This window comes from Triturus cristatus, chromosome 8 (genome assembly GCF_964204655.1).
Source record: "Triturus cristatus chromosome 8, aTriCri1.1, whole genome shotgun sequence".
NCBI classification, from domain to species: domain Eukaryota; kingdom Metazoa; phylum Chordata; class Amphibia; order Caudata; family Salamandridae; genus Triturus; species Triturus cristatus.
The window spans coordinates 176,694,391-176,766,479 of record NC_140591.1 but is presented as its reverse complement, the minus strand read 5'-3'; positions in this window follow the sequence as shown (position 1 = coordinate 176,766,479).

Sequence of the window (72,089 nt, the reverse complement as noted above, 5' to 3'; positions counted from 1 at the left end):
CCGCAGAGAAATAGGTGTAGTACCGTTCTCCAGGGTGCAAATCTCGCCACACATCCCGCAAACCACATTCTTCCAACCAGTCACGGCTGCCTATGGACAGTGCGCCCACATCACCCATCCTCTGACCAGATCAGTCCTGCTCCCCATCCATTACTACATTCAAATCTCCTCCTACCACAACAACCACGTCAGGGGAGTGAAGTACCTTAGCTAAGGCGTCCAAGAGAAAGGTCTCCTCATGTTTATTGGGGGAGTAGATTGAAGCCACCCTTAAATGAAAGGTGTCTATTCGCACCCTGAGGGCAAGTAAAAGACCCTTGATGTCTGCCACAGGCCCCAGGCCGTACCAGGAAAGTGGTTAGAGAACTGAATGCCCCCCCACCCCTCCTCTTGCCCTTCCTGGAAGACCAGAATTGCTGCAGGAACTCTCTAGCATGCATTCTATGTGTATCTTTATGGAGTAAGTGGGTCTCTTGAAGCAGGCAAATCCCCCCCAAGGAGTGCTCTAACATAGATAAAATTGCTTTCTGCTTGGTGGGATTGTTGAGGCCTCGTACATTCAAGCTGACTGTCTTAATCTCATCCGTCATCTAAACAGAGACATTTCTAGAAAAGCCAAGGTCGTGCTAAACAAATCCCATAGGAGGTGAAAAGAACGGTGTGAAGGACAGGTCAATCTGTTTGTAATAGGTAGAACTAGGGTGTGCAGAGGCGCAGTTGGTAACAGAGAGAGTTCAAAGTCCATCGATGACTGGAAGTTGACACGCGTGGGGGCAGCCAAGAAGAGACACTCACCAGTATTGATATTTAGCCATTCCCGTCCCCACCAGTCCATCGCTGCGAAGATCACATTGGCTCAAGGAATCTTTAGCTGGGGATTTAGCACTGTCACCCTCTGTGCCCGAGAGTGAGCGGATCACCACCGATCTTTCTTTGATGATGGTAGCTGGATCCGGGTGCAGATGGTCCAGTCTGAGACGGGCCCTGGATCTGTGACGGCGGCCAGACGTGCCCCCTCCTCCAGAGGGGGAGATCTGCGAAGCCTGGTCATCTAGGGTTAGATTAAGGAGTTTGCAAGTTCCCGCCAAGGAGCGAAGCTGGTGAAGTTTGCCCTTGTATCAAAAGATGAGGCAAAAAGGGTGACCCCAAGAATAAGCTATTTCAGCAGATCACAAATGATTGGTCACAGGTTGAAAGTCTCTCCTCTTCTGGAGTGTACTAGCCACTAAGTCCTGGAATAGTTGCGCGGAGTGGTCTCTAAATTGTAGTGATTGCGTAGATAGTGCTGCTTTTAAGATGGTTTCCTTCACTTTTAAGTCCTGTACGCAGACTAAAATGTCTGCTGGAGGGCAGTTAGGTTGGCGAGGGGGGCCCACCTGGTGACAGAGGTCCACCTTGATCATATCTTCCCTAGGGGAGCCCAACACTGCATTGAACAAGGCCTGTACGTAGCCTTCTAGGTCACCTCCCTCCGTGCCAGTAGGGACCGCTCGGATACCAATATTGCTCCGCTGTGACCTATGCTCTAGCTCCTCTGCGTGCGATTGGAGGTCAATTTGTTGGTCTGGAAGATGGATAACTTCTTGTTCAAGCAACATAAATTCCTCCTCTTTGGTCACCAAACTTTCCTCCAGCGCATTCACTCTTTATCCGACCGCATCGACATTGTGTCGAACTTCTCCTACGTCAGCCTGCAAATCTGTCTTCACTGTCAGAATATCCTGTTGGAGAGAAGTAAACAAGGACTCCAAGAATTCACGGGTCACCGCAGCGTCGGCGCCATCACCAGCACCAGACTGCTCTGGGCCTTGCTGGTCCCCGAATTCTTCAGAAGTAGGTTGCGCACAGATCGCTCCTTTTTCGCCTTGGCTGTTATTTCTAGTTCTGTAGGTTTTGGCAATGCAAATGCCAATCTGGGCTAAAGAGGCCAGCAAGGAAAGTGGCCCCTCAGAAGAACAAGCGATACAGAGGGCAGCTCCGGGGCAAAATCGGTCGGGCCGCTACCAGAGGCGACGCGTCACAGATTACGATGCAACTCCTAGTGCTGACAGGAATTGTGCAGCTGGATCGGCCTCGTGGTCTCAAGCAGCAATGTAGATGGACACTGATGGCGGGAATCCCAGGGTATGGAGACCACGATATCAGGGCAAATGTAATGGTGATTTGGCCTTAGACCGCAATGGGGCTGCACCAGGTAGGTTGAGGCTGTAGGGTTTCTTAGGTCCAGACCATCAACCAGCTCCCCCGCTCCAAGCAGATGGGCCCACAGTCGCATACAGTTCTCTGCTCTTAGGCTCCCGGACTCTCGGCCCCAGGCAGCATCTCTAGGGGAGGTGAACAGTGGCAACTGACCCCACTAGTACCACTTCTGTAGGGGAGCTCAGGGATCCGCCTAGGCGTGGCTGAATCACCCCGGCCAGAGACGCAGCCACGAGGAGCCAGTCGCGATGTGCCACCCAGGAGCCCTTCGGTGTCCTCCACTAGCCCTCTGTTGTATCCCCTCACTAGGCGGTATGGGGCCCCGGAGGCCAGGCTCTCAGCATGTATCCACCTTGGGGGTAAAGTGCCAGTCACGCCTCGAACCCCTTCTTCCTCAGGCCCCAGCCATAAATCACAACCGCCTCCCCACGGCCACAGTCAATTCAACATTAGAAGGGGGAGGGGAGGACCAATAGGTCTGGGGCACACCTTGTATGACAAAGCGGCTTCAGGCTTGGCCTAGTTCACTGCTCCCCGGCGTGGACACCACCAGCTTCTGCGGCCAAGGGTCTGGGCAAACCTGGGCGTACCTTACTTCGAGGCCCTGGGTCTCCACCGCTACGTGTGCAGATCAGCGTATTCGTCAGGAGCCGTCAGAGCAGCTCCGCCAGGCTGCAACGATGACTCTGCACCTCCCAGGCAATGTGGGTGGGATCAGGGAGAGGGGCTATCTCAGCCGTCGGAGCAGGCCCCTGAGTCCGCTGGTGTAGCTCTACCCGTTCTGTAGAAGGCCATCAGCACTGGCGCTCACTCGGTCTATCGGTGTGGGCCATCAGCTCCAAAGCACTCCTCTGAGGCAGCCCCTTCAGGTTGCACCATCGGATCTGTACCTCCAGGATGATGCAGGCTGAATCATGGCAGGCGCTCTACCGGGTCACCGACACTGGGCCCCGAATCCGCTAATTGTGCTCATACCGTCGAATTCCCAAGATGGCAGCCCGTAAGAGCCTGGGCTCCAATCTTCGCCCTAAGGGAAAGCTTCAGGTCACGGTGACGGGCACCGCCTCCTTGCGCTCTACGTCCCCCAGCTCCGTGGAGCCTCTGGTACACCTGAGAAGGGGGATATGGGCACTCTGTAAGTGCTATTTGGCCCAGTGGGGACGGAGCTCAAGCAGAGAGCGTCCAATCACTCTACCTACTATGCGGACACACCTCAGTTTGAGAGGATAAAACAATATGACCATAGATAGAAGAACTAACAAGACAAATACCAGAGTTGGGTTAGGGCTAGGGCGGTCGATCTCGAATCTGGGGAACTGGGTTCAAGTCTCGACAATGACGCTGAACATCCTGTGAATCTGGGAAAATCACTTAATCTCCCCGTGCCTAACAAAAAATGAATGTGTCGTCCTGTAACGCAACTGGTGCTATGTAAAGAGCTCTGATACTCAATACCTTCTGGTCAAGTTCGCGCTATATAAAAACTTCGTAAAGAAAAAAATAATTCCGTGTAGTCATATTGAAAAAATCTCATTGAAAGCCCTGAAGAAGTCCAAGCGGACGAAACGCGTTGGCTACGGTTCTTAAATGACTAGGAAGATGCAGATAAAAGAATAAAGGATCATTAACTAAATATGTCCGATTGGTGTTTTGTATAAAGAAAACCTGTAATTTGTGTCACACTATCCAAAGTGCCTTTGCTGAGCTCCTACTTGATAGAAGATCATTTGATTGATATAATTTGGGTAATACACCACTATATGTAGCTTGAATCCAGTAGCAAAGTGAGCAAGGGACCCTTGTCTGGGCAGACCATGCCAACTTAGAGCAAACAAGGTAAACACAGGGAGATTAGGGACGGAGCACTGAAACATTTCAGACACTAACCCCCAATCACATATCCAGGTTTAATCCATCAACGTTCTTTAGCTCACTTCGCTACTGAGGGTGAGTTTCTGAAAAGTTTCAGTTCTCCACCCATCATCTCCTTGTGTTTGTTTTAAAATATAACTTTACCTGAAAGAGAGTTTTAAATTACAATTCTTTAGGCACGAAACTCAACTTTCTAACCTGCTCCAAATTGAAAGTTATCCTATATTAAATGTAATAAACTGAATGCAGGAAAGACAGAGGTGATGGAGTTTGGTACTGGAGCACTGCTCTGGAACCAGAAATGGTGGCCGGCAGAGCCAGGTCAATGCCCAGTATCGGCAAGAAAAGCCAGGAACCTGGGAATCCTGTTGGATCATCAACTTAGTTTCCCAGACCAAATTAACCAGTTTACATCAGCCTGCTTCTTTCATCTAAAAGTCCTACGGACTTATCCTTTCAAGGATCAACTACTGCAATGCCCTCTTTTCAGTGCCAACTGTCCTTGCAAAATTCTGCGGCCCGATTGTTGCTTAACATCCCGAAGTTCCATCAAATGTCGGGCAGCATTTAAACCCTCCACTGGCTCCAGGTGCAACAGCGAATCGAATTTAAAGCACTGTGTCTGGTAGTTATTTCAGCAGTATACCCCTCGGCGTAGTATTAGATCAGCTAACAAAGGTCTAGTCCAGGTACCCAGAATAAAAAGAGCAAGATGGGTAGTCCAGGTACCCAGAATACAAAGAGCAAGATGGGGAGGAAGAATTCTGCGTCTAGTTTATGGAATTAATTACCTGCTGACATCAGACTCCAACCCTCTAGACCTCAGTTCAGGAAACTGTTGAAGACATAGCTATTTATCAGACAGAAGTAAGCCACTTCACCTGCTGTGAATCCAGTGTCCTACCATAGCACCAAAACGCCTCATCTTTCGTGCGCTCTATAAGCATATTACTTTCTTACAATAAAGCAGCCCAATGTTATCCAATGGGAGAGGTTGGCCTTACAGTTGTGAAAAATAAATGTACAATTTTTTGACTACCAGAACATGTAAGAGTTAAAAGTACATGTCCAACTTTTTAAATGAATGCACCCTGCCGTATGGGCAGTTTAAGGCCTAACATAAGGGTGACATATATGTATAAAAAGGGAAGGTCTGGGCTTGACACAAGGTTTATTTTGCCAGGTCAATATAGCAGTTTAAAACTACACACACAAGCTGAAATGGGAGGCCTGAGACATGATTGAAACGCTACTTAAGTGGGTGACACAATGAGTGCTGAAGGCCCACTAACAGCATTTAAATTACAGGCTGTGGCCCATGTATTACACTTTAATCGGAATTTACATGTAAATTAAAGGTGCCAATTGAGTGTAAGTCAATGTTACTATGTTTAAAGGAGAGAGCACATGCATATTAGCATTGGTTAGCAGGGGAAAAGTGTGCAGAGTCGTAAAGACTAACAAAAACACGTTCAGAAAACAGGAGGCTGAAGGCAAAATGGTTAGGTATGGCCCTGCAGAAAGGGCCCAGTTCAACAGGGTCCAAGTGGGGTTTGGCCACATCTGGGAGGGTTGCTGTTTGCAGAAACTTCGGGACAGGGCCTGGCTGATGGCCAGGCCAGATGGCCAATCCCACGCCCCACATGCTGTTGCTCTCAAATAATTACTGCTGCAGGGTGCAGGAGTAGGGGTAACACTGTCTCCCTGCTCTTGTCCGCCAGGCTCTGAGACAACGACTTATCCCGTCCTCGGGTAGATGGGCAGTTACAATGATGAGTGTGGAGCGCAAAACAAAGAAAACTATGTTTTCTTATGCCAGATGTCTTACTAATCGAGAGCATCGTATGCCTCCTCAAATTCCACTTAAGAAACATGTTTCGCAATATTGGCAAAAGCTGGGGAATCTGATTAATGCAACAATAGATATGTCTTTTTTTATAATACAATAAATATTGAAAACTATATAAATGATATTAATGTAACAAATTGAATAATTATTTATAACAAATAGAAAACAATTACATTTACAAACAATTTAAAGCACAGGCGTTAAGACTAAGCCTGGACAAAGCACTACGCTACGCTCGCGTAGTTTGCGAAGTTTGCGCTACTTCGCACTACGCGAATTGCACGTAGCACAGTGCAAACATGCGCAGCGTAGCGTTGCGTAGTGCAGCGGTCATTTTTTGCTTGCTCGCGGTCCTCAACATCAAGTTGGCGACCGCGAGCAAGCAAAATGACATCCCGGCGAGACTTTTTCCTTGTTCGCGATCGGCAACTTGATGTTGCTGATCGCGAGCATGGAAAATAAACATCCCGGCGAGATTCTCAACGCGGGGAGGTCAGGTTTCTCATTGCGAGTGGTCGCGTATGCTCGCGACCGCTCGTGATGAGAAACTACCAGTCCGCGTTGAGAAAGCTGCTGCTCGAGTAAAAATCTACTCAAGCGGCAGAAAACTACAGCTCGCACTGTGCAAGATGCCGTTTTCAATGATTGCACAGTGCCAGATGCTTGTCCGCACTGTGCAATCATTGAAAACGACATCTTGCACAGCGCGAACAGGGTACTACGCAGTTTGCAAAGTGCTACGCGAAGCTCGCGAAGTGCACTTTGCGTAGCTTCGCGTAGTGCTACTTCTCGAACTACGCCCAGGGTTAGTTAAGACTAAATCAACTGAAGAGGCTACAGTTGAGGAAGAAGTCCAGTTTGACGAAACAGCAGGGCATACAGAAAATATCCTTCACAGTGCCCCTACTTGTGAGCCTGAAGCAAAGTGCCATCAAGTGACTCAACATAGAAGAGCATATCAGCAGCCTACGCCAATATAAACTGCATGATCTCAAGTTTAACAACAGAGACTTTAAATTCTGAAGCCAATGTTTGAGCATGATATGGGTGTGAGTGTTCTTACTGCAAGAGCTTTTCAAGCATTAAAAGCATCAATCTGGACAGTACCAAGTCACCAAGCATTTCCATGGAAGCACTTGGAAATAAAATGGATGCTTTGGGAATACTGTAGTGGCAGAGAAATGATGCCTCAACTGAATCTGTAACAACATTATGGGTCTCATTACGATGAGGGGCGGACTCATGTCCACCCGACACCGTTGCAGTCTCGGGACCGACCGACCTCCGGTCGGCAGTCCTGAAGCCGCTATTACAATGTGACCACACATGGTGCAGTTGCATACTCCCATTACTCTAGGGGAGCTTGTGCTGCAGCCGTAAACCGTCCACAGCACAATCTCCCATGCAGAAATGGGAGTTTCTGTTAATCTCTGCACCACGTAGCAGGCACCTCATGGTGCCTGCCACACGGTGCAGGGATGAATAGGGTTGCACCAGTAGGTGCCCCTCCCCCCCCCAACTGCAGGCTGCAGGGCAAAGGGGATTCTGCTAGGGACCCCCAAAGTCACTTTACAACAGGCTTTCCATGTCAGAAAGCCTGAGATGGAAAGCCTGTGGGAAACCGACATCCTAATCCCGGCGGCAGAAATGCTGTAATGACCGTCCGGTTTCACTTGCGACTGCAGTCCTTGTTATACGGTGGTCGAAAGTGAAACCTATGATGTCGGCCGGAAAGCATCCGACATCATAATAGGGCCCTATGTGGTCGAATGCATGATGAAAGTATTAAACAAAGAAACCAGGCGAGAAATATACTTGAAAGGGTAGACATATCTGTGAGAGCCATAGAATAATTGGACAATGCTACTAGTGATGTTACTAGCAGAACTTTAAATAGAGAGACTGCAATGGAACAGTGCAGTCAAAATAGTCCTATTGGTCTCATACAGGTTACAAAAGCCCTTAGAGCCTTTCAAAACATACAGGCACACACAATGGTGCAAACATGCCCATCACATGAAAGTGAGCAGGCATCAAGTTAAAGTAGTGTTTTAACAGCTGATGTACAACCATTGTGTATCAGAAGAGGTAGAAGTGGTGAAGTATAAAGTACAAGGAAAGGATGCTCCATTGACAGACCCAAAGTAGAGGTAGAAGTGTGTAGTAGAAAGTACAGGGGCATGATCCACCATCGACAGGCTCAAAGTTACCAAAGACAAGAGAAACTTCTAAACAAAGTATTAGTATCCTTCATATGTTTTAATGTCACAAAAATAGTCTTGTTATATGTACAAGACACGATTGATAGAAAACAGTTCTTCATGTTGAAGTTAATTGAATAAATAGAAAAATAATTTGGTTCAAACAGCAAACACTATTTCTTTTTAAATGTTGTATTCTAAAAGCAATTTACCTTAGAAATAGTTATTGGTTAAAAGACCTGCATAGAAATCCTTAAAGTGCCAATTTTACATCCTGCCAACGGTGGAGAGGAATTTCTGCTCCTCATCCTAGTCATCATCCTCAGGATTAATATGTTGCCTTTTTCAGGTAGGTACATTATGTTACATTGCATAGCTAGAAATTATTTTGCTCGATTTTTCATGTGAATTTTGTAAGGACCCAACACTCTTATGAAGGCATCTGATATGTTTTTCAAATGTTCGAAAGTTATTTCTGCTGCTGAAACCTTCTCCAGGCAACCAATAAGTCTTTTCGGGATGGTATTGATATTTAGAGACAGTGAAACAACCAATTGTGTGTCTTCATCACACAATGCCATTGAGAACCCAAAAGAGCCGATGTTGTCAGAAAACGGGCAGACATATTTATTAAAAAGTGTAGGGCTTAGTGATGAGTCCTGAGGGACTCCGCACCTCTGCTGATGAATTGCAGAGTAGAAAGATCATTCACTGACATGGAAGCCTCACTTGTCCAAAAAAGAGGCAAGTCAGTTTAGGGCATTTCCAGTTATGCCAATTTTTTCCAGGCTTTACAATAGAATGATGTGGGAGGCAGTATCATAAGCAGCAATTAGATCAAGAAGAGCAAGTGATACTGAGCCTCCCTTATCGAGGACCAACTTTAGTTCTTCCATGGCCTTTAATAGTGCTGTTTCTGTACTATGACCGGCATGAAAACTTGTCTGGGTAGTATAGAGAATATCGTTGGATTCTAATAAAGCTGTTGTGTTTCTGTTTATGATCTTTTCTTGGATCTTGCTAGGTCCAGGGAGCAAAGAAATATGCCCAGGGAAGCTACTCCTCAGGAGCGGTGGGGCATCGCCCCACCTGCTGCAAGCGCAGCTGGCAAACACAAATAAATAAAATGGCAGTCAGATCGGTTGATTGTCTTGCGACAGCCAGCCCGCCATGCGCACTGTAGACCCAGCAATGAAAAGGCTGTGAAACAGCCTGGGGGTTGCTGACACAGGCCTCCAGCATCAAAATGAGAGCTGGGGAGGCTGCTCCTACCAATCCTGGAGCTGCTTTCACAGCATGAGAGCAGCTCCAGGATTGATTGAAGATGCATTCTACGAGCAGGAAGCTCCTGAATTATTGGTGAGTTGTGCCCCTTCGCGCCTCACCATCTTTTTTTAAGCTAGCCACCACTGAATAGGCCTATAGTTTTCAACTGCTTCTAGGTCAAGCATGGCATTCTTGAGTAGAGGGCGAATAATAGCATTCTTCCACTCTGATGGGGCACACCCAGTCTTCAGTGATAGATGATATAAGTCTGTCAGAGCAGAGAGTAGTATATATCCACCCATCACTAGAATGTCAATTGGAGCAGGATCAAGAGGTGAGCCTGAGTTAACCGAGCCCACCATATATGCAACCTCTCTTTGCTTAATTAAGGGAAATTTGAGAGTTCAATTCCAGTAGCCTTAATTTTAGATCCCCCTTCCAACGTATCCTTAAGTCCTAACACATGGGAGTCATAAATACTGCTCCCTTTCCCAAGGAAGTGCTCAGCCAATAGTTCAAACCACTCCTTAGAAGGAGATAGACCACCATCGACTGGGTTCAGCTTTAGAAAGGAGTCCATAAGTTTATAGATTTCTTTCACAGAGTTCAAAGATAGATTAATCCTATTAGCAAATTCATTTAGCCTAGTTTTCTGAATAGCATGCTGATTTTTTAAGAAGTCTTTATAAATCTGTTTCCATGCCATATCATAATTAGTTCTCCACTTCCTTTTCTTAACCTTACATTTTTTAGTTTTCTAAATTCCTGAAAAAACCAGCCCATTTTTTAGCTCATTCTCGTTGTTTTTTACAGCTTTTTATTGGGATGACTTTCTCCAGTGCCTTTTGTAACCCAGTTTTTTAGTTCTACATAGGATGAGGAGGCATCATTTAGGTCAGTTATAGAAGGAGCTTACTCACGTAGAGCCTGTTCCCAATTGGCTACATCCAATATGATCAGTGACAAGATGTATAAGGATGCTGACCTTAGGAGTCAGTTTGACTGGCTTTGGAATAGAGAACGGAATAATGTAGTGGTCCATCCAAACTGTTTGGTGAGGAGATTCCACTGCCATGTTCACTAGGGGCCCGTTTCACATAGGCAATCTGAGACAAAAGTCTAACTTTACAACTTTTGGTATTCACAGATGTTAGAATGGGGAACCTCTGGTTGGCACAGGTAGGTACTTGTGACAAGCAGCGGTCCCTTCTTCTATTCAGGGCGAGAGAATTACCCCTTCAGAACAACCCCTGCTCACCCTATATGTAGTGTGGCGCGAGCAGTCAGGGCTAAACTTCAGGGCGCTGTCGGTTAAGCATTTACAATAACACACAGTAAATCACAACGATCCCCCACAAACGGACACCAGGCGTAAGTTGTATCAAACATACGGATGCTTTATATAAAAGATTCTTTGTTACGCAGGCATGTACACGACCATCAATAACGGTTGCGAAATGGAAGCCACAAGATATAATTAGGCACTGTTCTTTTCTTTGGTAACTTATTCGATCACGAGCGCTTCACAGGGCTCGGTTGAGTCGGTCCAGTCACGATGATGCGCAGTGCACCCGGGGTACAGTGATACAGGGAAATCAGAACGTTGCGGACCCCGAGTCTGATAGAGAGTTCACTGTACCTGGGAACGTGCGATGTGCTTGGACGAGTCTTCGAGGGAGATGCAGGTTCTGCACCTCGCGGGTCTCCGGATCAAGAATTCAGCGGGCGGCTCTCGGTAGACAGGTGCGGCCCAGGGCCTCCGACACGGACTGTGCGGGAGGTCACTGCGGAGGGCGGCACGGTCAGACTCAGGCTGGGAGGTGAAGCGGGGCGGCCGGATACGTTACGACGTACGGGCGGCCGTCCGAGGCTTGATTTCACTTCCCAATCAGAAATCCGGCGGGAGGGCGAGAGGGCACCAGGCACGCTCCAGTGGCAGGCAGGTGACAGGGAAGCGGGGCGGCCAGACTCGATGGGTCCAGAGCGACTCAGGCAGAGCGGGGGTCTCGGCGAGGGGGAGCGGCCAGGCTTCTGGGTGTCACGGCCCTAGGAGGGGTGGCAAGGTGCGCAGAGCACTCTGGCGGGAGAAAGCACACGGCTCGAGTTCTCAGACGAGCGGAGACACGGTGAACCCACTGGTCCTGGGGTTCAGCTCAGGGGGCAAGCTCTTCTTCCAAGCCCTTGGAGATAGTTGAAGAACAAAGTGCAAAAGTCTCTTTCAGTCTTTTTCCTCTCCTTCCTCAGCAAGGCACCTACTGCAGGCCAGTCCCTCAGGTCAGGGAAAGTTACTCCTCCTTCAGCTTCTTCCAGGTCCTTCTAGTCGGGCAGAGTTCCTTCGTGGTTCAATCTGGATCTGATTTCTTAGGAGCCAGGCTCCTACTTTTATACAGTGATTCTTTTGTTCTTTAGCGCCAGGGGGCCTGGGCCTGGCTCAGTCCAGTTCTGGAGTACTTTGTTTTGGTGACTCTTATCTTTCCTTTCAGCAGCAGGGCAGAGACATCAGCCGCTCCACAGGGGGCGGAGCCGGCTTTGTGGTGGCAGAGCACAGGTCTATTCAAGAGTCAGGGTGTACTCCTCCCACCCATCCTGGTGTAATCTCTCTACCCACCACCTGGCAGCCAACCTGTCTCCTGGAATCCCCCAGCCCTGCTCTTGTACTGTTGCGAGGCAGAACACACACCCACAGCAGAGGCGGACTGAGATGGTCAGGCACGCAAAGGCTAACTTTCTAAAAGTAGCATTTGCAAACCCAGGATATTAAAATAACCTTTTCTAAAAGATGTATTTTATTATCCCGAGTTCAGGCATACTAAACATGACCTTCTACCATGCTCTCTGAGTCCACTGGGGTCACAGCGTGTAGCGATCCCAGCAGCCCATTCTGGCCTATGGAGAGCAGGTAGCCTTCAATAGTGAAAAACGAAAATGGTTGTAATTCACTATTAAGACATGCCACACACATCAGGGCATGTCCTACCTTATGCCTACAATGCACCCTGCGCTTGGGCCTACCAGAGGGGTGACTAACATGTAGTTAAGGGAAGGTTTAGGGACTGGCAAGTGGGGACACTTGCTCAGTCAGCGCGACAGTACCAGACCGCGCGCAGGTTCTGCAGTGGCAGATCCTAGACACATTTTACCCCGCTGCTTCTGTGGGTGGCACAACCAGTGCTGCAAGCCCACTAGCAGCATTTGGATATACAAGCCCTTGGCACCCCTGGTGCACTCTACTAGGGACTGACAGTAAACCAAATATGCCAAACGTGGAAGTCAATTCACATAATACATTTTACCATGGGGAGAGCATATGCACCTTAGCACTGGTCAGCAGTGGTAAGGTGCCCAGAGTCATAAAACAGCCAACAACAGGTCAGAGAAAATACAGGAGGAAGGAAAAAAGTTTAGGGATGACCCTGCAAAAAGGGCCAAGTCCAACAACAGAGGTCATTTACGAGTCGTACCTTTACGTCCGCAGTTGGGCTGGAATCTCCGGCTTGGGCTGTACTCTCCGTACCCGGGCAGTACTCTCCGGCTCCGGATGTACTCTCCAGCTCAGGCTGGATGAAGTGTAACCCCAATGGGCCACAATGCATTGCATTTGAAATGTTATTGTTGAATTTGATTAGTTGTGTGTGTCTGTTTAGGAAAGAGGTGGACCACTGAAGGACTGTTCTTTTGATGCCTGCTCTCTTTGAGATGGTGTTTAGGAGGGTGTCATGGTTTACGGTGTTAAAGGCTGATGATAAATCAAAGAGAACTAGGAGACATGCCTGTCCTTCGTCCAGAGATCTGTGAAGATCATCTATGATGTTAAAAATGGTATTCTCTGTACTTCAGCCTTTCCTGAAACCTGACTAGAAAGTGTCATGTCAGTTGTGTTTTTTCAATATGGATGTTGAGTTGTGCTAGCACACAGGTTTTGGCGAGGAGAGGGAGGATAGTTATGGGTCTGTAGTTATTTAGGTCATTCAGGTCGGTGTCCAATTTGTTTGATGAGAGGGTTTTCATGGCCGAGTTTAAGGGGAGCCAGCATGGAGCAGCTCAATAGGGAGGTGTTTACGATGTTGGTCCATATGGTAGAGATGATGAATTGAGCTCTTTTACAAGTGTTGCCGGGAGAGGTTCTGAGATGTGTGATGTCGGCTTCATGATTACATGTATTATACAGACTTCTTCTTCACTGACATGGCTGAATTGAGACCAGGTTGCATTGTTTTTTAATTGCAGGGAGTTGAGATTGGGGAGCTATGCTAATAATGGGGGAGCTGTGTTGATGAGGGGGGAGAAAAGCTGCATTTGGTGCAGGGGTTTCGGGCGAGCCCTTTCCGCAGGCGGCATCCTTACCACAGGTTAGCAGGGTGGGGGGCTCCAGAGAGAGTTTGATACTAGAACCTTTTTCAGAGAAAAATGTTGTGAATTCTGCACGCGCTTGGTTGAATTGATAAATGCATATTGAGGGAAAGAGGATGTTTGCAGGTAGTTGATGTTAGATAGTTCTTTGGGTGGGTTCTTGAACCAGTCTAGTTGTTCTCGGAAAAGGGAGGATTTTTCTCTGAAGATGTATTTTTTTTTATTTTTGGCGTTTGGCCCTGAGGATCCAAAGATTAGATTCGGATGGTTGCTGCTTCCAGATTCTTTCAGCTAACGTAGTTAACACATTGTAATGTTAAGGTCGTTATTGAACCAGGATCTGGAGGGGATATTTCTTAACTTCTTGAGTTTCAAAGGTGCGACTGGTTCAACAAGTTCAGTCATTTTTGTGTTGTAATGGTTGGTAAGGTCATTGATGGAGGAGAGGCCGGGCGGAGGTAGTATTTGGGAGTTGACTCGTGTGTCCAACTCTGCTTTGGGGATTTGGTGGCTATTCCTCCACCAGAGCTTGGGACCGTTTGGGTTTGAGGCTGGCCTTCGGATGGAAGGTATTGAGCTGGAAAAGTATAAGATGGTGGTCAGTCCAGTCAGATGTATGGATGGAGTGCAGGGACAGTATGTTTTGCTTGGAGATGATTGCTGCAAGGGTGGAGCCCTTTTTATGGTTTATTCTTTGCAGTGCTGGGTAAAATGGTCTCTTCAAATAATGTGCTATGGGTTTGTACTGGGGGATCCTTCGCATTGTTCAGGTGTAGGTTAGGGTCTCCTAATATAATGTCAGTGCTTTTATTTAGGGAGTTTAGCGAGATTAGGTCAAAAACATCTTTGAGGAATCCTAGGGTTATCACTTGGAGGGTGATAGTTGAGATGACATTTGATGATATTGGGGCCTTTTGAGGGGGTATGAACGCCTAAATATTGAAAGGAGGGGTAGTTGTGTGCAAGGCAAAGATCTTAACTCTACAGAAGTGAACAAATGTCTCGCTGATGTAAAACGGGCAGAATATCTGCCCCCTGCCCAAGTGGGACGCACACCAGTGGTGCATCCGCGCACCGGCCACCATTAAAAAGGACTGATGGCAGTCTAGACCATTGAACCCTGTAATTGAAATGTAAACAAAAAGTCTCTGTGCACTGAACACGGCCAGGGAGGCCAAGAGCAGACCAATATCGTTTCCAATGAATGTTATGCTTGTTTATGCCAAAGTGCAATCTGCAAAAAAGGATTAGCGAGTCTGAGAGTCCGCCAAAGATAGAACATCCGTCCCAAAGTGCAGAAGCTGTTCTCAGTAGCCATCTATTCAGGCTACCCCAGTCACTCCAAGTCGAAGAGTATTAAAAACAAAATATTAGAACTAAATAAAAACACTAAAATACGCTCCTCCAGCAGAAACAGAAGCTCACTGTTATTTTCCTATTATACTATAATAGACATATCCAAAAATACTCCATCTCAAAATCACCCCATGCCAAATATTTATTTATACATCAATGCCAAAACATGTTGGAGTCTTGAGTAATTGCAGGATAATGTAGACTCCTTATTACATAGTATATAAATATTTAGGTGTTCCTTTAATGCAAAAAAGAAATTCGCCATCTGCAGGTGGAAAGATCATCGCATTTTGCTCTTCTGTCATAGTGAAGAAATTGTCTCATTTGAACAGAATCTAGCTTGGCGTTAGTGAGCTGCTGTGCAACTTTTTAGAAAAGTGAATGTACAATTTAATGTTAACATCACACGTCTGGGGATTTTCAGGAAAAAATCTTGGAAATGCGTTATGTGTTACACCACCTAATTCAGCAAATGAGTGGAACATAGGACCTGGAAATGTGTTGGAATAGCCTCAGTTCTGTGTGTCTGCGTCCCTAGTACTGGATCTAAACCATTAGGATGATAAACCACCTGCCTCCTTATGCTTGCCATATACGTCCAGTTCGCTCTGATCAAATATTGAAATCCTCAGCCCAAATATTCTCTCCTTTCTCCTGTCCCTCCTGTGAGGTGCTGCCAGGTTCCTCTCCTGCCCACCACTGCAGAAAGTGCAAACATGTCAGAGAAACAAATGTGTATTTTGACTCACCTTATATACTTTACACCTGCTTACCACCTACTTTCACCTGTTTGTATTTTCTGAGTACAAAAAGGCAATTTTGTGACTATTCACTAATTTTGAGAGTTTGATACCTATTGTTACTGAATCGCAATTGGTGATCGCTAATTCACTTCGCAATTTAGTGGTTCAATATTTATTCCAGTTGCTATGCAAATGAGCAAATCGCCAATTTGAAAAGCTATGTATATAGTGATTATAAACTAATTGCAACTCTGAGCGATTTGTTTAAAATCCTAAAATGTTCGTACATCTGACCACCAGGTTTCCAGGTTTGTGGGCAAGCTTTGCACCTCATCTCTGAGACTTCTGAGTGGGCCTCGCGGGAAGGACTGACAATGGCCGAGGGTGTATTGTAGGTTGAACCCTAGGTCTGGCTAGAGCAGGCTTCTCCAACGAGTAGCTCGTGGGGTACTGGAGGCTCGCCAGTGACCTGCAAGTAGCTTTCCAGACTCCAGTGTGCAGCACAGCAGACTAAATTTGAACCTTTTGTTTTGTTGAATTAATATTAGTATCCCAAAATTGAAAGGTGCAACATTGCTTTGAAAAGTTGTGTGTTTGCAGAACTCATAAGCTGATGTTTAGAAAAATGGATTTCTAAAATATATTTAAAGCTTGTATTTGAGTGATAACTCCTGTGATATTACCCTGGAGCCTGAAGCATGGCAGCTAGGGTGCTTGGTAATACCCATGTAGAGGCATTCCAAATCGAAAAAACCTTTTGACATTAGTGCTGGCAACCCTGCATGATGCACTGAGGTGACCATGGCTGGCAGTCATGCATGGGGTGCCCACTGACAGAATCTTGTCTGGCGGGGCCACTATTTTGACACAAATAATAGTGACTCTGGATCATTTTAATTGAACATAAAGTAGCTCTAGTCACTGAAAAGGTAGCAGACCCCTGGGCTACAGTAACACGTGTTAATTAGTTCCATCGAAATTCATTGTAAGTACATTGATTTTCATGTCCATGTCCTGAGTCTCTGCCACGGATCCGACCTTCTTGGACCTACGTTGGGCACCCCTGGTTTAGAGTACGGTTTGAAAGCGTGTCTGCTGCAGAGTGACACAGATGTACACTTTTTTCATTCAGACACCCCTGCCCTAATGTCTGTGTAGCTGGTAATCTATTGAGCCTCCTTTTTAAGAGAGTCTAACGGTGCACTTGTGTTTTTTAAACACACACGGACAGGCTTTGAAATATTAATTGCAATGTGTAATAAAAATGTATTGGCCTCTTTTATGATAGCATCGCTGCACAAGTAAGGGATAGAATACATTAGACATACTGTGTGTAAATCCACTCCAAACCCTTCACAGGGCGTGGAGCTGCAGCTTCTTAAAAACAAGGTTAGTTTGAAACCACAGAAACGTGCCAATTCCCTTTTTTATTGCTTGTTTGGTTGGAAGGGTGCCTCCCTTCTTTGGAATTCAGTCTGACCACCACGTTTAGTTCGATGACTGTCTGGCATTTAAGGAATTATATTTCTTGACAGGCCTCCCCATTGCAGCCAGTGTTATGACTTTGTTTAACAGCCCTTTAGTATGTGGTGATGATGTGTTTGTGCTGAAGAACAGAGCTCAGGAAACTGATCACCGAGGTAATGACTCTCTACACACCCCATCACAGCAGATGGTTGCCGGCTGCTCAGGTAGGGTCTGCAGTTCATAAACAGTGACGACCACTGCAGTGATGGGTCACTGGGGTTTGGGTCTGTTTGAATACGTTCTCTGGAGGCATTGAAAATAGCATAGAACTGGAAATCCCGGGTCAGGCTTTAAGGACATGTGGGAAATGACACTTTTGTGTAAGTTTACGTTTTTTGCTATTCACAAACTACAAGTTATGAGTAAGTTTACCACTGCGAAGACTCAGCAGTAGAGGCAAAGAACACAGCGCATAGCAAGATGGGATAAGCCCACTGTGGTGATCTCTGTGGCTGAAATGCAGGAGTCACTTCCTGCAGAACCATAGTATATGTAGCACTCAAGGTGTCAGGGCACGTACAGAAACCTAAATCAAGAGAATATGTGTCACATGCTTGTGCATTCTAACAGCCCTGAAGGTAAAACCAGGAAGCAGAGGTGACAGCGGAAAAACGAACCCTTCTATCATTAAGGAGTGGTGGAAAGGCAGTTCTTAATTTGAGCCGTTGGTTTCCAGTGCTCAGCACTGGCACTTAAACATCAAAACTGATGCTTTTCATGAGCACCAGTAAAGGACACATCCATTTATGGAAGGCACAGGGAGGTTAAGTGATTTGCCCAGAATCACAGAATGTTGAGCTGACGCCGAGACTGGGACCTGGTTCCCCAGCTCTGAAGTCGGCAGCTCTGGCCATTATGCCACATCCTCTCCCCACTTCCATGGTTAGCAGTTGGTTCTGTTTTAGGGGCGGCTAACAGGAGAACTGGGCTGGTGCAAGTTGCCTCCTGACGTGATCCCTGGCACTTATTTGCTTACAAATTAACCACTGTGGGAAGGATTGAAATTATCGACTAATGGGCCATGTCTGGAAAGTGAGGCAGTTACATTACTGTGTGCCAAGCATGAATATACAAGGGGGGCACATGACAGGGGAGGAAGGTGCCTGGTGCACATACACAACAGACCATACAATGGTTCTGGCATCATGCCATGTATTTTCATATAGAACAAAACAAATTTTTGACAATAGTTTGGCCTTCATTACAAGTGGCCCAAGACATTCTTATATATTGAGTTGTGCATTACCGAAATAAATTCGGCTGGGGCCGTGGATTGTTGTTTCATCAAGGAGACGATGGGATTTTGAGATTGTGGGGCTCGCTAACCCGCCACGGCCCTCCGTCGTTAAGACCCTTGGATTTGATGCGAACAATTGACTGGGATGTATATATATATATATATATACATTATCTACTGGCGGTCGCCAGTAGATAGTTATAGTTAGGACCTATTTTCAATAGGAAATCCGCAACATTCTATTCCCAATAAGTCTGGCGCCGGTTGATGAATCCTCGCAAAATTTTCCAAACTTTTGGCCAGCTCCGCTCCGCTCCTACCCTGAAAGTTTTGTGGAGATTCGTCAAGCGGGGGCCGAGAAAAAAGGGGGGTTCAAAAACGCGTTTCCCCCATGCAATTTCCCATAGGATCTGTTGTTGCAGCTACAGCCTGAACCGCTGAACGGAATGACACCAAATATGGCAAAGAGGTAGTCCTCAGTTCAGACTCGTGCCTTTTGCATAAATGGCGTGAATCCGTTCAGTAGTTCCTGAGAAAATTAGAGTTAAAAGTACATATATATCTATGGCCGGGGAGGATCCGCGGACCCTACCCGCACAGTAAGCCCTCCCTCCCCAAACCCAGCGCGCAGCCTCCCGATCGCGCGCTGAATGCTAATTGGCTATCGAGTGTCTGTCTACATTCGAAACCAGGAACTGTTGGCGGCCATTTTCTGCCTTGGTAGAAGCGAGGCTGAAGAAGGAAGGGGAATAAGTGTGTAAAACATATAAAGGGGGCAGAGTGGAAATACTCTGACCCTCTAGAGGTGCTTAGGGGGTCCCAGAAGGACCCCCTGGGGCCCCCCTTTTTTTTTTTTTAAACGGCGAAATGCGCACAGGGTGCGCGCATCCTATCACGTTGGGTGCACGGATTCTTTCGTGTTGGGTGCACGGATCCAAGGAAAAAAATATTGAAAAAAGACAAGAAATCATTGGTTGTATTACAACTTTCTACACTGAAAGGTAGGGTGTATATTTATGTTTGTTAAAGGCATGATTCTTATTGGTTAACAAAAACAGTTTGTAAGGAACATTATATATGATAAGCTGATATGTTGAAAAGTCAAGCACACTTGCTGTCTTGTTTAGCAACATTGTGTGCTGAACTTTGACCTGTGTGCTCAGTGCAGTGTTCCATGACTTGTTTCTATGGTAACAGGCAGAAGGCAGATTGGGGGAAGGGTTGAAATGTATTTTATTTGGAAAGTGTTGAAACGTTTAACCAATAGAAATGTGTGTTTGCTTTTGAATGTATGTGTGAAGGATTGTGATTTGATGTTTACATGTATATGTGTGGAAAATGAAAGGGAAACTTTTCCATTCTTTGTTTTTGCTGAGAGGTGCACAGTGCAGAGATTCTGTAAAAGAAAATCTGGTGTGTGACTGATATACTTCTTAATCTACAAAAAGGTGAGTTATTTAATTGTGAGGGGATGTATGTAGACTATTTTGATTTTAATCAGACTAATGTATTTCTCCTGCTAAAGTGTAGGGAGTACTTTTTTTCTCTACAATCTTATTGACAGTGTGTGTGCATGTAGAAACCATTCTGTGATTTTCATGTGTTTGCAGACAGATAACTGTGCTGTTTTTATATTTTGGTAGAATTAGAAACCAGTCATTGTTTATGAATTTGTGAAATGAGTTATGTTTCTATACTAAAATGTAGTACTCCTTCTAGATGAAGAAATGTGTTTTGGTATAGTGCAAGGGATAGTGTTGTTTGTCTAGAATCACACTGTGAGTCTGTGTGCATTTGGGAACCACTGTGAGAGAAGCATTTGGAAACATCGTGTATTTGCTGACAGATAACTGTTTTAAAACCTGTTATGTTGTCAAGTTTTGGTAGCATTAGAAGCCAGTCTTTGGTTATGCATTGATAAAATAAGTCATGCTTTGACACTAATGTGCTGTACTTTAATATGTAGATTGTATGTAGTCTCCTTACCCCTTGCACAGTAGTGAATGAGTTTTGGTAAGCTGCTAGGGATAGTGTTGCTTGTCTAGAATCACACTGTGAGTCTGTGTGCATTTGGGAACCACTGTGAGAGAAGTATTTGGTAACATTGTGTATTTGCTGACAGATAACTGTTTTAAAACCTGTTTTGTTGTCAAGTTTTAGTAGCAATAGAGGGCAGTTTTTGCTTATGCTTTGATTAAATGAGTCAGGCTTTGACACAAAAGTGCAGTCCTGAAATGTGTAGATTGTGTGCACTTCCCTTACCACTTCTACTGTAGTGAATGAGTTTTGGTAAACTCCTAGGGATAGTGGTGCTTGTCTAGAATCACACTGTGAGTCTGTGTGCATTTGGGAACCACTGTGAGAGAAGCATTTGGTAACATTGTGTATTTGCTGACAGATAACTGTTTTAAAACCTGTCATGTTGTCAAGTTTTCGTAGCATTAGAAGACAGTTATGGCTTATGCTTTGATTAAATGAGTCAGGCATTTACACTAAAGTGCAGTCCTGAAATATGTAGATTGTGTGCAGTTTACTTACCACTTCCACTGTAGTGAATGAGTTTTGGTAAACTCCTAGGGATAGTGGTGCTTGTCTAGAATCACACTGTGAGTGTGTGTGCATTTGGGAACCACTGTGAGAGAAGGATTGGGTAACGTCGTGTATTTTCTGACAGATAACTCTTTTAAAACCGGTCATGTTGTCAAGTTTTGGTAGCATTAGAGGCTAGTCTTTGCTTATGAATTTATAAAATGAGTCAAGGCTTGACACTAAGGTGCAGTACCATGTACTATTCTCTTCACTGTGCCAGAACTGAAAATTTAAAAGTTTTACCCAGGCCATCTCCTAGCAGTAGTCTGATGATTTTGTCAGTTTCTAAGTACTTATGTTGTGAACCATACATTACCACATAGACTGCTTCAAATGTCTATGCAGTATGCATGCAGTCTTTTAACATACTATGCACTTGTCTTTCACACCTTCAATTCCCTAGTCAGTATCCATACACTTCCAGGAAGCACCCTGTCACTCCCTTTGCACTCCTCTAGTGACCCATTCAGTACCAAGTACTAATCCATTCACTGTGCCAAAAGCCAACCACTTATAAATTCACCCAGGCACTCTCCTTGCTGTACTCTAATCATTCAGTCAGTACCGAAGTACTCATGCAGCGAGCCAGGCCTTATCACATAGACTGCTTCAAACGCCTATTCACTATGCATGCAATCTTCTAACCACCTACACAGTTGTTTTTCACACCTTCAATTCCCTAGTCAGAATCTATACACTTCCAGGAAACACCCTGTCACTCCCTTTGCAGTCCTCTAGTGACCCATTCAGCACCATGTACTAATCCATTCACTGTGCCAAAACCCAAACACTTATAAATTCACCAAGACACTCTCTGTGCAGTACTCTTATCATTCAGTCAGTGCCTAAATATTCATGCACTGAGCCAGGCCTTAGCACATGTACTGCTTCAAACCCCTATCCACTATGCATGCAGTCTTCTAACCACCTAGACACTTGTCTTTTACACCTTCAATTCCCTAGTCAGTATCCATACAGTCCAGCAAACATCCTGTCACTCCCTTTGCAGTCCTCTAGTAACCCATTCAGTACCAAGTACTAATCCATTCCCTGCGCCTAAAGCCTACCACTTATAAATTCACCCAGGCACTCTCCTTGCTGTACTCTAATCATTCAGTCAGTACCCAAGTATTCATGCAGTGAGCCAGGCCTTATGACATAGACTGCTTCAAACGCCTATTCACTATGCATGCAGGCCTCTAACCACCTACACAGTTGTCTTTCACACCTTCAATTCCCCAGTCAGTATTCATACACTTCTAGCAAACACCCTGTTACTCACCCAGTGTGTCTCCTTATAGTACTGTAATCATTCAGTCAGTTAGCATGTAGTCTTTTAGTGAGTAGGTTTTAGGGCATGAACTGCTTCAAAGTAGTATGCACTATGCATGTAGTGTTTTAACGATCGTCACACTTGTGGTTCAGGGCTATAGTTTCTTAGTCAGTTTTTATATAAAATGTGTTTGTACAGTAATGGAACAGTATAAATTTGAAAGTTATTAATATACATTTATTTGTGATTCTTTTTTACAGATACAGAACAGGAGTGTTTCTCATCTGTTTGCACTCTTCTCGTGCAAGATTGTTTGGATGAAGGGTCCTTCGGTGTTTCATCATACTTGCCGGGCCGTACGAGTATTTCTTGTTAGGATCCCCTTGCAACAGAACTCTTTTGCAAATCTTGCACGTGACCAAGGTGGCATTGATCTTTGTTTGCCCCTCGGGAAAAGTAAAATATTTCCACACCACTGAAGGAAAACGTTGTGGGCGTGGTGTGTCCTCCAAAAATTCATCCTTAGATTCGGTGAATATTTTAAAGCGACAACATGTACAGTTTTTGTAAGTTAAACTTATAAAATGTTGTTAGCTGTAAGCCTTTTATATATCTGTGATTTGTATCTTGTGGTATTTTGTTGAGAATAGCATGTTGGGGTTTTTTAAACAATCTTTTTGATAGGTTTTTTTTTGCCCGCTGTTAAGTGATGAGTACGATTGAAATCACTATTTTTAGTGAACTTTAATATATTCTTAGAACAGCAAAAAAGGCAAACAAATTACTTTGTGGATATTATGCTGTGTTGTAAAAAATGTATTATTACATGATATCATTTTTTTTTTCTTTTCTTTCACAGATCCAAATGTTAAAATAAGCAATTTATATGAATTTAGATTGCAATGAAAATCTGAAAAAAAAGTATACCATTTTTTATTCCTATTACTGTGAAGGTAAGTTTAACCAAGTCTCAATATGCAGAAGGAGGAGGTCTGCAAGAAGGTACAAAGTTGAAACACGTTTCTAAAAAGACTCTGTTTATACCTATGCAGTTTTGAAATCTGATAATCAGATATCATGTGACCTGCAAAAAAAGAGATTTGAGGGGTTCATAATATTTCCCATTGTAGCTATTGAAGGACCGCAATCATTTCAATCATTCTTCTTTGAACATCTTTGTGGTTACCTTCTATCATTCGCAAGGAATTTTAAAACCGGAAATATGTCACTTTTTGTAACATAGTTATTGTGCAAGACACTCTTTCATATTTACAAAGAGAGGAAAAGGCACTCTGTGTACTTTTTATACTCCATGTAAATACAACCTCATTATGCACACCACTTTGAGTTGAAAGGGTGTTCTATAAGTGTTGTTGTGCAAGATTGCACTGAATACTCATAGAACAAGACACATGTCTAGATTTATCAGAAATCATGAATCTCGATATGTGTGTGAATGCTGCACCATTCTAAAATTGGTATAGGAAAGCATAACAAGGAGAATTGTTTTCATTTCTCCGCATTTTTATATCTTCAATGCATGCTGAAATGTTCAGCATACATTGAAGGAGAAAAATTCATTTTCTCATTGTTTTTGTGCAGGAAGGTGTGTCTTCCTGCACAAAGACAAACAGCACATGACACAGATATCCTTGCACTATGGTGCAAGGGTACCTGTGTCACCACATGGCTGCAGTTTAAGCAGCCGTGCAGAGAGAAGCATAGGTATGCAATATATTTATGTACATATGTTGCATCCCTGTGCTTCGGAAGTACTACAGCACACTGCAGTTAAAGAGGTTACTGTGTGATGCTGCAGCACTTCCTCATAGTTCTGCACTTATACATTCACCATACGCTACTAATGCATTCATTCAGTCAATTACATACTACACATACATTCATCTAAACTTTCACACACTAACAAATAAATTTAGCTCTTTTTTTAAACCAGGAAAGTTAGTTCTTACAAGAACTCTTTTTTTTCTTCTTTTTTTTTTTTTTTGGTGGGGGGGGGGGTTCTGAACAATTTTTATTTTTTTTTGGTTTTTCTGCAAAAAAAACCCAAAAACAAAACAGGAGGAACCAAACAATGAACTTCAGGGAACAATAAAACAAAACAAAAAAAAACTAGCAAATGTGACTTTCTTGCCGGCGGCAGATCAGATCGATTGACTGCTCACCGTAGCACAAAGTTGCATTGCACTTAGTGCAGAGCACTTTTAAAAATTGAAATTGAGGACGGATGTCCAAATTTTGGGCTGATGGATGCACTCTTGAAGTGCTCAGCTGCGATGAGGTGGAAGGCGCAGGAGCAGGAGTGTTTCTCATCCGTTTGCACTCTTGTCGTGAAAGATTGTTTGGATGAAGGGTCCTCAAGTGCTTCATCATACTAGCCGTGCCGCACGAGTATTTCTTGTTAGGATCCCCTCGCGACAGCACTCTTTTGCAAATCTTGCACGTGACCAAGGTGGCATTGGTCTTATTCTGCCCCTCGGGAAAAGTAAAAAATTTCCACTCCACTGAAGAAAAACGTTCTTTGGGTGGTGCCTCCACCAAAAATTCATCCTCAGATGAGTGAGGAGATGCAGGTGATGCCTGCTGCCCTGAAGCCATTTTTAGTAGAAAAAAGTTAGAGCTAAGTGTAAACTTAGTCTAAAAAATCTTCTTCTCTGCAAAGAGATGCTCCTCCAAAGAAGGTGAAAGAAGAATGATTGATTTGGGTGGGGTCTTTCAATAGTTAGAACAGGAAGTGTAATGAACCAATCAAATCTCTTTTTTGCAGGTCACATGGGCTCCGCGCACCGTGCGCTTACGCATCACGCACCCAGCGCGAATCCGCGAAATTGAATTAAAAAAAATATAGGATTAGATGTACAAATATATTACTTTTAAGACTAGTTTAGAGTTTGTCTTCAATTAATATTCACATGAAATATATATATATGTTTTCTTAAATGTTAAATATTTTGCGGGATCCGCGCACCTACCGCGTCATAGACGCAGATGATGCATCGCGGAAGCGCGGAAATGTCGCGTTACGTACATCGAACGTGTCGCGTAGAGGCTGGGAGTCGCGTACCGGTCGTATTGCGATCGCGAACTAAACACGTACCCAATGCATACCATGCGCGGATGCTATCGCGTAGGGATCGAGAACGGTGCGCATAGGGTGCGCAGATCCAAAAACATGGAAAAAAATATATAAAATAATGGTTTGAACATACAGTTAAAAAAATATTTTGAAAAAAATATGTTTGAAAAACCCATTAAATTCAAATAATATTTTTAAATTTTTAAAAGAGTTAACTGAAAAACTAAGTTTAAAAAATGGTGATAAAAAAGTATTTAAAAAAACCCATAATTAATGAAATTGACACACTGAATTTGACAAATATAGAAATCCAATCAAAATCATTAAACATGATATCTTCAGAGATAAGGTTAAAAAACCTTTGAAATTCACAGAAAAAACCATAGGTTTCATGCACGTTATAGTTAGGAATTGGCATTTAAAAAACCTTAGAAATTCACTGAAAAAAATAAAGGTTTCAGGGGCGTTATAGTTAGGAATTGGCATTTAAAAAACCTTAGAAATTCACTGAAAAAAACATAGGTTTCAGGGGCGTTATAGTTAGCTGGACATTTCCCTCGTACAAAACCCTAGAAATTCCCCTGTTATAGTTAGTTCAGCTAACTATAACTCGCGCCCCCGCAATGCACTGCTGATGATGTCACATATTACATCACTCATGACATAGTCAGTGACATCACTGATGACATCACTGATGACATCTCAAATGACATCACTGATGACATCACTGATGACATCCAGTGAGTATGTGTTTCTGTACTGTTTAAATATGTTTAATATATATAGGTAAAGGTCTGTTGAAGCATGAGTGGGTGTACACGTGTGTGAATGGATGATTTTCAAGGTGTGTAACTGACTCTATAAGTCAGCCATTAAATGTATCTTACTGCAGACTAGTGACTAAACTGTGTGAATGTCTGTATGTGTCTGTGTAGGTGTATAAGTGGCTGCATGGTTTTGTGAATAGCTATATGAGTGTCTATATGGGTTATTGATTGGTTGTCTGAGTATCTGTATGGGTACCTGAGTGTTTGTGTGGGTAGGGTGTGTGTGACTCTATGGATAGATGTGTGAGTGGGTGATTCTATGTGTCATGCCAATCGCTCACCTGCACCCCAGTTTTCTTCTTTGAATGGTGAACGAACCTCTATCCCTCCAGGAGTCACCCAAGCAATAGAAGTTATGTACTCTCTGATGACTGAGAGGCTCCCAAGGGGAAGGGGGAAATGGGAATCAAAAGACAAGAGAGATTCAATGAATAATACATTAGCAATAGTTCAGGATGTACATTTACTCAAGATGTTTACTTAACATTCTTTTCTACTGTGCAATAATTACCTATTACATACTAATGGTTTCGTATAGCAGGTAAGTATTCCTTTCATTCATTAATTATTCTCTTGTCCTGCAAAATGAGAAAAACGGGACAAATAACAATAACAATCAAAGAATCTTGCTGAGATCAAAAATGAGCATCTGAACTCTTTTCCTAATCCAGAAACGTTTGTTACCTTTGATTTGTGGTAATTCTTCTTACCACAAATAACTCAATAATGTTCAAACAGTCAAATAGTCTTGCTGCTAAAATAACCAATGTTCGTTATTTTATTTTAATTGTTCGATAGTAATGCCCAAGTTCAGGTTGATAGCTGCTGAACAAGTCTTGCATGTTTAATGTCAAAGAAAAGACTCACCAATGAAGTTTTGTATTGTGAGCCACTTATCTGTTGTTTATTTTTATTCCCAGGGGCGGAGATCCGGAAGCGGAAAGGAGATCCAGAGGTCAGGAGAGAAGAAGAAGGACTGCAGAGCAGGAGCGCCAGGAAGTACCGCTGCCGAGATGCTGCCGGGAAGGAATGAAGAACTCTGCAGGTGCTGAGACGCGAAGTTCCGGAACCGAGGAGCACAGGTAAAGCTTCTCCAAGACGAGACCGAGCGCTAAACTGGAAGCGCGAGCGGCTTAAATAGGATTTTACCGCTTGTGTATGCCGTGTGAGTATGTCTTCAGTTCAGGACACGTGAAAGGAAATAGTTGCCGCTTTGCTCATTTCCATGCACGCGTAAATCGTTTAACTGTTTCCAAAGACTCGTGTATGCTAATCTTGACAACGTGTGAGGGATTTAGCTCGTAACGACTCCAAACGCCTCGTGTATGTTAATATCAAAAAACGTGTGGGTGAATTTAGTCAATTAACACTTTTTGGATATTCTTTGTTTGAAAGGAACCATTACAACTTTCATCATGCTCATATTCCAGCCAATAAGAATAATCATATCAAGCATACCAAACCAATATGAATTTTAGCATGTCAAAACACATTTCTTAAAGTGTGTAGGACTTATGATTCTTTGGATACAGTACTAAGGGAAACTACATTATGCACAAGTGACCGTGACAGTTCTCCCCCGCAAAGGTTGTCTAACAGGTTGTGGTTTGTTGGGATGCTGAATGTGAAAAAGTCTGACCAATTTAGGGGCGTGTATATGAGATGTTGGTTCCCAAGACCTTTCAGCAATATCATACCCTTTCCAATCAATTAGATAATATAATTTCTTATTCACTCTTTTTGAGTCAAGGATCTTGTTTACTTTGTATTCTAGATGGTCATTAACAATGACTGTAGGAGGAGGAGTATCCCTTCTTGTTCCTGGATGGTGGGGTTTTAACAATGAGACATGGAAGACGGGGTGAATGGGATATTCAGCTGGCAGGGATAATCGGACGGAAACTGGATTTATGACTTTTTCAATAGGAAAAGGACCAATAAAACGGGGTGGCAATTTTCTGGGTCCATCCATTTGGCTGTTTCGTGTAGATAGCCAGACCAAATCCCCGACCTTGTAAGGAGGTTCAGGAGTTCTATGCTTATCAGTTTTATCCTTAGTATTGATTTTACTTTTTGCCAGGACATTTCTAGCCTTCTCCTGCAATTGTTGTAACTGTTTAATTTTTTCAGCTACTGCTGGTAACTCTTCCTGGGAGGCTGTTAACTGAATTGGAATGCAACGGGGGTGATACCCTGGCATGAAATAAAAGGGGGAACAGCCCAAGGCTGAGTGTACGCTATTATTGTAGGAAAATTCACCTAAAGATAATGCCTTATCCTATTGGGAAGTGTAAGAAGCGAGAAAGCATCGTAATTCTTGTTCCAAGAACTGATTTACCTTTTCTGTCTGGCCATCTGTCTGTGGGTGAAAGGCTGATGACAAAGCCACTTCTATCTCTAATTGTTTACACAAGTGTTTCCAAAATTTAGAAATAAATTGCGGGCCCCTTATCTGAAATAATTTTACTCGGCAATCCATGTAACTTAACAATGTTCTGAATGAAAATATCACCAAATTCCATAGCAGTTGGTATTTTCTGTAGGGGAATAAAATGACCCATTTTGGATAATAAATCCACAACTACAAGAATGGTTGTGAAACCATTTGATTGAGGTAAATCTGTAATAAAATCAACACTAATAGTGTGCCATGGGACAGGTGGTATTGGTAGTGGTTGTAAATAACCAGCAGGGGCTATGTGTTGAGATTTATTACGCGCACAAATGGGGCATTTTTTGACATAATCTTGGACATGTTTTCTCAAAGTATCCCACCAAAAGGTTCGAGAACATAATTCAATAGTTTTTTGCATACCAGGGTGTCCTGTCAGATTGGAATCATGATGCCAGACCATGACTTTTTGTCTCAAATTTTCTGAGGAATAAACAATTTTTGTTTATAAAATTAAATCCTTCTGAAAAGGAACAGTGTCTTTTCCGTAGCCAATCGTCTTGATTGATCTTTTGAGATGCGGCTTTCATTTTAGACAAAAAAGAATCAGATTGAGTGACTGCTACAATTCTTTCTTTGGGAATGATATTCTGAACATTCTTTTTCAAATCTTGTGAATCTTTCTCATGTAATCGAGAGAGGGTATCAGATAGTAATTGTTTTTGCCCTGGGCGAAATGTTATCAAGAAATCAAATTCACTAAAGAAATACAACCATCTCATCTGCCTTGGTGTTAGCGCCTTGATAGAGGTAAAAAACTGTAAATTTTTATGGTCGGTATAAATGGTTACAGTATGTTTAGCTCCAAGAAGGTGATGTCTCCATTCAGAAAACACATCTTTAATGGCCAACAATTCGCGCTCAGCTATGGTATAATTTTGTTCCGCAGGTAATAACTTGCGCGAATAGTAAGCCAAAGGATGGAGGTGCCCTGTTTTAGGATCTTTTTGCATCAACACCCCTCCCACTGCAGTTTGGGAAGCATCTGCTTCAACGATGAATGGTTGATTGGGGTCAGGATGATTTAGAGCTGAAGCTGAGGTGAAAGCCCTTTTTAATTCTAAAAATGCTTCATTGGCTTCATGACTCCATTGGAAGATTTGTCCGTTTTTTAATAGTTGTGTGATAGGAGTTACTATCCTTGAAAAATTAGCAATGAATCATCGGTAAAATTGGCAAATCCCAGAACTTTTTGCACGTCTTTAACTGAAGTTGGAATGGGCCAATTGGTGATTGCTTCCACCTTTTTGGGGTCCATTTCAATTCCCTTGGGTGACAGAACATAGCCTAAAAATTCCACAGAGTGAGCATGAAACACACATTTCTCGCTTTTAGCAAATAAGGAATGTTCTCTTAACCTCTGAAGAACGGTCCTGACATGATGTACATGTTCCTCCTTGTTTTTGGAAAACACTAATATGTCGTCTATGTAGACGATTACAAATACATCCAACAGATCATGGAAAACTTCGTTTATAAAATACTGGAATGCCGCCGGGGCATTACACAGCCCAAACGGCATTACAGTATATTCATACAAGCCGAATTTAGTTCGGAACGCAGTCTTCCATTCATCCCCTTCACGTACTCGTATTAGATGGTAAGCACCGCGAAGGTCAAGCTTAGTGTAAATGGTGGAACCTTTGACCTGATCTAATAAGACTGGGATTAAAGGTAGAAGGTACCGATTTGTTATGGTGGCTTTGTTAATCGCGCGATAATCAATACAAGCCCTCAAATCTCCTGATTTTTTAGCCACGAAGAAAAGAGGGGATGAGACTGGAGAGGTTGAATGTCTGATACACCCTTTTTCAAGAAGGTCGTCAAGGTAGTCTTTTAAATATTGATTTTCAGGTTCCGTAAGTGCATAGATACGACTGCAGGGCAAAGGTATTCCAGGAATTAAATCAATCCTGCAATCATATACTCTGTGGGGGGGGGGAAGCTGAGTAGCCTGCACTGGGTCAAAAACATCAGCAGAGTCCTTGTATTCGTTTGGCAAGGTGTTCTCAGAAGTGTGTGTTAAAGCACAATGCAAGGGAAATATTGGGTCTTTAGCTTCTTGATAGCAATGAGTTCGACAAAAGGTAGAATCTAAACTCACCGTTCTTTGTACCCAATCTATTTTAGGATTGTGTTTTTCCAACCAAGGAATGCCTAAAATTATTCCAAAAGCTGGAGTATCAATAAGACCAAATATTAGTTGTTCAGTATGTCCATTCTCACTTACAAAGGTTAAAGGAACCGTGGGGAAACAAATTAAACCGGAAGACAATGCTGACCCATCCACTGCTCTTACTGGCTCAGGTTCTTCCTTAGAAATTTGGAGAATTCCTAATTTTTTGGCTAGATTTAGATCAAAAAAATTCCCAGTGGCTCCTGAATCAATTAAGACAGATAAAACATGTCTTTGTTCGATTGTTACAATTACTGTCATAAGATTCATCATGTGTCTGGCTACATCTTGTTTTGAAATTTGATTTGAGACCTTAATTTTAGTTTCTCTCAAAGAAACGATCCCAGCTTTCCTTGAGAAACTTAGTTTCCCGAATCAGTAATATCTGTCAAAGCTACTCCTTTTTTCTTTTGAGGTTTGATAGTACAGTCTCTGGCAAAATGGCCTCCTTTACCACAGTATAAGCATAATTTTCTTCAGGAGACAAGGGTCCCCTGAGTCCCCCTATTTGCATGGGTTCCGGATCAGTGAGCTTGATTTCTTTGTCTTTTTTCTCAGTTTTAAAATTTAGCAATCTAAAATCAGTTTTAGGCTTTTCGCCTCTTCTCTCACTCAAACGATGATCCAATTTTACCACTAGATCAACAAACTCGCCATAATTGTCTGGTAAGTCAACTATATGGGCCAAGGAGTCTTTTAATTCGTCTTTCAGCCCACGATAAAACAAAGAAGTACGCTTCTCCTCAGGCCAATGAGTTTCTGAGAGGAGTCTGTTAAAAGTTGTGATGTAACTAAGTAAATCCTTCGTTCCTTGACGAAGATTCAATAATTCGTTATCATTTGACTGGACAAATACATGACGTGCGAAGAGACGTGTCATAGCTTCTTTAAAGGCAACAAAGTTCCGTAAGAGAACATCATTGTTGTCTACCAAAGGGATAGCCCAATCCGCTGCTACTCCGCCTAGATATGAAATGATTAATACTGTTTTAGTGGAATCAGAATTAAAAATTTGGGGTTTGCAAAGGAAATGTAACTGACATTGATTCATGAAAGCTGCGAAACGGGAGGAGTCTCCCAAGAAACGTTCTGGGTTTGCAAGAGGAACAGGGGAAGGAGTCACCACAGTTACTTGTAAATTAGAATCAGCCTGTTGCGTAGTTGGGTTTGCCTGAGAAAAGATTGTATTACCAAACTTAGATGGAGACAAGACTGGCCGTTTCTCTGAGATTTTTGGATCCCTCCATTGCATAAACCTACTTTTTGTTTTTGATAATTCTTCCTTAAGCAAGTAGTTTTCTTGCCTTAACTGTTGCATTTCTATTTGGAGGGTTCTAACTACCTCGGAAAAATCTGAGGAGGTCTCTAAAACATCCATTTCGTTAATCATCCAAAGAAGAGTTTTTGTGAGGCTTGGTCTTCTGTCATGCCAATCGCTCACCTGCACCCCAGTTTTCTTCTTTGAATGGTGAACGAACCTCTATCCCTCCAGGAGTCACCCAAGCAACAGAAGTTATGTACTCTATAATGACTGATAGGCTCCCGAGGGGAAGGAGGAAATGGGAATCAAAAGACAAGAGAGATTCTTTCTTGCGTGTTGTCTGCTGGCACCTTTCGTCTTGGGAAATCAGCACGACTTGACGCCTCCACACGACTTAAACTTGTTGTGGGTTAACTCGAATACCTAAACAATGAATAATACATTAGTAATAGTTTACTCAAGATGTTTACTTAACAGTCTTTTCTACTGTGCAATAATTACCTATTACATATTAATTGTTTCGTATAACAGGTAAGTATTCCTTTCATTCATTAATTATTCTCTTGTCCTGCAAAACGAGAAAAACGGGACAAATAACTATAACAATCAAAGAATCTTGCTGAGATCAAAAATGAGCATCCGAATTCTTTTCCTAATCCAGAAACGTTTGTTACCTTTGATTTGTGGTAATTCTTCTTACCACAAATAGCTCAGTAATGTTCAAACAGTCAAATAGTCTTGCTGCTAAAACAACCAATGTTCGTTATTTTATTTTAATTGTTCGATAGTAATGCCCAAGTTCAGGTTGATAGCTGCTGAACAAGTCTTGCATATTTAATGTCAAAGAAAAGACTCACCAATGAAGTTTTGTATTGTAAGCCACTTATCTGTTGTTTATTTTTATTCCCAGGGGCGGAGATCCGGAAGCGGAAAGGAGATCCAGAGGTCAGGAGAGGAGAAGAAGGACTGCAGAGCAGGAGCGCCAGGAAGTACCGCTGCCGAGATGCTGCCGGGAAGGAATGAAGAACTCTGCAGGCGCAGAGACGCGAAATTCCGGAACCGAGGAGCACAGGTAAGACTTCTCCAAGACGAGACCAAGCGCTAAACTGGAAGCGCGTGCGGCTTAAATAGGATTTCACCGCTCGTGTATGCCGCATGAGTATGTCTTAAGTTCAGGACACGTGAAAGGAAATAGTTGCCGCTTTGCTCATTTCCATGCACGCGTAAATCGTTTAACTGTTTCCAAAGACTCGTGTATGCTAATCTTGACAACGTGTGAGGGATTTAGCTCGTAACGACTCCAAACGCCTCGTGTATGTTAATATCAAAAAACGTGTGGGTGAATTTAGTCAATTAACACTTTTTGGATATTCTTTGTTTGAAAGGAACCATTACAACTTTCATTATGCTCATATTCCAGCCAATAAGAATAATCATATCAAGCATACCAAACCAATATGAATTTTAGCATGTCAAAACACATTTCTTAAAGTGTGTAGGACTTATGATTCTTTGGATACAGTACTAAGGGAAACTACATTATGCACAAGTGACCGTGACACTATGGGTGCATGGTTTTAAGAGTGCATCTGTGATGGACTGTATGGTTGGGTGAGTGTATGTATGGGTGTGTTAGGGATTGAATGTATATCTCAGTGGTACATGTGTGACTAACTACATATGTGAAAGGCAGTATATATGTGTGTAAGATTATATAAGTGGGTATATGTGAGAGTTTGTGATTGTGAGAGTGGCTGTATGCATGAGTGTGTGTTTGTATCAATGATTGTATAAGAGCGTAAGAGTATGATTAAGTGAACTTGAGTGTGTTTAACTGTATAGGTGAGTAAATTGGACTGTGTTTAATTACTTACATGACTGACTAGGTGTGTCAGTACCTCAATGGATGATTGGCGGTGTGTGACTGTCTATATAGGTGTATAAATGCATATGATAGTCTTGCTCGGAGTGACTGTAAGTATGAGTGACTGTACAGGTGAGTGAGTGGAGGTGTATGTAGACCTAAGAGTTAATGAGTGGGTATGTAGTTATTGGTATTGGAGTATCAATGGTTTTTAAAATGACCCTCTGAAATTTTGAGTCGGTGTATCAAAGGTTATATTAGGGTGTGAGAAGATGCACTAATTTATTAAATGGATGATGTCACCAGTGATGTCATTTGAGATATCATCAGTGATGTCATCAGTGATGTCACTGACCATGTCATGAGTGATGTAATATGTGACGTCATCAGCCGTGCATTGCGGGGGCGCGAGTTATAGTTAGCTGAACTAACTATTCTAGGGTTTTGTACGAGGGAAATGTCCAGCTAACTATAACGCCCCTGTAACCTATGGTTTTTTCAGTGAATATATATATATATACATATATATATATAAATGAGTAGTGCACTCTCCACACATCCACGTAGCTTCTGCTTTCACAGCTTCCACAGCGAGAAAAAAGGAGAAACGGACCCTCACGGCTCAAGCAGGAATATTTTATTTCATCTGACTCTCCCTCTGCGACGCGTTTCGAGCACTGAGTGCCCTTGATCACATATATATTACTTCACCATTTGCCCAGAGATGAGGCCGCACTCCGTCGCAGGTAAGTATTAAACCAATTTATTCCAGATACAGCCAGCTTCCCTTTCCTTCATAGTGCCCCCCGGCCTGACGCATTTCAGGGAATCCTTTCCCATTCCTCAGAGGCCCACATGAGCAGACTAAAATGCGTGCTGCTGCACTGTCCCCTGCACGCTTTTCAAATTTAAAATTGGCCTCCGGTGTGCCCATTTAATTTTTTTCACTTGCGCATTGCATGCTGGGACCTGCAGTTCCTTTCTGCACCCTTTCTCTCCTCCAGTGGGTCGAGTGCTCATGTGCGATTTCAAGGGCCAGTGTTACCCTTGATTAGGCATTTGAAAAGGACTCCCATTGCAGGAACCTGCTCCGCCGATCACAAAAGGAAATGCTTTCCCCTTGCGCAGTCCATGTTAATTTCATTGGTGGTGCGTTGCCTCCACGGCCGGAACCGCCGTGTATGAATTACTTCACCATTTGCCCAGAGATGAGGCCGCACTCTGTCGCAGGTAAGTATTAAACCAATTTATTCCAGATACAGCCAGCTTCCCTTTCCTTCATAGTGCCCCCCGGCCTGACGCGTTTCAGGGAATCCTTTCCCTTTCCTCAGAGGCCCACATGAGCAGACTAAAATGCATGCTGCTGCACTGTTCCCTGCACGCTTTTCAAATTTTGGGTCGAGTGCTCATGTGCGATTTCAGGGGCCAGTGTTACCCTCCATTAGGCATTTGAAAAGGACTCTGGCTGTCTCCCATTTCAGGAACCTGCTCCACCGATGACAAAAGCACATGAGCACTCGACCCACTGGAGGGGAGAAAGGGTGCATAAAGGAACTGCAGGTCCCAGCATGCAATGCGCAAGTGAAAAAAATTAAATGGGCACACCGGAGGCCAATTATAAATTTGAAAAGCGTGCAGGGGACAGTGCAGCAGCACGCATTTTAGTCTGCAACTTTGACCGGAAAGCGAGGACGACTTCTGACTGCAACCGCCGTTGATTCTGAAGTCTCGGAAAGAGAAAGGAAGTCGGAGAACTGTTCCAAACAAGAAATCGAGGTAAAAAGGTGAGCAGACTTTTGGAAGCCTTTCCCCGCATAGGTCAGAGTAATTAATAATAAGGGAGCGATACGGAGCACAGCGTCACAAGTATTTTGGAGTCGCTGAGCGTAATACAGACGGCAGCGATAAAAACAGATCGCTGGATTTCATTTGAAGAGGCAATTTAAATCGGTATTATGGCAACGGAAAGGAACAACAAAAGACGTGAAGCAGCAAATAAATTGTTTACTAAAGTAACAGCTTCAGGGACAGATATTCCAGGTATTCAACCGGCCGCAAAGAGTGGTGATGATAAGCGAAAATTATGGGACACGTTATGGAAGGGGTTAAAAAAGGAACAATCAAAATGGTGGGAAGCCATGGCCTTACAACAGTATGTAGATGTGGGAAGGATACCCCGTGGGCTCCGCATTTACATTATTCCAACTTTTCAAAATCCTGATCCTGGAATGATTAATGAGTGGATGAACAATAATCATGAATGCTCGTCAAATATGCTAAAGATACTGATTAAATATGCTGAAAAGGAATGCATTAGATTGACTGAGGAAAGCGAAGAAATTATGAACAAGTTAAAAGAATTGTATAATTCAGAGGAATTTGAACAAGAAATGGCAAAAATGAATAAAAGACTTGAGAAAATAGAGGAAGAGATAAAAACAAAGAAATTGATTAAGTTTGAAAGAGATGAAATGGACTACAATAAAGGACAAATTCTGACATTCAGCAAGAAATGTGATCATTTAAGAAAAGAAACTACGGAAATAATATATCAACAACAGGCATCTACCTCTATAAAAACAACTACAATGGCGATAGAAAAAGAGACAAATATCCCTGTTACTACAGATAGTGACAACAGTGAACCACCCGAACCGAATGTGGTAAAAGACCGAATTTTAATGGAATTTACGTTAATGGCAAAAGGAAGAGCACAAAATGTACTAGCCAATACCGAAAGCCCGGGAAGAGGTCGTGGGCGCGGAGGAAGAGGAGGAAATACAGCAAGGCTCGTCAACAACAGTCTGCAAGACAACCCTGTGGGAATGATAACAAGGGGAAGAAAGGCTGAGAAATGAAAGAGAAAATGACTGTGGTAAATGTTTCTAATTATAATTTTTCTAAAACTGAACTTGAAGTATTATCAATGGGGTTGTCCTTTTGTCCATCAGCAAAGTTTAATTATACGGAAACACGAATAGATTTATTCAATTTCATAAGGAAGTTGAAATTGAAGAAATGGTTCGCAAACAGTAAAGTATCGAGTGTGGAGGGCGGTAGGGTGGATCCCACAACGCTGACAACACATGATATTGATACATTACATATGGTTTATGAACTTGGAAATGTAGAACCTTTTATCAATGATCCATTTTTAAACTTAATCAATACTGACATTGACATTGGGATGAGTGGTGGGACCCACTTTAAACCAAAATCTGTTTTTATCCCCTATATCAATAATGATGCAATTAATTGCTTTGAAAAAGGGATGATAAATGAATTGAAGAAAATTGAAAAGAAAGATTTGAATAGTGTACAAAACATGAAAAAAACACACAGAGATGCTCTACAGAGTTTAGAAGATCGGAGAGATATTGTAATTAAAATATCCGATAAGGGAGGAAATGTGGTCATCTGGCCTCTCCAGATGTATTTAGAGAAAGGTCAAAAACAATTGGCGGATAAAGAAAAATATTGTCTTACATCTAAAAATGTTTATGAAAACGCAAACAAAGAGGTGTTAGATAAATTCATTGATTGGCGTGATCAAGGCATCCTTGAATGGGATGAATATTTGTTTTTAGTATGCAAAGATCCTAAAATCCAAGTAATATACTTATTACCTAAAATACATAAAAATGCCATTATTCCACCAGGGAGACCGATTGTGTCCTCAAGAGGAAGTTCCCTTAAGAACATATCAAAATATGTTGACCATTTCCTGCAGCCTCTTGTGCAAAGTCTATCATCCTATATTAAAGATACAGGGGATTTTTTAAAAATCATTAAAGAAATCACCTGGGATGGTGGATATCTGTTAATGAGAATGGATGTATGTAGTCTATATACGAGTATTCCCCAGAATAAGGGAATTGATGCTTGTAGACACTTCCTAAGGGAAGATCTTTGTCATTTTTTTTGCAAACAGAAATGATTATAGAAATGATTTCAATCTATCTTAAAAACAATTTTTTCTTGTTTAACAAACTGATGTATAGACAGACCCAGGGGACGGCGATGGGAAGCTACTTCGCCCCCAGCTTTTCAGGTCTCTACCTCGGCTGGTGGGAGGAGCAGATTGTCAGAAACACCAGACAATACAATGACCACGTTGTCCTCTGGGCAAGATACATTGATGATATCTTCTGCATATGGAAGGGCACCGAAACTCAGGCACGAGACTTTGTTTCTGATTTGAATGTAAATACATTTAATTTACAATTTACTAGTGAAACCAACAGTAGCTCCATTGAGTTTTTGGATTTACGATTGGAAATTCACAATAATAAGATATGTAGTAAATTGTTCAGAAAAGCTACAGCTGGCAATAGTCTATTGCATGCCCAGAGTTGTCATCCAAAAAATTTGATACACAGTATTCCATTTGGTGAGTTACTACGCGCCAAAAGAAATTGTAGTACAGATGAGAACTATGTTTTTGAAGAAAAGATCATGAGTCAGAGATTTCTAGAACGGGGCTACAGCAAGGCTACTATTAATTCAGCCATTGAGAAAGTGACTAAAATTGAAAGAGAAGAAATGTTTTCTAGGAATAGAAAAGAAAAAGTACAAACTAATGATCAGATACAGTTTATCACAACATATCATAATCAAGCATGGGATGTGAGAAAAAGCCTTAACAAATTTTGGGAAGTATTAAGGACTGACGATGATCTCAAACAAAATATAGGTAGCAATCCTTCAATTACTTTTAGGAAAGCCAAATCTCTGAAAGATGTACTAATGACAAGTACGATTAAAGAACCTAAGAAACCTAATGCTATACAAGGTTTCTTTACTTGTAACAAATGCAAAGCATGTAAATTCAGCCAAAGTTGTATATCTGTGAAATTATGTAATGATAAACCGGCATATAAAATCTTGAAGCATTTGACTTGTGATACAGAATATGCAATCTATGCACTTAAGTGTCCATGTAACCAATTATATTGGAAGTACCATCCACAAAGCAAAAAAGAGGATCTTAGAACATTTGAGAGCTGCCACTTTTATGCCAAACACAATCAAAACGCAAATCTTCTCAAGTTCTGTGTGTTGGATAGTGTCCCCCAAAGGGAAAGGGGGGCAATCGAACATTAGAATTGAGAAAGATGGAATCAAAAATGATTATCAAATATAACACCATGTGTCCAATAGGTTTGAACCAGGATGAGGAAATGTCAGTACATATAAGATAAAGAAATTTTCCATAACTGCATTTGTCTATATATGTTTTTAAGGGTTTTTAAAGTTTTTTATTCTAGAATTGTCACGCAGTAGTTCGTCCAGTTAACATGGATATTTTGGTTTGTTGCAGGACTGAAGCAGATCACAGACAAGCAGACGTATTAGGTTAAAAAAGTATATAAGAAGACATTGTACTATGAGAATGATATGATCACCTGAGTTAATATATCATGTATGTTTTGTAAGTTGAAATGATACTAGATCTGAAGGATTAATACCCACTGGGGTACAATTATTTGTATCGTTTTTGACAATTAATTTGTCATGTTGATAAAATATGTAGTATGTCTGAAACACATATTTAGAATTGTAATAATACATCTGCTTTGTTTTTACAAATGAAATAATTTTGAACAAAAACTTTATGTTGCAACAAAAAGGTTGACAGTATGTCTACTATGTTTATTAAAGTTAACAGGAAATGGACGCTGTAACTGTAAAAGAATTAACTGCACTTTGAATCTCTGCCCGTGAACAAGGAGTGACTGAAACTCCAAAACGCGTAGGGACTTCCGTTGAATAAAGCACGTCTTTATATAGAGGCCACGGCACCAGTGAGTTTATTCCTTATGTATCGGCATCGGCATGACGCTTTTCGGCCGTGTTGCCATGGCCTTGATCACATGACACACTTAGAACCAACCATGAAAGATATAGTGCAAAACATTTTCCCTCCTCCAATATAAGCCAATGGAATTGCGACAGACAAACAGCAAACTACACGTAAGATCAAGGCGAAGAAATGAAAGAAATACTTCATCACTAAGCACATTATCGTCCCAAATAGAAAATGGTTGGACAATTATTTAAATGATACCATAGTGGTTAAAAATCAACATCTCAAAGTCCTGATCATACACTGATCACAATTCCACAGGTAATATACATTGGCCTCTATTTCAAATATAAAAAGGTCCAAAAAATGAGCAGCTGAATATATACAAGCATGTAAAAGGAGGGGAAAGGAAAGAAGAACATAAAAATAAGTAAAGAAATGTAAGAGGCCATAGCGTTCCTCTCGAATAGACATTTAACTCCAAAAAACTTTTGCATGAAAATGAACAGTAAAGACAAGATCCACTCATTATATAGTCTTATTGCTTAATGTTGCTAGTTTCATAATACCTGTAGTTGATGCACAGTGGTGGTAGAATAGTAGATCTCATGTGGTTAATAACCAAATTGAAAACATGAAGAACATAGAAGAATGTATGGAAATCACTATGCTTGATAAATAGCTGATTCCAGCCTAAATTATCTCATCTAAATAAATTGTAGATGGGAATAAGCTAATCTCCAATAAAGTGCAATAAATATTAGGATTACATCAAGCTAAAAACTTATTAGTATAAGACATTCTCAAACAATTATTAAACATAGGATAAGATCAACTGAACATGTCATAAAGTGCAAGTGCACCTGTGCAAAAGCAGCAAAACAAGTGCAAATAGCAAAATACTAGCAGCAATAAAGAATAGTTTAATAGATGAGATGTATGCCTTAAAGTGATAAAAAAGCATGAAGTAATAAATATTGCACCATCCATAAAATCGTCTAAAAATCCAGATACAAACCTCAGTAAAAACCACAATCACAACCCTCAGGTTAAAATTTGGTTAAAACCAAAGAACGAACTGGCTAATAGAACGACAAAAATGAAGGTCGACAATAAAATACTTCAATGTAAACATAGATGTAGTAATCAAGATGGATGCATCAATCATATCACAGAAACCAACGATAACTAATTCTCACAGTGTTATAAAAAGTTGTGTATATCTTCCCCAGTATTAAGGGCATTAGGCATCTTTGTATTTAATAGCAGTATGTAGTGGGATTCTAGCTGTCTGAGATGTTTTTCCCTGTTGCCTCCCCTCGGTAACTTAGGTACCGCATCAGTCACAAAATACTTTAACTCATTCAGATTATTGTGATGAACCAGTTTGAAATGGCGTGCTACAGGGTAACTGGGGTCAGAGTTGACAATGGCACGGAGATGTTGTAAAATCCATGCAGATACCTGCAATTTCGTGCTGCCAATATACTTTAGTTTGCAGGAGCATTCAAGTATATACACTGCATGATCAGTTTTACATGTAAAAAATCCCTTTAAACTGGTTGGAGTTTCTTCAAATGCATCCATAAATTCAAAGGTGTTGGTGCCGAACTTGCAAGCTCGACAAGAACTGCATTTGAAAAAGCCCTTACGATTGGATAACCAGGTATTAGAAATAGTAACCTCAGGGCTGGTCCTCACCAGAGCATCCCTCGTAGAGGGTACTCATCTAAATGTAATCTGAGCTAAATTTGGCACTAGCTGCGACATAGTTAGATCTGTTTTCACTATAGGCCAGGTCTTGTAAATGAGTTTCCTTACATCTTTATCCTGACTACTGAAGGTCGTAATGAGCCAAACAGGGTCAGGATCAGTAGGCTCAATGCTAGTGCTTGAAGCAGCTCTGTGGATGGTCTTTCCTGGTGACTGTCTCAAAATAATCACTACGTTTCATAGTATTAGCTTTGGCTAATGCTGTTTCTAGGTCCTTTCTTTTATACCCGCGGGCTAGAAATCTTAAAAGGGATTCATTCTGGCATGTGATACAATCTGATTCTGAACTGCATATACGATTGATACGAAGAAATTCCCCATATGGGATACTTTTAAGCAAGTGATAAGGGTGAGAACTTTGGGCATGCAATATGGCATTACCAGCTGTACTTTTGCGATGTAATTGAGTTTGTATGCTGTTATTATTGATATACAATTCCACATACAGAAATTGAACTCGATCTGAACTAATCTGGGCAGTAAATTCTAGATTCAATTCATTGTTATTGACACAGTTCACAAACTCGTTCGCTGATTCAATGGATCCATTCCAAATAATGCAGATATCATCGATAAATCTCCACCAGCGTATAACATGAGACAAATACAGCTCACCGTGGGTGTGCCTAAGGACATGCTCCTCCCATCAGCCAACGTGTAAACACGCGTAGCTGGGAGAGAAGCAAGCCCCCATGGCTACACCCTGCAGCTGCTGGAATAGCTCATTATTGAACATAAAATAGTTGTTATATAAACAGATCTCTATCATTCATAACAACATGATAATATGTTGGTGGAAGATGATGTTCCTTTTGTCAAGATATAATTTAACTGCATGTAATCCATCTGAATGGCTTATGCTTGTGTAGAGGTAACAAATGTCCATCACAATGAATATATATCCCTCTTGCCAAGTGACCGTTTGTACAGTGGATAAGAAATGGCTAGTGTCTTTGATATATGACGGTAATTCTTCAACAAATTCATGAAGGAAAAAATCCACATATTTAGACATTTTTTCACAGAGGCTATGTTGGGCAGAAATAATAGGTCTCTTATTGTTGTTGTTTATGCACTTTAGGTAAAAAGTATAGAACCGCAGTGATCGGAAACTCAACTTTCAAGAAACTGTGTTCATTTTTATTCAAAAGGCCATCTCTTTTCCATTGCCCAAGTTCTTTGTGAATAATATCTTTTAGTTTTCTTGTATCATTGACTGTGGCCTTCCTATAGCACAATTCATAGTTTAAATGATGGTATGCTTCCTTTAAATACTGACTCTTAGCCCACAACACAACATTGCCTCCCTTATCAGCCTTGGTTACGATTACATCAGTGTTGTTCTTCAATTTCTTCATTAAAGTAGAGTATTGTTGATCACGGTACGATCGATATTTACTAGTTTTCAATATATATATATTACCTACTGGCAGTCGCCAGTAGGTACTTATAGTTAGGACCTAGTTTCCATAGGAAAAGCATTTTTTCTTTTCCCAATAACTTTGGCACCGGTTGATGAATGTTCATGAAATCTTCAAAACTAGTGGCCCGCTCCAGCTTCTGTCTTGAAAGTTTCGGAGTGATTCGTCAAGCGGGGGCTGAGAAAAAAGGGGGGTCCCAAAACGCGTTTTCCCCATGTTAATTTCCATAGGAAACTTTAGACAAAGCTACAGCCCGAACTGCTGAACAGAATTACACCAAATTTGGCAAAAAGGTAGGTCTTGGTTCAGAACGCACCCCTTTTTAGGTCTCACCAACGCAGCGCGCATGCGTTGCATAGGCAAAAAGACCTTTAGCGATCGCTTCGGCTTTTCAGCCAAACACGTGCACGCGTTCCATTGCCTTCAATGGCAACGCGTGCACGTCTGGAGATTCACTTGCGGGAGCGAGTGGCTGGCGCCATATGTTATCAATTATTGCTGCGCCAGCCGCTCGCTCCTGCAAGAGGAGCGCACGCTTGTGCTTCGTGCACCACAAGCTTCCAGAAACAGTAAAAGCTTCCAATTCCCACCGCTTTGGCCAATGCATTATTGACCCCGGGGCCACAAATTCAATTGCTGAGACAACTGCACACCACCAACACCCCCATGGTGCAGGCCTCCAGCACCTGCACCAGAAACGGCTCCAGCTCAGCCTCGGTCACGCAGAGAGGATTGGTGAGGAAGGCTTTGTGAGCGGCACGTGGGGCCCTTCGTACTTCATCCTCGTAAATTTGCTCCAGCAGCAAGAAGACCCAGGCCCTGAATATCAATCAGAAACAAGCAGTAGGCGACCAGCATCAAGCAATAGAGCAGACTAGGGAAGGGGGCTGTTGGTAACGCACTCCTCTGCGCACTCGGATAGTACCGCATGCAACCACCCCCCACGGTGCCAACTTTTCAAAGCTGAGCAACAGGTATGAGTCTAATATTGCAGCAAACATTAGAGGGATTTGGGTATTCTATATATTACTCAGCGCTTGACTATTTAACAGGCGTGTTTGTAGATCAGCTACTTGAGTTATGGTTTGCTTGTAAACACTTGAGTAATTTAAACACCACTACCTCCAATCCGAAAGAGGAAGATTAAAGTGTCCTTCCTCCTGAGGTCAGTATATTGAGCGTAGTTACGTTGTGTTACACCAGAATCCATTCTTTATAGAAATGCTGAAGTGCTATTTAAAAATATGTTTTTATGATTATATGACTGGATGCCTCTAGAGCTTGCATTCTTTTTTGAAACCCCAGCAACGGAAATCACCTCAGTTCCCTATCAATTCATTCTCCTTAAGGCAGCTGTTAGGTGAGTGGGAATGCATGTGGGTCCATTGTTCTCGCGTCTTCATTGCTTTATTTTGCTAGCGATAAAGTGTCACTCATAGGGGCATATTATCAAGCACAGCGTTAACATTATCGCCGCTTTAGCGGCAGAAAACTGCCGCTAAAGCGGCGATAATGGGCTTGATAATATGCCGCAGAGAATTCCAAAAGAAGCCCATGTTGACACCAGAGCATGGGCTTCTATGGGAATTCTCAAGGGCATATTATCAAGCCCATTATCGCCGCTTTAGCAGCAGTATTCTGCCGCTAAAGCGGCGATAACGTTAACGCCGTTTCTTGATAATATGCCCCATAGTCATTAAATGTCACTCATATTTACACAGAAATTATGAAAATGTCACCCATAAGCAATCAAACCTTGGCAGCTATGCAGCCTTTACAATCAAATAAACTTGAAATACTCCCTAGGCAGTGTCAAGATGTGATTGACAAAGTCTCAGTCCAATGGCTAGAGGAGGCCGGTCAAAAAAGCAAATGGGTGAAAGTTGTAGACTTAAAGTCCACTTTAAACATGCCTGAAGGAACATGGCTGTAGGACATTATTTTGAATTATTTATTATGCTATACCAACTTTTGGTGTTCGTAGTGTCTTATTTGCCTAATCATACTTAAAAACAAATGTGATGTGCTTTCTTTACTAAGTGTGGTTGTCAGAATTTGATTACGTAATTTATGTAACAGAGAGCTCTCCTTTCAAAGAGGGTTGATACCAGTGGGCACTGATCAGATTCATTATGCAATCACAATAAATGCTCATCTAAAAGTGCTCTGTAAAAAGGGCACTTCATAATTATCACATATAGTAGGTCACCCATAAAAAACACATTTAAATAGAATTTGAAAAAATTAAGCTTCATTCTTTAGACACGACGATGGCAAAAGAAATCTTTAACACCATATCGCAAAGCTAGCTATGCAGCCTCAGTCCATTCCTGTCTAATACACGCAGGATGTTGCAATGAATGCCACACACTTTATTCAAACTAAACTTGACAATGTCTAGGCTCGCTACAGGCAAGGTAGAACAAGCATTTGCAATGCAGTAGGTCTCGCAGTTACACGAGTTAAAGCTATTGGCATTGTAAATGACAATGTCTTTTATTTATGTTTTTAAAATGAAAACAAATATAAAAGGCATTGTTATTTGCAATGTCAATAGCTCAAACTCGCGTAAATGCGAGACCTATTGCATTGCAAATGCTTGCTTTAAATGGTGTAAATCCGTTCAGTGGTTCCTGAGAAATTAGAAAAAGAAAAGGTTAGATATCTGTCCTCCATAGGAAACTTTAGACAAAGCTACAGCCCTAACTGCTGAACGGAATTACACCAAATTTGGCAAAAAGGTAGGTATTAGTTCAGAAAGAGCCCTTTTTTTTTAAATGGTGTAAATCTGTTCAGTAGTTCCTGAGAAATTAGAAAAAGAAAAGGTTAGATATCTGTCCTCCATAGGAAACTTTAGACAAAGCTACAGCCCGAACTGCTGAACAGAATTACACCAAATTTGGCAAAAAGGTAGGTCTTGGTTCAGAAAGCGACCCTTTTTTTAAATGGTGTAAATCTGGTCAGTAGTTCCTGAGAAATTAGAAAAAGAAAGCTTCGATATCTTGGTACCGAGGATGGTTCGCGCACCCTCCCGTGTACGAGCTTCACTGTGATTGGTTGCCAACACTCCAAACCAGGAAGTGTCGCGAATCACGACAAAATTATAAAAAAAATGAAGCACAGGCTCCCGCGCTTCATTTTAATGAGGCCCCCGGGTGCGCCAGGTCACGGGGGCATTGTCAATAAGTAATGGAAGGGACCCGTGGGTGCCTCCGCAACCCCGGGGACTGACAACTCCCTGGGGCTATGCTCATTATGTGCGGGGGCACGCGCCCCCCCCCGCAGCCCCGGGGACCACCACCTCCCCAGGACTTTTGGAAAAAAGTAATGCGTGGGGGGGTTCCACCCCCCACGTTGCCCCAGGGACCGCCACCTCCCCGGGGCATCATTAAATAAGGATGGGGGGCCTCACAGGCCCTCCTGAGCCCCGTGGACTGACGTCCTCCATGGGGCTGTCAAAATTAATTAGTGTGGGGGGGGCAAAAGCCCCCCACACTGCCCCGGGGACCACCACCTCTCCGGAGTACTTTGAATTTAAATACGGGGGTCCATTATGGACCCCAGTGCCCCGGGACTACCACCTCCTAGGGCTTTTCAAATGTTGGGAGGGGGGCCTCGCGGCCCCCCTCCTCCTCCTGGAGCCCTTGATGGCCCTGGGGACTGCCACCCCCCAGGGCCGGCTCCTGCAGTGTCCCGGGGTGTGCACCCCCGGAACACTGCTGTTTGCTATGGCAGGGCGGGAGCCGTGCGGCTCCCGCCCTGCCATAGCAAACTCTGCTTTTCTTCATTGAAGTGAGAGCAGGGAAACCTACACTCGCTTCAATGCTGTTCCACAAGGGGAGCTACATGTCAGCAGCTCCCATTGTGGTAAAGCAATGCCGGCTCCCGCAGGAGGCGGGGAGCCGGCGGAACAGTGGGGGAATTGGGGCTCCCCCCACAGTCCCCAATGGAGTGGCCAGGCCCCAGGGGATGGGGTCCCCGGGGTCAGAACATGCCCCCTCAAAAGGAAAAAAAAATAGAGGCAGAGCCCTGGGGAATTAGGGTCCCCGGGCTAATAGAGGCCTCAGGAGGGGGACCACGCAGCCCCCCTCCTTAAAAAATATCTTTTAAAAAAAAGAAATGTGGCCATGCCCTGGGGGATGGGGTCCCTGGGGCCAAAATTGGCCTCTGGAGGGGATGCCACACGGCCCCCTTCCCCTTTATTTATTTATTTATTTTTTAAATAGGGGTCAGGCCCTGGGGGATGAGTTACCCAGGGCCCCAAAAAAGGGAAAAGAAGAGGGTCCACACAGCCCCTTCAGAAAAACAAAACAAAATAAAAAAGCTGGCTTCACGTTGGAGGACCCGCCCTCACCCTGCAGCACACTGCAAAGGCACCCCCTGGTGTGTTGTAAATTGGGGGATTAAGTCCCCTTGAGTCCTGAGGGTACCTGGGGCCAACTAGCCCACCAGGTACCTCCAGTATGCGCCAGGGAGCTGTGTTGCAGAAAGGTGGTCCAAGGCCACGCCCCCTTTTTACACCACTCTGCAACGCAGCTCTGTGGCGCTTACTGGAGGTACATGGTGGGCTAGTTGGCCCCAGGTACCCTCAGGACTCAAGGGGACTTAATCCCCCAATTTACAATGCTCCAGGGGGTTCCGAGGCCTCGCCCCTTTTTACACCACTCTGCAAACGCGGCTTCTGGTGCACTGCTGGTGGGGCGATGAGGTCCTCTTGTGTCCTGAGGACCTCAGGACACAAGTGGACTTCATCCTCCGAAGGGACTTAATCCCCCAATTTACAATGTGCCTGGGGGCAACTTTGCACAGTGGTGCAGGGAGGGGTTGGTGCCTTATATAACAAGTTAGCAATCTTGCTGTGTGGGGCTTACTGGAGGTAATAAAAGGGGTAGTTGGCCCCCAAGGTTGGCGTTGGGGGCTAACTACCCCTCCTGTTGCCTCCACTAAATCTCACACAGTGGGATTGCTAAAAGGTGTTTGGAGGCCACGCTCACCTTTCTCCACCACTCTGAAAACGAGTCTGCTATGTTATAGTTAGAAATTAGCATTTAAAAAACCTTTGAAATTCACTGAAAAAACCATAGGTGTCAGGGATGTTCTAGTTAGTTGGACATTTCACTTGTACAAAACCATAGAAATTCAGCTGGTATAGTTAGTTGAGCTAACTATAACTCGTGCTACTGCAATGCACTGCTGATGACGTCACATATTACATCATTCATGACATGGTCAGTGACATCACTGATGACATCACTGATATCAACTAACTATAACGGCCGAATTTCTATGGTTTTGTACAAGTGAACTGTCCAACTAACTATAACGTCCCTGAAACCTATGGTTTTTTCAGTGAAACATACTTTACCATGCAGTGTTTTCCACTCATGCCTTTTCCACACATGCCTTTACCATGCATGGTAAGTATAGGAAAAGCAGGTATATATTTCAATAACAGGTTGTAAAGTTAGGTAATTAGGTCATTTTAGAGTTCAGAACTGGTTAGAATTAGAGAGATGCAAGGGTATTTTTTAAGGTTTTAGGGTGGGTAGTAGTAAAGGACGGTTAGGAGTAAATTCGAAAATGGGGTGCCTCTTAAACACACAAAAAATTAAATTATATATGTTTTTTTATATTTACCTTAAATATACTTAAGGTATGCGTGGAAAAGGTTTCTATCTGCATGGTAAAGGCATGCATGGTAAGGTCTGCATGGAAACGCTATGCTTAAATTATCAAACTCAATATTTCACAGGAATATTGTAAATTGCTTTCAAGCAATTTAAGGGTCTGATTTGCAATAATTATAGCATCACAGTGGAACTCCAGGGAGACTTGCAATATCCTTTTAATATACATCAGAGGGATCTTATTCCTTTTAGTATTAGGTAAATCCTTCACTCTGCCCATAAACCATTTAAATACTGGGTTTTTCTGTTCTCCTGAATGTAGTATGGATGCAGACAGGAATTGTTGCAAAAAGATATTAGGATCCGTTTAATGCAAACTAGAAGTAAATAAATGCTGTCGCACAGAATGCATAAAAAAATTCAGAGAGACACTATCTTTCCTGTAATGATTATGACATTAAAAAAATATGTTGGTATAAATCTCTCCTTTCTTCTGATCACAGTTCAATTTAGAAAAACAGATCAGAAGACGGAATAACTATTTCTCCTTCTAGTTGCTTAAACTTCAGCTTTTATTAAGCTCTTTGATTAGTCTTTCACCTTGGCTTCTGTCTCTGGTATGAGGCATTATGACATCACAAGTCAACTGTAGTAATCCATTTCAGTTGAGCGGCTACATCATTTATTTATTACAAGTGACTATAGACCTCACAATTCGACTGTACTACAGCTTACATAGCACTACAGCTTAACTTTGGTATCGTTTCTGTCAGTCTTGAAATGCTTCATTTTTTAAAATATTTTTAAGTTAAAGCAAATAGACAATATCGCACATGTGCATGTTTTACAATTGGATGAGGTAAGGGCATCTCACATAAACATGAGAAAGTGTGCCCAACGGTGAGTAATTCTGCAACAAAATTAACGGACTTATGGAAAGCGTTGAATGAACTTCCATTGCCATCCTTTCTCGAGGGGGGCTCTGGGGGAGAACACTGAGACAAAGTGCCAATGAGTGTGTAGATTAGGAGACAATAAACAGAAATTACTTTCAATACTAGCTGTAATTTTGGGAGCTTACACTAGCGTCCAGCAGGTGCACTTTGACCTCGAGTAGTTTCGGATCTAAACTGGGTCTTATCATTACAGGACATCATCCCACACCCTCCTCTGCCCCTAAGCTTTACCAGAGCTCAGCTTTAATCCCCTGGTGACCTTGTACCTGAAGGCCAGGACATACCCTAGGGTTTGGAATGTACCACTCTTGAAGGAGAGTCACAGGTTGAACCTTAAACTTGAATTCACTTCAGCAATGTAGGCTTTTTTTGCCAGTTACAAATTGTAACGTAGTCTTTATGTTCTATTTTTGCCAGTTACAAACAGTAACTTATTCTTTATGTTCTATTTTTGCCAGTTACAAACAGTAACTTATTCTTTATGTTCTATTTTTGCCAGTTACAAATTGTAACGTAGTCTTTATGTTCTATTTTGCCAGTTACAAATAGTAACTTATTCTTTATGTTCTATTTTTGCCAGTTACAAATAGTAACTTATTCTTTATGTTCTTTTTTTGCCAGTTACAAATTGTAACGTAGTCTTTATGTTCTATTTTGCCAGTTACAAACAGTAACTTATTCTTTATGTTCTATTTTTGCCAGTTACAAATTGTAACGTAGTCTTTATGTTCTATTTTGCCAGTTACAAATAGTAACTTATTCTTTATGTTCTATTTTTGCCAGTTACAAACAGTAACTTATTCTTTATGTTCTATTTTTGCCAGTTACAAATTGTAACGTAGTCTGTATGTTCTATTTTGCCAGTTACAAATAGTAACTTATTCTTTATGTTCTATTTTTGCCAGTTACAAACAGTAACTTATTCTTTATGTTCTATTTTTGCCAGTTACAAATTGTAACGTAGTCTTTATGTTCTATTTTTGCCAGTTACAAACAGTAACTTATTCTTTATGTTCTATTTTTGCCAGTTACAAATAGTAACTTATTCTTTTTGACTGAGATATAGGGCACATTGCGACACCTGTGTGCCAGTCTCATTTAGTCAGTGACCTTTTATCTGAGGTCTTCTAAAGGATTCCTTATGGTATATAACAACATATGCTATCCATCAGAACAAGAGTCCTTTCTTGAGTGTCAGATACAAACATATCTCAATTTAGAACCCCAGGTTGCTTTCTGTAGATTTTTTGGGTCATCGTAGTGTAAAGCGGTGACTGGAAGTCATTTCCAACAATAACAATACAATTATATTAGTCATTTCTTGGCCTCCCAAGTCTCTCTTGCGGAATTGCTGGCATATCATTAACAGATCTTCATGATAAATGTTTTTAGGGGGTTGCTATTAGTGTCATGCTCTCTTGATATAGAAACAGTTTATTGTTCTTCTGCATGTTGGGTCTTAACTGTGTCTTTACTCATTGTTGGGTAGTTTGTGTTGAAAGTCTGTGTGGATGTGGAGTTTCACTCAAAGGATTAAGAGCGCTGTAGTGTGAGGGCTGCAGATGTTTTTTTTCTTCTGTGAGTGTTTCTTTAGGCTGCTTATCATTGGTATAATAACTGTATTTCAAGCTTGCTCTTGGCTATCTGTTGATTTTTTATTCCTGTAGGCTTTGCCTTTCAGGTGTTGTTAGTTAATAGGACTTTAGATCTGGGCTGGCGAGAACTGTTCTGTAATGCATGTGCTCACAGTGCTTCTGGGAGATCCATCTGCTGGTTAGATATGTCTCTACCACGAACGAAGTGTTTGATGGTGGTTTGTTTTACTTTGAGGGGTCTTGGCAGATTTTCTACTCGAGTGGCAGCAAAATCAACTTTAATGGCCGCATGCTCTTTTCAGCACAGCTCACGCTGCCGCCTCTAAATTGCACTGCGAACAGCATATCTTTTCCGCCCATTGGCGGAATTCCGAGGAATCTCGCAGAGATTTCCTGTAACTCCGTGGAATTCTGCAGAGTGAAACTCTATGAGTTACGCCCACTCCTAGACCCCGCTTTGCTCCACCTGGCAACAGAGGCAGATTCCAACCCCGCAGATAACAGCCAGATAGTCTAAACATGCACCATGGTGTGGAAATAGAAATACGTACAGTGACTCTATCTTGTGAACAGACTCCATTTCCCACAAAAGAGATATGTGAGACAGAAATTGACAAACCAGTGAAATATATGCTGAAACCAGACTTTCAATACATAGGCTGGTCACAGGTTTGAGGGTCGTGATCATTGGTAAAGAAACACGCACAGTTCCAAGAAATAACTTACTGACCTTAGCACGCACCTGAGCATATGTGGTCGTGAGGGAAGTTAGTGGTTAGCTCTGACATGAATAACATGCACTCACAGTACAAACAGTATGGTGTGACTTTTATGATCAGCAGATGTGCTTGTAGTGAGCAACGGAATGTGTCTGGGAGCAAACCATTGCATCCAATGTTAGAGGAAATGTATATAAGCTATGCGCAATCAGGTATGCTTTGAGACTTGCCATATGTGTCTTTGCATGCGATAATTCAGCAGATTTCCTGGCCATAAATAAAGGTGATCCTAAGAAACCAAGATGGAAGACTGGCATGGTTTTTGATGGGTAAAATGAGATAAGAGACCCCATTTGACATTGGCATCCCAGATGGGACACTTCTTGCGGTCAGTTTGCCGGAGCTCCGCTGATTCAGGAACACTCAAAAAGGTAAGCAGATACCCATGTTGGGCAAAATCTGCCTCCAAGAGGGGGAGTGGGTTCATTGTGGTTGACGATGACAGCTGAGTCCAAGACAGTGTCTGAATACATTTATGTTCTTTTTAAAAGAGTCTTTCCCTCTTGAGGTTCTTGGAAGGTGCAAAAGGCACATTTTGAATGTTGTAGTGTGGACAACTAATTAGTCAGATGTGATTTAGAATGTCATAGTGTCCGCATTAAGTTAAACGTTTTCAAGTGGAGTATCCGTCCTGGATCTTGGTGACTAAACAGATACGAAGTGTCGCTGAAATAACAGGAAAGCGACAGTAGTATGATAACGTGTAACCTTGTTTTTTGATGACTGTATTATATATGTTTTTCATTCACTCATGTTCAGTATATGTTTTAAAAAGTGTGGTGAATATTAGATTACAAAAACATGTCTAAAATGTCCAATATTCCTTTGTAACATATTATCAAAGTGTTTCAGGATGATCAAAATAGTGTACAGAAATATTGTAAGTAATGGTATATGTATACAAAATATATCCTTTCCCTTGGCCAGAAGAAGGATCATTTGACCCAAATCAATTGGAACATTTACAAACATATATTTATGGGGCATCTAAAGGTAAGAAATTGAAAAAGTGAATAGTGACCGTAAAAATGTGGCACGCATTTGAACCTGACAAGGTGGAGGAACCCTCTGAATGTAGTCGGCCTCCCCCACCTACAGCATCACCTCCTCCGTATAAGGAAGATAAAGTGGGTGCATATCAAGTCAAATAATCCACACTTGTAAAGCGCAAACAATCACCCATAAGGGTCTCTTGGCGCTAGGGGCCGTTGGGAAGATTAAGCAAGCTATTGCCCAGAGTCACATGGTGCTGGACTAATCTGCCGCCGGCGAGTGAACCGTGATCCCAGGATGCCGGAGTCAGTCGCCATGGCCGCGGCGCCACACCTCTTCCCTACTTAAACAGGCACTAGGAATGCTCATAGTAGAATTAGTAACAGCACCCGACCAACAGCCACAAGCAGGAGACACTGACCCTGGCTACCCAGTGAAAAGCAAATACACGGGACAAGTTACAGCTAATTTTACCTTGAAATTCGATGAGTGCCAGGAAAAGCCACCAGCAGTAGTCACACCCTCCCGAAGCGAGGACACAACAGAATGAGCCCATGCTTTCTGATGGACAGACAAAACTGTTAGAACCTGACTATTTTCTAAGCTCGACAGGCCACGGCTCTATAATAGTAAAGAAATGACATTGCCAGCACAACACTTTACCCTGAGTCCACCACAGAGTGAGCGCCTTACTCAGGAGCTGTATAGAAAGCAGGTATGAGAAATAGAGGAAAAGGCACAAGCATGTCGCCAGGAGAGAGAACAAATAAAGTTGACTGAGGGCAGTGGAAGAGAGTAAAAGATTAGAGGCCAAAAGCACACGCATTGATAATGATACTACATTAGCACAGGATGCGCATAATTTGGCCACTACACAGCACCAACAGTTGCAGACAGTAAATGAGGGATTGAGCGATGTCTTAAAGAAAGGAAAAGAATAGGAAGAAGACAGAAATAGAGATGTTAAAACTAGAAGGGTCACATGGAAACCCAAATATAATAAAAGGGACATTAGAAGGTAAAGTAACGATTTTGCACAGTGAAAGCAACAAAGATGAAGCAATGGGACAAAGTGACGCTGAACACCATCTGCAATATTACAATGAGTGCAGACAGGTTACCATGAATGCGTGTCGTAAATTCAGGAAAGGCAGGCAATGCGTATTCACTAATGACAACATTATTATAGGAGAAGAAGACTCTTTTGCAGTCTTTCCCTTTTCAAATGACCTAGCTCAGTACACCAAGAGCAAACCAGGTAAATTTCCTATACCATGGCCCCAAGGGAGGTCCTTTAATACACGGGATATGGCAACAGCACAGGATTGCATTAAAGGAGGTGAAGGACCAGTACACTGGGATCATGAGTATTTGAGGAATTCACCACATGTATGACAAAAATATGCGCAGACGGAGCATAATTTACCTCCTAGACAACCACAGAGAATAATGGCCAGCCACCATAAATCAGTATGCAAGAAGCTTTCATTAACCCCTTGAGTGCTAAGGGTGTAACGGTTACATGCTCAGCCGTGGTGCTTGCATGCTGAGGATGTAACCATTACTTCCTGCCACCCAACCACTGGGGAAGCGCTCCCCCCGTGAGCCTCCCATCTACAAGGCACCACAGGGGGTAGCAGCGGAAGTGCTTCTGCTGCCACGCTTGAAACCCCTTTGGCGATCTGATGACGTTGGAGCGCACCCTGCATACTGACATCATCAAAATATGTCGAGACACGTTGGAAGCTGTTTGTTTACAGCACGTTAAGAGAGTTTTCTTCTCTAGGGAAGGATTCAGGGTGTGCTCAGAGGCACCGGGGGTAAGAAAAGAGCTTCTCCTTTACCCCAGTGTCTCTTTGCAGTGTATTCCTGCTGCGCAATCAAGGGTGGGGCTGCAAACGCTCACCAGGAATACACCCACTAGATCACCAGGGATTTTTTGGGGTATTGGGAGTAGCCCCTTAGACAAGGGCCACTCCTTTTTATATGGTGGCAAGGTTTGGCCATTTGTGCCCCCGTTGGGGGCAGATCGGCCATATTTTAGGCCAATCTGCCACTAAGGGGGGCAGAAAGCCAATAGGAATATTGTAATTTGGCATGTGGGAGAGCTTCCCCTTAGGCAAGCGCATGCCCCCTTTTTTTGTGTATTTTTTTTACCTTTTCTGCTCCCCATGGGGGCAGATCATCCATATTTGTAAGCCGATCTACCCCGAAACTGGCTAGACACCAGGGATAATTATTTGTGCAATAAGGGCATTTGTCCCCTTTGGCAAGGGTCACTCCCCTTTTATTTGGCCACATATTTTGGGACAGATTGGCCATATTTTAAGGCTCATCTGCCCCCAAGAGGAGCAGAAAGCCACTGGACACTGGACACCAGGACCTACCCACACAAGTGAGGTACCATTTTTATCGGGAGACTTGGGGAAATGCTGGGTGGAAGGAAGTTTGCGGTTCCCCTCTGATTCCAGAGCTTTCCACACGGAAATGTCAGGAAAATTTGTTTTTTTAGACAAATATTGAGGTTTGCAAGAGATTCTGGGTAACAGAACCAAGTGAGAGCCACACAAGTCACCCCACTCTAGATTTCCCTGGGTGTCTAGTTCTAGTTTTAAAAAATGTACAGGTTTGCTAGTTTTCCCTAGGTGCCAGCTGAGCTAGGTCCCAAAATCCACAGCTAGGCACATTGCAAAAAAAGGGCCAGTTGTCGGTGGAAAAATGTGATGTGTCCACGTTGCGTTTTGGGCCGTTGCATACCCAAATGTGATACCATTGCTATAGCTATTCACTTCTAAATCTGTGACTCACCCATCTCTTTTTGGGCTCAATATCTTTACATGGGACACCCAAAGGCAACAGCATTCCCAGAGCCACATCTTTAGTCCCATTATAAACATGGTAATAAGTCACATTGGACAACAAATAAAACCCAGGATGTGCGTATATGGGCCCTCATAATTTACTGCTGAATACCTGGAATTGTTTCCAAGAGTATCTAGATCTGATTTATGCTCTAGGGAAAATGTTTTCTTGTACAATATTGTTCCTGAACAATTGATTTACAAAGACGTTTCTTTAGAATTCACTATGGGGCAACAAACAGCATCATAACTAGTTGTTTGGGGTATTGTTATCTCTTTATAATGCCACCCACAAGTGTTATATTCTGTTCTTCCATTTCGAAACTATCACAATACGTGCTGTTGTCACACCGAGGGTAACTCTAACCCTGTGGTTTCCTGTGATATAAACATGGCCCGGGATAACCAAGTCCAAACATACCCTTTACTTCTACAAGATCTGATGGCCAAGTGTATGTGTAACTAACAAGTGACAGAGGGTATGCTGTCCAGAGGTTAGCAACAGTACCAATAGTATAACAAGCAGTCCCATTCCCGAAAAATCTTTTATGCACTGCCACAAACACATTATTCGTTGTAGCCCTCTTGTCACTCCTCAGGGAAATGGGTCCACCCAGGTCAAGTGTGGGTGCATCTTATACATCCTCCAAAAAACACAACACCCCCACACTATTATTATTATCATTACTAGAACAACTACTCATACTATTTTACTTCGAGTGGACCAAATTACATGACGTTGATTTGGAATTATTGGCTGCTCCTCCTCATCGACTGGTCTACCAAATGGACGCATAATGAGATAAAAAAAGAAACACAAAGTGATAAACAAAGTAAATGTTCCCAGTGTCCCTCAGAATCTCACTGGTACAGGCTTGCGCTGTCCTACGCTTGTCCTGCTGTATCCCACGTCACCAGAAACAGTATACTCTCAAAATGTATCTTCTTCCCTAACTAATGTTCAATGAACAAAAGCAGAACAAATGCAGAATAGTAAAATCTCTCGTTGGTATTGCTACGCAGTACTAACCTACCTTATTCAGTCCACCCCTAACCTTTTTTCTCTTTCAACTCAGTGGTCCTTGTCCGAGGACGTAAATTATACCTGATTACCCCTGGCACCATATGACCTGAAAACAAAGGCTCTTGGATAGCTCTTATTTCAGGTGGAACAACCTCGTTGAGAACATCATCATTTTCCTCCTTTGTTCTGGTCCATATAAGTTGGTCGTCGCTGAAAGGCACAAACCGAGGCACTTGTTCACATTCTGCATCCCCTACTTCCTCCTTGACCTTCTGGTAGTAAGGTAGCGGCAGAGGTACCTTCTTGCAGTGTGTAGGAAGCTGGCTCTATATATACTATACCAAAGTGAGGTATAATGTGCACAGAGTCCAGTGAAACACCACAGGTAGGCAGAGGTAAAAGTAGATAGCACTTTACTCTCTATTTGTGGTAGCATGGTCGAGCAGTAAGGCTGTATCATAGGGTAGTGTTAAGCATTTGTTGTACATACTCAGTCAGCAAATGATATTACACACTCAAAGATTGAACTTCAGACCAATTGGTTTTGTCTAAAAATATTCTTTTAGTTATTTTATTTTCTAGAACCAAGCAAGCCTGGCACAGGTAAAGTAATGCAGTTTGTAAACAGTTTGAATTGCAATTGTATATGCACTCTGATTTAATAACAGTAAAGCTACTAGTAATGCAATGCTTTTGATAGACTGTACATATTCTTTGTATTGGCTTTTTAGTAGAATGTCAAGTAGATTACTTCACAGGTTACTTTTCTTACACAGTGCAGTATACCTGGATACTGCACTGAGACATTTCCTGTTAACGGGTAAGTAAAAGCGTTTTTGTTATTTAGTTTTAAAGGGTTTCGTAGATTTTCCAACTCCACACACAGAAACTTTTCACAGAAAAACAGTCAATGTTATTCTATGGAGAAAAATATGGTTATCAGTTCAAAGGGGAGTATTCGGTTGTGGGAGTTTGGTATTCTGGGGGTAGACTCAGGGGTCCCCCAGGGTCAAGGATGCACTCTTGTTACACTCTCAGCAGCACTAGGGCGGCTGGGTGCAGAGTGCTGAGGCCCAATGTTATCCAATGGGGGATAGTGGGCCTCCGGTTGGTGGCTGCTGACGGGCAGGCCACTGGGTTGTGGGAGCAAAGCTCCTGGACTTAAGCTTAAGTAAAGGTTGGGACCAATGAGTCTCTTCCTTGGGGTGAGTATCCCTCCAGTGGGAGGGGGGCATATGCCTCACTCTGGTTGGCTGGATCCCCCCATCTGCACTATGGAGGGGAGTGGGAGTTGTGCTTTACTTCGCCTCCCCTACTTGAGGGGTGAAGTTGGCAGAGGTGGGCACACCTCTCTTCCTCACTTGTGTTTCCCGCCGGTTCTCCCCCCCAACGTGGGGGGGTCAGAACCATTGGGGACCAGTTGCAGAAAGCAGCAAGCGCCTGGGGAAGCTCACAAAGGCAGCAAGCCTTTGAAGCTTCCCCTTCGTGGACCCGGCCCATCCTGGGGGAGAAGGCTTGGCACCTCGTCCCAGGATGTGCATTGCTTCAGGCCCCCAAGAGCAGCAGGCTCTCGACCCAGGGGTCTAGAAACATATCTGGTGGTGGCAGCTGAAAGCAGCCTCTCAGCCTGGACACTAGTAGTAGGTTGTTTTTCAGGGGGCATCTCTAAGATGCCCTCTGTGTGCATTTTTCAGTAAATCCCCCACTGGCATCAGTGTGGTTTTACTATGTTGAGACGTTTAATACCAAACTTCTCAGTTTTCAGTGTAGCCATTATGGTGCTGTGGAGTTCGTAATGACAAACTCCCAGCACCATATACTCTTAATGGCAGCACTGCACTTACAATGTCTAAGAATGGACTTAGACACTGTAGGGGTACAGGGCTCCTGCACCTGTACCCTCACCACTGGTATAGGGCACCCAGCTAGAGAGGGGTGACTGATCTTATGCCAGGGCAGTGGGTTGTAGGCATGGCACACAGGGATGTGTGCCATGTCTACTCTTCACTTTGTTCTGCACCAAAACACACAGCCTGCAAAGGCAGTGTGTGAGTGTAAAGGTACAGGACCTCTAAGGGTGGCTCAATATGTGCTGCAGCCCTTAGAGGCCTTCCCTGGTCACAGCACCCTGGGTTCTTGTGGTACCATTTACCAGGGGCTGACCTGTGGCCAGAGCTGCCAATGGGTTTGGTTTTCAATGAAGTTTTAGGGAAAGAACATAGGCCCTGGGTACCTGATTAGCAGGAGCCCAGGGCACACTCAGTCAAAGCACATCAGCAGTTCATCAAAAAGTGGGGGCAACCATGCAGAAAGAGTGCACTTTCTCACACAGTGGATGGCATACACCCGATTCTTTCGGCCTGCAACCTTCACAGCCATACAAGTGACCAGTAGAACCTGCTCAGGACCTTTCCATCTGGGTTCCAGACTTTTCTTCCTCTGAAAGTTTTTAATGAGAACAAAATCATCAGGCTGTATGTTGTGACCAGGTCCCTCAGGTTTCGAAGGTAGGGATTCGTGAACCTGTTGGTGAATAGAATGCAGACTTTCTGTTAACTGGCCAAGATAATCAAGCAACACAGGATATTCAATCTCAGAGAAACGTTTCAGGTGGGGGACACCCCAGACATTCGCTGGGTGCCCAAAAACCACCTTGAGCCGGGACAAACCAGTTCTAGAGTGGGCTGTGGTTCTAGTTGACTAAAGAGCTAATGGAAGAGCATCCAGCCATTGGAACCCTGTCGTCTCTTGGATGTTTGCCAATTTCAGTTTAAGCATACCATTGTACTTCTCAACAAGGCCCGCTGACCGCGGGTGATTGACAGCATGAAATTTTTGTTTAATGTGCAAACCTTCACAAATTATTTCAATCACCTACCCATTAAATGAGACCCGTTGTCACTCCAGATAATTCAGGGTATTCCGAAACAAGGAAAGTACTCTTTAAGGAGTACTTTTGCAATTGAAATGGCTGTGTTGTCTTTAGTGGGGTAAGCCTTGATCCATTTATTGAACGTACATATAACCACTAAAACATACTTGAGATTATTGCATCTCACCAATTCAATAAAATCCATTTGGAGAACCTCAAATGGAAAAGCAGGTGGTGCAAAATTACCAGGTGGTGTAGGGGTACCTTTCCCTGGATTTCACCAAATATGCAGCTGTTTTAGAAATGCTATCATTGTGCCAGAGTGGAGCTAACAATTTACAAATGCCTTTTGCACTAATATGAGCTGGACCATGCACCATAGTAACCACATGCATATGCATCAGGTAGCATCCATTTCTGCTTCCAAGATTTATCAATCCAGCATCCTTCCTCATTCAACTATGCTGTACGTTCCTGCCACTTCGCTAATTCCTCTATTGTGGCTTCACTCTGTATCTCCTTTACACTCTCTACTGTATTCTCAAACATAGCAATTTCAGGAATGCATCTAGCTGGACCTGCAACAAACATTCTTTTCATTTTACTCCGAGCGGTGTCCTTAGCTACCTGATCTGCAAATGTGTTCTCTCTACCCGCATCATCAGTGATCTTCTTGTGGGCACTTCACTTGATTATTGCCAATTTCTTAGGCAGCATTAGCGCAGATAAAAATCACAATACAAGGTGTCCATGCTGGATTTTAGTGCCATGAGAAGTAAGGAACCCTCTTGCTGCCCACAATTGACCGAAATTATGAACCACCCCAAAATGCATACTGGCTATCTGTATAGACATTGACCACCAACCCTTCACTCAATTCACAAGCTCGGATAAGGGCAACACGTTCAGCGGCTTGAGCTCTCTCTACCACCGTATGCAATGTAGTGATAGCATAAGCTGCTGTGGTGGTGCCATCTGGTAATTTGAAACAAGAACCATCAACATATAGTTCTCCTTGAGGGTCAGATAAGGGAACATCAATCAAGTCTTCCCGTCCCTTCATCTCTTCCTCTGTTCGTAAAAGACAGTCATGCTTATCAACTGCATCATCCTCAGAAGGGATGGTCATTAACGTGGCTGGATTCAAAGTGGTATATCTTTTGATCCTGAAATGCTTAGCAAACAATGTCAATTCATAACCAGTAAGACATGCACTGGTGAGGGGCTGTGTCTATGTCTTATTCAAAAGTGTGTCCAGAGCATGGGGTACCATAACTGTGAGGTCTGTATCAAGTATGAGTCCAGCCGATTGCCTGATTGAAGTGGCCACAGCCGCAACCGCTCTCAGACAACTTGGAAGGGCCCTAGCAACAGGGTCAAGCACAGCAGAAAAATAAGCACAAGAACTCTGTCTATCCCCAAATTCTGGGTCAGGACAGAAAGTGCGCAGCCAGCCATCTCTTGAACATAGAGCACTAACAGTTTTCTATAGTTAGGTGTTCAAAGCAGTGGAGCTGAGCAAAGCACAGCTTTTAATTGCTTGAAAGATTGCTGACATTCTGGCATCTAAGGCAAAGGCTCATGCACAACTTTCATTGTTAATGCAAGCAAAGGTTTAATTAATAAAGAATAAATCAGAATCCACCGGCGACAGTAGGAAGTAATACCTATAAAGCACTTACATCTTTTTGAGTTTGTGGAATGGGCATTTTAACAATGGTACTAATACGCTCAGGGGTCAACCTCCTACCCTCCTTCGACAGTAGGTGACCTAAGTAAGTAACCTCCTGTCGACAATACTGAAGCTTCGAAAGTGAGAACTAATGTCCATGATGTGCCAAATGCAATCGAAGTTTCACCATACTATCCTTACAACCACAGAAGCATTTAACAGATCATCGACATACTGCACCAATACATTACCCGGGGAAAGCGAGAGTAAATCCAACTGACTTTTTAATGCCTGACAATAAATATTAGGACTCTCCATATAGCCTTGAGGAGCGCAACTGAATCGAAGGCTTCTACTGGCCAGTGTAAATCCAAACAAATATCTACTATCTGGAGGGATAGGAATACTATAGAAAGCATTTTTCAAATCAATAACAGAGAAGAACTTAGCAGTAGAAGGAATCATCAGCAAAAGTGTAGTAATATCAGGACCCACAAGAAATTGCGGAACCACTTCTTTATTGATCCCTTGCAAATCAATCACAAAATGATAGACGTCATCAGCAGCATCAGAAGAACCCAAGGGTGCCCTTTTAAGGCCCAGAAGAATAGGACTATTACAAATGGTACAAGACATTTCCTCAACCACTCCCTACATATTAAATCCTGAATAATAATACAGGGCCGCCCCGGGGACCATATGTCGGGAGACAGAACTTTTTGTTGCACCTGTAACTACCAAAAATTCCTTGGCCGAACCTTGCAAATCTGCTTTGACATAAGGACCATGCTGATCTACAGGTATCTGAACTGGTCCCTCACCCTGTCTCTGAATATCCTAGCTATAGGACAGACCCGTCACATCATCAAAATCATAATCATCATTGTAATACTGTCCATCTCATGGATCGTCAAAATAGTTATTACCAGAAAGGCCCACAAGAGCCGCATTATTCTGGGGCCTATCAGTCCCAAGGCCCCTACCGCCAGAGCCTCTTTCTCTAGGGGACCAAACCTTCTGCAGCAGTACAGGACACTGGCTACGCCAATGTCCTTCCTCCTTACAATATGCACACTGATCCTGCCCCAAAGGTGTTGTTGAAGGCTGCCTGGTATGTGGGAGTTGTTGTGCAAGACTCTCCCGTCCTCTGGTGTTACCCCAATATGCCTGCTGCAACAACACCTTCGTCTTTAAATCCTTTTGTTTCTTATCATTCTTTTATTTGTCTTCCTTATCTCAGTGCTCATAATACTGGGCCATATTTAAAATAACGGAAGGAGAAGACATAGACCAAGTACTTTCAGACGCCTGTAAACAAGTCATTATTTCAGGAAGAAGGTTAGTGACAAACCTGTCAACAAACAAACGGACTCCCCCTTCCGTGGACATGTCCTGCCCACTGTAATCCAAAAACGTATCTTTAAACCTAGTAAAAAAAGCAGACACACTCTCATCCTTCTTCTGTCGACAGGCAGACAATCTATTCCAGCTTACCTTCTTAGGTGGAATAAGTGTATGCATGTATGTAATAATAAGACAAGGCTAGACAAGTATCTCGGCACGTGGTTTATCTCCTGGCTTCCTATCTCAATCCCATCCCCAAATCACATCCCATGTTCCGCCCAACTCGTCGACATGATCCTGAGTATGTACCTGCCACCAGATATCAACCGGAACAAGGAGACCAAAGAACATCTCAATGTCAGTAAGAGTCATTACAGTAGAAGAAGCAGCCTCTGTCAATTCTTTTTAATAAGCAGTAGGGTTTTTTCTAGGATCCGGCAAAGTATTCTTAAGAGCTAAAACCTCACTTCTTTTCCATGGAGTATAAACCCATTGCTCCTGAAAGCAGGCAGCCATGGCCGGTCTAGTGATCGTTCCATGCTGATCCGTCAATGCAGGTACCCTTTTCCCCCTTAGCCACGTAAGACTTATCTATATGCAACCAAAATCTCCTAGCTTCACATTCTATTCCTGTCTCCTGTTTCTCTTTGTCATACGCTACAGCCTTCTGTGTAAGGGTTTGCATCCTACCTTTCCGTGCATCTCTCTCCATCCTTAACTGCCTTTGTCTGGACTCCTTCTGCCAAGTCTGAAGAGAATCAAACATAGACTGTCAATTACATCTCAAAAACAACTGTTCCTATAGAAATCCAATCTTCTGTTCATCAGAAGAGCCTGTCAAAGGCCACTGAAACTCGGCATTGCCCCTTGTAATTTGTGCCATAATGTACTAAACATAATAGGGCCAAGGCCATGTTTCACATACATGTCAAAATTAGGGCTGCCTTCAGGATTCTTCCAACCGAGCATCTGCAGAGCAACAACGACACAACAAACTCCAAATTTTACTAAACCCAGGCATTGCAAAAGAAAAATTGAATTGGCAAAGTATTTGCAAACAATTTTCACCAAAACAGTCCTGAGACTGAAACAAACCCAAACCACAATGGTACCATATATCTCATAGAACCAAAACAGACTCACCTGATATCAGAAGTGCAAATTAACCAGTTCTCCACTGTGACTCTTCAGACAGATCAAGGGTTTGGCCATTCAGGACTCCAGTCGGGATGACCGCTGGGCGAGGCACCCTCCGGTGGGACAAAGGCTGCAGCTGTGAGAAACTAAGCTCTCCGTGCAGGGATCCCTAAGTCGTCAATCCGACCTGATGATGTCCTCGTCCTCCCCTTCGTCAGCCTTGCGTACCAAATGAAGAGTCGGTCAGACAGTGGAGAATATGAACCAATAACTGTTTATTCATATACACTGAGTGGAGCTCCATCTGTACAGTCCATGAGAGTGATACAGAGGGAACTAAAGAACAGCGAACATAGAGATACATTATGTATATTTCATAGCTGGGCAAGCCACGCCCACAGTGGAATTTTCCAGGCAGATGCAGCTGGACAGTGACATCCCAAAAAAAGTTTTCGGGTCTCATATTTTACACAACCTAGTACAATCCAAGGTCAATGGCACAGATGAGGGCAATGAGAACAATGGTGATGCAGTATCATGTTGTACTGGACTTACTAACAGCCATGTAAGAAGTAGTGTGTGCCAAGATTGGCTACTCCTGCTGTACAGTCATTCCAGGAAATGATGAAGACAATGCTAGCTTTGCACACTATGGGACAAAACATGGCAACGGAACAAACTAAACCTACTGATTGGTTTTCAGGGTGGTTGTCATGATTACCATTCTGGATGTCAGGGTTATTTAAAGCCCTCCTGCTCACCATAACAGTACTATTGCTATGCTGCTGTTGCTTCCAGATAGTACTACAGTGCTGCCAGAGAGGGATGGCAAACATGGGCAGAATAGGGATTAGTTCAGTTAGAACATAAATACAGTTAATGGACAATTTAGGCACAGTATACGAAGTAGTGCCATGCATTGAAGTTGAGGCGAAGTGATTAATGTTCATAGTGGAGATGAGGCACAGGCACTATATCAACAGCATCAAATAAGTGTTGATCAGTGTTGATTAATCGACAAGAAAGGGGAATGTGCGATTCCTTAAATTGCGATTTGTGCATTTCGGATGATGCATCCCAAATGCAAAAATACCGGTCACAAAGGGGCAGATTCTGAGAATCTGCCCCTTTGCGACCGGTTTTTCTTTTGATGCATGTGGCCCTATATTCTTTCTTGTTGACCTCACCCGCCATCTGTCCTTGTTGCCTTTCCCTCCTCCCTCCCTCCCTCCATCCCTGTAGCTTTTGATCCTTCTCTCTGAAATTCAATCATTCAAACACAGTACACAATAGTTGAGAAAGTTTATTTTCTGAGTGCACGTGCCACTTAAATATTTATAACGTTTGTCATTTTTGTTGTCACTCAAACCTAATATTCGTTAATGTTTCCCTCTCTCACTCTCTCTATGTTGATTTTACCTGCTCACTACCTTCCACACTCTATCCATGTGCTTTTGCCCCCTCCCTTGCAACTTGTGGCTTTCAATCCCTTTCTCTGTTACCATACCATACAATGCCATGCCATGCCATGCCATGCCATACCATACCATACCATAACAGATCATACGATTCTATTCCATATTATACCATACAATTCCATACCACACCAGATTATAAAATGACAGGCCAAACCATACCATACCATACCACACTATAGTATACAATGACTAGCCATACCATGCCATATTATACAATGAGAAGCCATACCATTCCATACTATACAATGCAATGCCAGCAGTCATGCTATTGTACAACATGGCTAAAAAAACGACAAAGCCAATAGAACCTGCAGAGTCGAGAACTATTGGTTTTGCCAATGCTTGTTTTCCATTTGGATTAGAACCAACTTACATGTCTATAACTTGCCATCAAGTACGCATAATAATTGCACTTACAAATCACTCAATGTAGTGGTTTCTGCTATAATATTAACGATAATGTACACAATGAAACATTTTATGTTCTTGATTGGATTTTAGTTCAAGGATTTAGAGACAGTGAAAGGGAATAGAATGAAAAAGACTTGCAAAATTATATTTGAAGGTCGAGGTAATGTCTGGTAAAGGATGAAGACACACAATTAAAAACCTAATAAAATAGAAAATCGGACCAAAAAAAGTTAAAAACATAAAGAACAAAGGGATATCTAGAAAGTAGAGATGGGGTTATTTCTCAGAGGAGCAAGAATGAATGCTAGATAAAGAACCCTGAACCAGTTGATACATTTTGCTTTTTTAAATATCCAGCCAGTCCTCACGTATAGAATTATGTTACTGCCAGATTGCTAGGATTTTTATGTGTCAATCTTTCAGAATTTGAAAGTGTAAACTAAATCAAGTGCACACAATCTACATGAATACTTCATACTTCAAAAACACTGAATGATGCCATGCAATAATTGCACGGCCTCTCTATAGGAACTAGGGGTGAACAAATGTATAGTTCTATAGTTCTGAAGATGACATTTTCAAAAATGTATAAACCTCACAACTTCACAGGATACCAAATATCTATGCAAAACCTCATATATGGTGATTGGGAATTTGGAATATCATTTTTAGGTCTCGCGCCTAGCGATGCAGTACGCACCACTGCTCGCGCAGCAAGAGTCCTTTTGTCCGGGGTTTCGAAATGGACCCTGGAATTGTACATGGTCGTGCGTGTGTTTTTAGTTTTGGCTTCCGTTATTGGGCTTTGAGTGCGTGTTTTTTTAAACAGAGCACGCAATGGGCCAAAGGCGGGCGCCTTGCTCCGTCCATGGCCTATTGGTGTCTGTTACGCGCACCAAAGCCCATGTGGTTTCAATTATCGTGCCCAGACACGGGCGTGATAATTGAAAACATATGGCTCGCTGTGGAGCGCGCGTGTGCTCGCACCACTATTGGGCATGTTTTTATTTACAATAGTGATCGCTTTCGCGATCGCTTTCAGTGCCGCTTGTTTTTATTAGATTGGCATGCAAATGTGGTTACATTACAGGACGGACAGTGTGGCGAACGCTCTCTGAACAGCAATCCAAGGCTGGCTTTATTGCACAGACCTGTCAGACTGTTGATCGATATCCCAGCTGCAGGCTTCCAGCGTTCTGGCTGCAGGTGGGGCTGCCGCCTGCTGCGTACGTGTGGTGTACTTAGCATGGTACCGGGACTGAAAGGGTGGGCGAATTGTTTCCCCGTTTCAAAATCAATGAACAGCACCAACCTGTCAAAGTAGGAGACCACGGCAATCAATCAGTTAAAGAAAGCGCCCCACCCATGGAGCACAGTTCACTGCCTAGATAGATGGGTTGGAGAATAACTCAAAATTAAAATTATGCCAATTGGTCACTTAGACCGAAACAGCACAAACACATCCTAGTGCGATTTTAAAGCCAGGGGGTCTTCTAAGCTCCGCCACTAGCATTTCTGGAGCCTGAGTAACAGAAATCGAATACATGCTGTCTGTTGTGTGTCACTTTTATCAGGTGAAAAGTTTAAAAGCACATACACTCAGGTCTTTTTGTGTGTTTCATAGATGAACTACTCAAATTTCAATACTCAGATATGACAATTCACGAGGAGGAAAGGTGCATGTCCCATAGATGTGCACCAGTGAGGAGAGGTTTACAATAACCCTGTCTGCCACATTGGCCTTCTTGTAGTCTTAGCATTAAAAGTAGAATGTGTTGTTTGACATTATGACATCATAAATAAGCTATACATTTCTTGCTGGAAAGGCTGTTGAATGTAAATGTTAAAAACTTGCAGCGCACCATCCCTGTATGCAAGAAATATATGAATGGGATTTTCTCGTTCCTCTGCAGCAGACATCATTTTGAAACACATATAATATGCATTTAGGTAATACCGTGCTGAACAGCTGTAGTGAAACATGCTAAAGCCTTCTGTGCTTGTGTTGCTTTGCAGAAAGTGTTCAGATATGGCATTTAGTGAACCATATTGCTCAATATTTTAATGCAATACGTTAGAAACAGCCACGTGATTATCGTTTGCTAAATCATGCTAAAACGCATACCTCATCTGTCAGTTATCAGACCCCTGTCTCATATATGTGTCACCTAAGCACTCACGCACACACACACGTGATGTATATGCAGGTGCACCCAATTTAATGTAGCATTTTTATTACCATTGTTGAAGGTGGGCATTAACCACGGGGGGGTCGAAGGAGGAGTGGAGCATGTTTTCTCCCACCCCCAACAATGGCAAGACATATCATATTCCTTTCAGCGAATCTGCATGCATGGTCGATGTCCTGTTACCTTTCAGTGTGTAGAAGTTATCAAAGGTATTTAAACAGAACCTGGCCACATAAGGGTATATCCAAAACTGTGATAATAAATCGTGATTTGACATTTGCACTGTAATAACGCACTATTGAATGTGCATTTGTTAGTATTCTGGTTTACTTGTTTCCAATAACATATTTAATTGGGCCTCATTTATTTTATTTTTATGCATACAAATGTACATATGGGTATTTAGATGCAATCGACATCTTTTTTCCCATGGTCAGTACTCTCTCCATATCAATGTATATATCTGATAATTTTTTTTTTGGTCGGACCCCTTTGGAAAGTGTTCTCATGGCGTAAGTCTGGCTGGCACGTCTGCTACCCTTGAAGTCTGCATGTCCCTAGTGTGTCTCTATGGCACAAGCAGTCCATGGCATCTTGCTTTTTTTATTGCTCTTTATAAAAAACAGCCCTTTCCCAAGCTAAAGGAACGCCACACTGGCATTGCCAATTGAACGTGTGCCAACCTGCAACTGCACAAGAGTGAGGTGGATACGAGGGTGGTTGCTCTGCAGTGCTTGTGATATCTGAAAGGGCACTCTGCTCTCTGATAATGTGCTGTTTCAAGCCCACTTCATAGCATGTTTTTGGTCGTAATAGGAATGTCTGACTACAATTAATTGGGTGTATGGTCTGTCAGAATTCTCAAGCCACCATTCACTCAGGCAGGCAGGAGTAGTTGAGTAGTTTTTTTTGATGCTGGAGTAGCCGAAGCCACCTCTGTCTCAAAGAGCACTGTCCGTATTGATGTATAAAACTGTGTAGTAAAGCATGTATTCTCCTCTCTAGCTCAATCACCATGAATGTACTAACAACAATAGAATCTAATGTAGACTCCTAAACGCTGTCACCAGCTGTACCTTTAGCTCCAACCACAAGGATATTGCACAAAAAACATTCTCCACACAGGTGGGAGTGCTTAATCTCTATAATATTTGACCTTTTTTTCTTTATCTTTAGTCAGCTTTATTAGCAACCACGAATAAATACAAATATTACATGTGAACTACCAAGTGGTGAGACTAATAACACTACAGCAGAAGGGAAAGCAGTTTACAATTGACTTTTTATTCTCTAATTTCTGTATTTAAAATGTTCGGCGTCATTAAAATAACTTCACACCAGTTAACATTCTACATCTGTTCATAGTAAAAAATAGTTTGTGTAATTGGCAGCTACTTTTGGATTATTGTTACAGTGGACCGAAGCCAACATAAATCTGTATGGCATGCACATTTCTGTACAAAATTCAAGTCTATTTGTCGCCATCCCGTGGAAAAAATGACTAATTGAAAATGAGTAATAATCTCATTTCACTGTCAACAAGTGATTAAACTGGAATTATTTCTATATCTGTTCAATATTCAATGCTTTATTGATTGGCCATAGCATAGAAAAGCAGAAACATACAAATGTGTATTTATCTGATGAATACCCTTTTGCAATAGGTCTCGCTTTATTACAGGTTGAGCTATTGGTGTTGCATTATTATTAGCAATGCCAATAGCTCATACTTTAATAATGCGAAATCTATTGCATTGCAAATGCTTGTTTTAAAGTGATTTTTTTAACATAGCATAATTCCTGTAGCCCTATTGACAAGGAGTGTGAAAAGAAAGACTGTAGGATGCCAATTTCAAACACAAAAAAATGTAAAAACCTGTAAATGGACTGTATAGAAATTTCAACATATATCAGCAGTTATGAAAGCACAAATGAATCACATTTTTTTTGTAATTCTGAAGTGTGATGTAAATAAAAGATATTAATAGGGACACCACAAATCTTGGTGAAGCACAAATGATAAATCATGTATTGTATTGTAATGCAGCTTATGTACATAGGCAGCAAGCTACTCCATGTAGGGTGGCGTGCGGTTGGAAGGGTATTGTCTTTGTTTTTTGAGCCTATGTAGGACATGTTTCCATGTTATGCATGATGACTACAAAGGTGCAATTATCACGCATGTTATGGAATGCAGTTCATGCCAGGGCGGTGAATTATGTGATGTAAGATACACAAACGTCGAGTTTCAGGTTTTTCAGTATGCTGGCAGATTTGACCAGGTCTGCAAGCCCCTTAATGTTATTTCCTATGATTATATTATGCTTAGCTGGTTACTCCACTACATTGTACAATCAGAAATGTGTGTATAGTGGGGCCTGGGCTGCCATTGTTGAAGGGAGAGAGAAGTGGTGAGATCTGCTGGGATGTGCATTGTTACTATCATCCCATATCTGAGTGTCATTGTAAGATGCAAAGAAGTCACCATAGTGTATACATATTTGGAACCTGCAGTTGTCGACTAGATTAAAGTTCTCTGATTTACATGAATTGTGACAGATCTTTCAGTTACTCCATGGTGGTTAATTTAGTGATTGTAGCACATATGTCCTAAGTGGAATTTAGAGGTGTAAGTTAAAGTTGACTGTCGACTGCTGAGTATTATGGTATTAGTATTAGTGTGAGCCTGAAATGTTATATATGAAATGACATAACTATATAATACCTTGGTGAACCATAGGTTAGCCCTCCTTAACGTACCTTTCTATCAAAAGTAGTTTGCTGATTGGGTTGTTTCCAAACTGTTCATTGAAAGTTGAAGATTGAGCTTAAGAATGTGATTGTTTTTCTGGGTTCTGTTACCAGAATGTGTGGTGGTGTAGTTGTCTTCGAAATCGCCAACTTTTCAACTGTCTTTAAATGTGTACATGCTTTTGGATGGTTTGGATTCTGAGTGATAGTAAGTTCCAGAGCTCCGTAGATAGTACTGAGTAAGAAGTGCCTCCTATGTATTTCTTATAATAAGGTGGTATGATGATAGGTGGTACAAGCCTGGAGCAGAGTGTCTTGTTTTGTTTACATTGCTTAAATTTAGCTTGTAGGTATAGCGGTCTTTCTCCTTGGAGGCTCTGTTGATAAGCAAATTGCATTGAACATGCCCTACTTGCTATAGATAACTAGTGTAGTGATTGGACGATGGGAGTCATATTTTCTCTTAGATGAAGGTGGAGAAGACGTCTTGCAACAGCGTTTTGGATGAATTGTATTTTGTGTGTGATGACTGTGGGTGCACCAAGGTATACGCTTTTGGCATAGTCAAGGTTGGAGATTCCCAGTGTGAGGATGGTTTGCAGTTTCTGTTCGTATCCAAGGTATAGGAGGATGTGAGGTAGTGTTTTCATTTCTTAGAAGGCACTCTGTTTGACTGTATAAACATGTGGTATTAAATATGTGTTGAATCCCTGGTTATCGCTAGGTTTCTGGCTCTTCTTTTTTTTTTTTTTTTTTTTTCCATCATATAACCTCCGTAGCCATAACAACCTCTCGACCTGATCCACCACTAATGCTGCTGACTTGGTGGTTTCAGTCTCAGCTGTTATTTCTTCTTTGGGGACCGCCCCAAGTACACATCATGAGCTGACCAAGAGGTTTTAATCATTGGAATTTAGCCTTAACCTACTCTAATCTGCTATCCATTATATTTCCATCCAACACATTCCAAAATAACCCATTATCAGGCCTACCTCTATAGATGTTCGCCCTTTGATCCAGGGCTCTAAAATAAATAACTGAATTCCACCAGGCATTCCAAGACGGTGGAGCCATCTGACGCCAAAGTTTACATATCTCTCTCCTAGCCAGAAGGATCATATAGAACACCAGCTTATATTGCAATACGTTCATATCTTGTCTCCCCCCAGGTTCAAGGGACGATCAAGTTATCCCAAAAAGTATAAGAGATGGGCTTACCTCTACATCTGAACCAAGCACCTTCGAGATACTCTTACCCACATTT